General features: G+C 54.3%; 4 protein-coding genes across 13 annotated transcripts; 2 read left to right on the top strand and 2 right to left on the bottom strand.

The window, feature by feature from the left end:
• The first annotated feature begins 1,228 nt into the window (after positions 1 to 1,228).
• Positions 1,229 to 11,052, top strand: NANOS3 (nanos C2HC-type zinc finger 3). 3 transcript variants are annotated; one of them, XM_060297045.1, is made up of 3 exons: positions 1,229 to 1,419; positions 9,221 to 9,494; positions 10,721 to 11,052. In XM_060297045.1, exons 1-3 carry the CDS (start codon positions 1,327 to 1,329, stop codon positions 10,786 to 10,788), a joined length of 435 nt encoding a protein of 144 aa, XP_060153028.1. In that variant the 5' UTR covers positions 1,229 to 1,326; the 3' UTR covers positions 10,789 to 11,052. The 3 variants fall into 3 exon arrangements, with proteins under 3 accessions (XP_060153028.1, XP_030735742.1, XP_060153027.1); XM_030879882.2 differs by lacking the exon at positions 1,229 to 1,419 and having other exon boundaries at positions 6,239 to 9,494; XM_060297044.1 differs by lacking the exon at positions 1,229 to 1,419 and having other exon boundaries at positions 6,239 to 9,482.
• Positions 11,053 to 12,753: 1,701 nt separating this feature from the next.
• On the bottom strand, positions 12,754 to 32,355 carry BRME1 (break repair meiotic recombinase recruitment factor 1). 4 transcript variants are annotated; one of them, XM_060297048.1, is made up of 10 exons: positions 32,002 to 32,355; positions 30,812 to 30,863; positions 26,938 to 27,115; positions 24,242 to 24,323; positions 23,895 to 23,999; positions 19,951 to 21,237; positions 16,180 to 16,268; positions 14,024 to 14,116; positions 13,480 to 13,633; positions 12,754 to 12,818 (listed from the first exon to the last, which is right to left on the bottom strand). In XM_060297048.1, exons 1-9 carry the CDS (start codon positions 32,350 to 32,352, stop codon positions 13,480 to 13,482), a joined length of 2,391 nt encoding a protein of 796 aa, XP_060153031.1. In that variant the 5' UTR covers positions 32,353 to 32,355; the 3' UTR covers positions 12,754 to 12,818. The 4 variants fall into 4 exon arrangements, with proteins under 4 accessions (XP_060153031.1, XP_030735738.1, XP_060153032.1 ...); XM_030879878.2 differs by lacking the exon at positions 12,754 to 12,818 and having other exon boundaries at positions 13,032 to 13,633; XM_060297049.1 differs by lacking the exon at positions 12,754 to 12,818 and adding an exon at positions 27,788 to 27,939 and having other exon boundaries at positions 13,032 to 13,633; positions 30,812 to 32,035.
• CC2D1A (coiled-coil and C2 domain containing 1A) lies at positions 32,180 to 50,381 on the top strand. 5 transcript variants are annotated; one of them, XM_030879874.3, is made up of 29 exons: positions 32,180 to 32,468; positions 33,837 to 33,972; positions 35,577 to 35,692; positions 35,786 to 35,851; positions 36,112 to 36,246; positions 36,330 to 36,564; positions 42,282 to 42,415; positions 42,728 to 42,800; positions 42,979 to 43,050; positions 43,143 to 43,273; positions 43,353 to 43,425; positions 44,128 to 44,261; positions 44,630 to 44,744; positions 44,826 to 44,998; positions 45,690 to 45,812; positions 45,892 to 45,950; positions 46,042 to 46,158; positions 47,285 to 47,358; positions 47,434 to 47,492; positions 47,607 to 47,658; positions 47,749 to 47,848; positions 47,936 to 48,026; positions 48,330 to 48,467; positions 48,559 to 48,623; positions 49,195 to 49,258; positions 49,358 to 49,484; positions 49,559 to 49,635; positions 49,721 to 49,768; positions 49,852 to 50,381. In XM_030879874.3, the coding sequence occupies exons 1-29, from the start codon at positions 32,409 to 32,411 to the stop codon at positions 49,870 to 49,872; spliced, it is 2,868 nt and encodes a 955-aa protein (XP_030735734.1). In that variant the 5' UTR covers positions 32,180 to 32,408; the 3' UTR covers positions 49,873 to 50,381. The 5 variants fall into 5 exon arrangements, with proteins under 5 accessions (XP_030735734.1, XP_060153029.1, XP_030735735.1 ...); XM_060297046.2 differs by having other exon boundaries at positions 48,562 to 48,623; XM_030879875.3 differs by having other exon boundaries at positions 44,633 to 44,744.
• An 892-nt stretch (positions 50,382 to 51,273) lies between these two features.
• On the bottom strand, positions 51,274 to 55,733 carry PODNL1 (podocan like 1). Its single transcript, XM_030879880.2, has 9 exons — positions 55,455 to 55,733; positions 54,866 to 54,959; positions 54,522 to 54,586; positions 54,280 to 54,389; positions 53,876 to 54,032; positions 53,498 to 53,613; positions 52,391 to 53,048; positions 51,547 to 51,695; positions 51,274 to 51,424 (listed from the first exon to the last, which is right to left on the bottom strand). Exons 1-9 carry the CDS (start codon positions 55,731 to 55,733, stop codon positions 51,274 to 51,276), a joined length of 1,779 nt encoding a protein of 592 aa, XP_030735740.1.
• Between the last annotated feature and the right edge of the window lie 12,215 nt (positions 55,734 to 67,948).

The raw sequence follows: 67,948 nt of genomic DNA on the forward strand, positions 1-67,948 counted from the left end.
GCCGAGGTGGCCACGACAGGCAGGGATTGAGTGTATTGTTAGGGAGTATCTGGGGGGGGGACCTGGAGGATCCTCAGCCAGTGTACTTTTCCTACTGTGTGTGCCCATGTACGTGGTGTGTGTGTGTGTGTGAAGATGGGGGCTCCGTGTGAGCAATTCCAGGAAGCCAGAAGAGCCCCACCCCATGTTCAACTTTTGAGTCCGCTTCCTGTATGTGACCTGTATACCTAGCCTGTGTGTGTGCCTACACCAGATGGTCCCAGACACACATATGCCCAAGTGTCCCTGTATTTTGTGTGTCCTTGCTGACCCCTGTGGCCCTGGGGACCTGCCCGGGGGTTTCGTGGGTGTGCGTGTTGGTTCTATGGATTCCAGTGTGCCTCTACCCTTTGTACGTGAGTGATTGTGCATATAGTTGTGTGCCTGTGACCTTTGTGTGTCTGCGTGTGCCCCTGAGACTGTGTATGGTCTCTGTGGGTTTCTGTTCTGTGTATATATCCGTGTGTTGTGTCTGTGTATATATCCATGCTGTGTGTAAGGGTGTTCCCATGGCTGTGCACCCGATGAATGGGGAGCTGTGTTGGTTTTATGTTTACACCTGTATGTCTGTGTACCTTGTGTATGCCCCTGGGCCTGTGTGCATGCATGTGTGTGTTCTGGGGCCATTCCTGTGAGTCTGTGTATTTGTGTGCCAGTATTTTCCGTGTGCGCCCCGGGATCCTCTATGTACTCTATTTCAGTTCTGAGGACATTCCTCCTGTCCCTTGGAGGTGGTGTGTGTCTGTATCTTGGATGTGTCTGTGTGACCCTGGGTGTCCCTATGCGTGTAGCTGGGTTTCATGGACATCCTTGTGTGGCGGGTGCTCCTGCATGTCCTACAGTTTCCTCCGGTGGGGTTGTGTCTGGAAGCCCCTTGCACACCCTTCCCTGTGTTTGTGGTCCGTGTGCCTTTGTGCGCGTTTGCTCCCCGTGCGCCTTTCAGGTCTGCGTGCATCTGGGTTCCTGCGTGTGCCCGTTCGCGCCCCCGTGTCCCCTGCGCGGAGCCCGGGAGCTGCGTCCTGGAGCCCATGGGCATCCCCTCTTGTGTCCCGGTGCGCCTGGCGGGAGGCCTCGGGGCGCACACGGCCGCGGCTGGACCCACCGCCCGGCACGGCGCGGGGAGGAGGGAGGGGGCGGCGGCGGCGGGGAGCGCGGGCACGTCACCGAGACAGACAGGCGGGTGGGCGGGAGGCGGCGGCCGCGGGTTCGAGCCGGCGCCGGAGCACCGCGGCCCCCTCCCCCTGCCCGTGGCCTGGGGAGCCCCCGCCCAGGCCCGGAGCCGCCAAAATGCAATTTCCCGTGCAGGCGCCTCGGCTCGGGGGGCTTTTCCGGGAGGGTTTTGGACAGGAGAGGGGAAACGCGGAGGCGGCCCCAAACAAGGTGAGCGCGGGCGCCGGGCGGGCTGGGGGCGCGAGCGGCGCGGGGGCCGCCCACGGGGAGGGGGCGCGGCCGGGCGGGGCGGCGGCGGGACCCGGCCGCAGCCCCCTCGCGCACCTGCTCGCGGACGGGGGGCTGGCGACCCGGCCTCTGCAGCCCGGCCCTCCATTGTTGCGGCGGCTGGGGAAGGGGGGCGGGGAGGCCCCGGCGGCATCTCTGTGTCTCGCCTTCCCGGAGAAGGGGCCCCGGGAGGACCAGACCCCTCCACAGGGGACAGACACACAAGTCCCGAGTGAGCGGGGGCCGCCGCGGGGAGGGCAGGCCGAGATGCCCCTGCGGGGCGGGGAGGCATGACGAGGGTCGTAGGGGCAGTGGTGCCCAGGCCGCCTGACACCTGACCGCGGGAGCCCTGGGACAGGGCGGCGGCGAGCTTTGTTCTTGGGGGCGCCGAGCGGGTGGGGGCCTCGGATATCCGGGACCGGGAGAGGCTCCCGGCTGGCGCGCGCATTCGGGAAGGCGCTCCCGGCCAAGTTCACGGCCGCGCAGGCCTGTGCGGGCCCTGCCGAGACCGATCCCGGCGGGGGCCTCGCTCGGGCCTCGCTGCGGCCGCGGGCCCGGGGCTGCAGCGGCGCCGCCTGCCGGAGCCCCGGAGCCCTCAGTGGGCTCCCCGCCGGCTTGTCATTACCGGCGGAGGCTGCAGGGTATTTACTGGGGCGAAGGTTTGCTAACAGGATCACGCCCTCCAAAAGTGGCCACAAAAAGGAAAAATGGCCCGGAATCCCACTGCTGGGGAGCCCTTTTAAAGCGACAGGGCGCCTTTCACAGGGCCCTCGCCCTGGAGGGCATGAGGTGGGGGGGAAGGGAGGAGGGGACGGAGAAGACCCCTCATTGGCTGATGGGACCTGAGAAGTGCCCCCCCACCCCACTACATTTAAGTTCCCCCCATTTCCTTTCCCACCGATTCGCCACCTCCCTGGACGGCTCACAGATACATTTACAGAGTCACAGATATTCCCAAATCGCTGGTGAAGACCCCCAAATCCACACCCTGTACTCCGACGTACCTCATCCCCATTATTACTCCCATCACCTGCAAGAACGCTGATGCACACATGCACACACACAGTCACCCATCATAACACTGCCACGTGGGCACACACATCACCCACAATGACGCGGACATCCAGGACTGACACCCGTGAAAACAGTGCCACACAGAGAAATGAAGCTGCCACCGACCGTGGTAGACACGTCCTTGCATATAACGCTGACACACACATAGTTTTCCACTGCACCCACAGATACTCCTAGGCTCACCGTCCCATGGGCACCCATGGGCTGTCATCCAGAGTAATTGTGACAACCACAGATAGGTAAATGCCCCAACAGAGGTACATATAGACACCATTATTCACAAGAACTTGGACATGCACTCGTAGATGTCCCTGTGCCCGCCGGGGCAAGGACACACCCACAGTCACCCAGGCAACCTGAGACACATACACACAGATGGTACAAGGCCTGCACAGATGCTTGACATCCTGACATCGGGTCATAGTATTCTTGACCTACATACATACAGTTAAACTGACCCTCCTAGACACCCATTACAACTCTGTCACCCACAAACAGATATAACACTCCAACAGTACCTACACCCATAGTCACCCACCCTGACACTTGATTATACCCTTGGACACCTACAATATCACTGACCCACAGACAGACACAGTAAAACATGTGCAGTGCAAATGACATACAGGAAAAGGACATAGGAACATGCAGAAATCCACAGTCACCTGGAAGCCCACAAATCCAGCACTTGCTTACTGAGCCTCTGTTATGTACCAGGCACTGTTCTAGCACTGGGGGTGGAAGAGATGAAGATCCTTACCCTCCTGGAGCTGAAGTTTTAGTGAGGAGGGTCAGGGGGCACCATAATCGGATGACACAAACCACAGTCACCCCCAGTGACACCGACAGACGCCAGACACCCACGTACACTGGCTCACACATCGACTTGCAATTACCCATGGTTAGCCTGACACACAACCGGAGTCACACTGACATCCATCCATACACAAACAGCAGCCCACAGGAGTGCCGACATGCACACGCACAACTGGCACAGAGACAGCTGCTCACTGTGGCACACACCCGCCTGGACTTACAGACACCCACAGACCCCCTAAAATAGCCCACCAGAGTAGCTCAGACCCCCAAGCCCATCACAGCCCCCCAGTAACAGGCCCATAGGCAGCTGCTGCCTGCGTTTTTGCAGACGGAGCCCACAAGCCTCAGTAGAAGTGTCTGAATTTCTCATCAACCTGCCCCAGGTCCCTCCACAGCCCCCAACTCCAACCCAGGGGAGCATTCTCGCCTCCCCCAGCCCTGGCTCTACGTCTGGTGGTCTTCAGAAGGAAACTCAGGCTCCTGGCCGACTGGCCGCCCCCAGGTCTGGGCAGGACAGACAAGCCCCTTGTCTGAGGACACGGAGTCAAAAGCCTGAGCAGCTGGCAGCGGAGAGGAAGCTGGGCAGACGGCCCGGGGAGGGCGGGGTGGGAACCTGAGAGGCCATGCAGGTATCATGGAAATGAGGGGCCCCTGCCCGCCAGTCTAGACAGCCCGGGCCATCAACAGGACCCCACAGGAGGACCCCTACATACACTGCTACTGCATGTTCCATAATGGGCTCTTTGTCTGCCAGGCCCTGAGCACCTCCTCCCCATGTGCCCCCCCAGGTCCTATGCACACACACAAGGGCGCAGACACAAGGACAGATGCACACTGGGACACACGCAGGGCCACACAAGCCACTAGACACCCCCTGGAAGCCCTGCATCTCTGACCTCATGCTGCCCCCCACCCCCCCGGCCCTGCCACCTTGTTCTTCAACTTGACAGCAGAGCTGCCTCCATCCATTGCCTGCCCATCTGGCTCCACTGAGACCTCTCACCGCCGACCCTGACCCCCAGACCCTGTGCCAGCTGCCCTGCCTTCCCGGAGCTCAGGATGGGGGTCGGGGTGGGGATAGGCTCAGGGTCAGCATGGCTTCTGCCAGGCTGCCCACCACCCCAGTCATTCTCAGCCCCCTGCCCAGACAGACCCTCCCAGCTGGGGTGTAGGGTCCCAGGAATAAGGATGAGGAAGAAGCAGGCCTTGAAGGGCACCCCTGCTTTGCTCCAGGGCCCGGGGTTGGGGGTGGGAGGAGACAGCTCCCTGCCTCCTGCCCTGCTGGGCTGCAAAGTCAGACTGGAGGCCCAGTCAGCCCCCAAGAAGGCCTCAGGACACTTGGTGGGAGGAACAGTCAGCGCCCTGCTTGAGGGCCCCAGGTGCAGACAGTGAGATGCAGACAGACCAGAGGCCGCCTTTCACCAAAGGGCAGCCCCCGACATGTCTGTCCTACAGGTGGACAGACAAAGAGGGGAGATCAGGTGTAAAGGACCAGACACACACAGGCGACCCCAGACAGCCAGAGACAGCGCACACAGCAGGGCTGGGGACCCAGACAAATCCCCGCCTGTGAGGGACACGGTCAGACCCAGACAGGAGGACCCAGACAGACACCGAGGGCGGGAAGCCAACACTTACCAAGACGAAGGGAGACAGACCCCAGGTTGTGCCCAGACAGCCCCTCCCCCATAGGATGAGTCTGGGCACTGCCCGCCTCCCACCCCTCCCCTTGGCCCGAAGCCCCACCCTCTTGCCCTAGCCCCACCTTCACTGGAACTTACCTCCTAGGAAGGTCAAGGTCACAGCCCTCCGGGAAACCTGTGAGGAGGCATAGAAGGCGCAGCGGTGTCATGGGGAGCCCCCCACCCCGCGCAGTGTGGCCAGAGTGCCTCGTGCCTGATGACCCCGCATTCTAGCCTCGTGGTCGTTAAGAACAAAGGCTTTTTAGGAACTGCCGAGAGAGTTCTGTTCCAAACTCTCAGAGCCTCATTTCCTCATCGATAAAATGGGTATTCTAATAATAGGGTGATGCATACAAAGCATTATTATTATTACCCCTCCTCTCTCCATATTCTGCTTGTTAGGACCACCATCTGCAAAGCAAGACACCTCCCACATGCTCCCTGAGAAGGTCCTGGATACCCTGTGCCTGAATGGGGCCCTGCAGGCCGGGTGGATGGGCCATGGGAGAGGGCGCCCCACCCGGAGCTCCAGACAGGGGTGGGAACGTGACTGGACCCCGGCCCAGGGTGGGCGAGAGGACGGGCTCTGGGGAAGGGACTCCATGAGGTGGGGAATTTCAAGGGGCGCGGGTCTTGCGGGGGGCGGGCTCCGAGGGGGTCCGGTTTGGGGGAAGGTCGTGCAAGGGCGGACCTTAGCGGGGTTGAGCTCCAGGGAACGGCCTTGGGGACTCCGTAGGGACGCGGTTCCTGGGGGTCTAGGCAGGCGGACTTTAGAGATCCTAGACGGCGGGGTTCTGGAGCCTTGGGCGCTCCCAGAGCCAAAACTAGATGGGAAGTCTGCAGTGGGGGGGCCCTGAGGGCGGGGCCCCGGAGCGGGTCTTAAGGGAGCTGGGCTCTTTGAGAACCGGCTTAGGGGGCGGGGTTTATGGAGGTTGAGTTTTGGGGGCGGGCTACACGGTAGTCTATCTGGGCGGGCTTTAGAGGGAGGGGCCTAGGTTGAGTTGGGGGCGGGCTACACGGTAGTCTATCTGGGCGGGCTTTAGAGGGAGGGGCCTAGGGACGTGCAATTTATGGGTGGGCTTTGAGGGGGCGGGTCTTGGGGGAGGGGCCTGAGTCTGTGGCTTCTGAGGGGCGGGTCTCTGGAGGCTGTCTCTAGGTGGGGATCTCGGGGGTGGGGCTTCAAGGGCTGCGCTGCCTCAAGCCGCCTCCAAGGAGGGTCGTTTTGGGGTTCACTCAAGCTCAGCACCCCTGGGGGCCCTAATCCACGTTAGGGTTACGCCAGGGGATTCATCCTTTGGGGCTCGATATTGCCCTCAGTGAAATGGGAGGGGACAGGAAATTTGAAGTCCCCTCCCAGACTGTCCTTGGAGGGCCCCAGACCCAGGTGGGGGGCGGTCTCCCCTGAGACTGCGCCTAGGGGCACCCGAGGGGGCGGGCACCCAACTCTGCGCAGCCCCTGGAGGGAAGGACTGGGGGCCCTGTTTGCGGGTGAAGAAATGAGGAGCGGGCAGCATCTTGACGCAGTCAGAGCCGAAGCAGGGATTTGACCGCAACCCATTTCGAGGCCCGAGGGTGGGCGAACCCGCACCCCGCGTTAACGGGGCAGCCCTCGCGTGTCTGTGCGCTTGGGCGCTGACCGCCACAAGGGCCTGAGTTCAGATGCCCGAGACCCTGCAGGCAGGCTCGCAACCTGTGGTCCTCTGTGGTCCTTTTGCTTCGCCCCTGTCCAAAGTCCCGCAAGCGGACCTGCGGGCGGGGCCTGCCTGGTAGCGGCCCCACTGCTGGCCCGAATTTGCAAAGTGGAGACTGACAACCCCTGGGGGTTCTTGTGATTCAGAAACAATTGTGCCCGGAACACGATGTAGCTCACCGAAGGAATTACATTGTATTAAAATGTTTTATCTCTCTGTTGCATCGATGCCTCCGGGACAAGAACCGTTTGGCAGCCAGACATCTTGGGGCCACTAGGAATCCCTCCTCTGCCTCTCACTAGCGGTGCCCTACGGGCCTCAGTCTCCCAAACTGACAAACGGAACTAATATGCACCTCTGAGGGCCGTTTTGAGGGTGCTTTGGGTAAATGCATGAAAAGCTGAGCCCAGCGCCCAGTACTGCTATATTTACATAGCAAAGGCGACATCAATATCTACTGTTGTTATTATTTATCTCCTGCTTTTTCCGGTTCCCGGAGCAGAGAGTTGGCACCTAATAACTATTTGCTGACTTAATGATTCTATAAGTTCCTTATTCCCTCCCCTCTCCCCTCATCCTATCCAGTTCCCTCACCCCCACCCAGCCTCCACTCCCCAAGAAGTTGCCAAGGGTTTGGGGGAACATTCAACCTGTCGGTGAGTTTGGGCAGCTCAGGCAAACCATCGACCGTTGAGTGGACCCCGAGGCCTGGAACTGCCGTCCACCCATCACGACCCCCACCTTCCAGATCTGGGGGGGCCAGGGGATCCTGAACACATCCCCTCCCTTAGGCCACAGCAAAGGTCACAATCAACATTCATTGTTGTCGGTGGGTTGTGAGGACGGAGGCCAGACCCACCGAGGGATGAATGTCACTGTGTCTGGGCCGGACACAGCCTAAGGGGAATGGGATGGGGACAAAAACCCCACCCTGGACTCCCCCCCCAAAATTGCTCAGCCAGTACCTGACCCTGACCCCAGCCTCTCACCCCTTGGTGAGGGCTGGTGTCTGGGATCCTTACAGACACGGGCTGGATTTGGAGAATAAATCCTGGAGGGTTGGGGACATGAATCACAGGCTCAGGGCTGGGCAGCTGGGAAACCTTCGTGAAACCGATTAGTGAGGCCCTGCTTCCAAAAGGCTCAATAGTGTTTTCTTGAATGATTGAATGAGTGAGGTGGGTAGGCAGCATAGCACCTCTTCTCTGCCTTCAAGTCCGGGCCCAGGTTTCTCACCCTCCTTGCCTGGTACCGGCAGACCCCTGCTTTACCTTCAGTTGCCCACCTAGCACCTTGACGCCAGTTGATCCTTCCACCTGCCCATCTGTGTGCCCCACATGGGTGGCTCCTGGGCAAACCTTATCCTCCAGAGACTGAGCTGAGCTCTCATTTGAGGGGGAGATCAAGGCACTGGCGAATGCTACGGGTCCCCCCATTAGCCCAACTTGTGCCTGTGCTCTGCTCCACCCCCTTTCCACCCCAGGACCAGGACGAGCTGGTCCTAAGGCTCTCCAATACCTAAAGTTCCATTGGTAACTAACAGCGTGGGGAGGCAGGCTTTTGTGCTTGTCTTTGTGAATAACCCCAGGGGCAGGTGGTTTCATACCCCAGTCTGTTCATCCATTAAATGCGGGATCCACTGAAAAGTGGTGTGAAAGCTCCCTGAGGGTGACCAGAGCTGGGAGCCTTGGTCCTTAACCCCCCACCCCATAAGCCAGGCCCATTCTCCTTCCGAAGACAGTTGGAACATCAGTAGCTCCCCAACCCTTCCCAAAGAGCACAGGGGTACCCGGCCCCTCCCCCAGCCCAGGAGAAGGAAGAAAGAAGTTACTAAGTTACTGGCTACCTCAATGCTAGTCTGTCGGGTGGGGCTTCCAACCCTCCCACCCCCATCACCCTGTGGGGCAGGAGAGGCAGGCAGGCTCTAAGGAGGGGTCGCCCTCCCAATGCCCTCTGGGTGGGGTGTGTGGCTCCATATTACTGGTGCCCCCTGCAGCCTGTGTCTTGTCACCCCCCCCTCGCCTCCAGCCCCCCCAGAGACCATGCATCCCCTTGGCAGGTGCATTTTTGGGGGAGCGGCAGCAAGCCCCCCTGTGACAGTAAGGAACCTCCTACAGCCTGCTCCTCCCTCTTCACACCCCCTTGGAGGTATAAGGAGGGAACTGACAGCCCAGACTGCTCGGCTCCAGAGAGGGGAAGGGAGGGTTAAGAAGGAAGGTGTAGAAAGACAAGCTTTGGGGCGGCTGGGTTTCTTCTCTCTCTGCCCCTCTGCCTGGCACACGGTGTCCAGCCATGGGGAGCTTCAATCTATGGACAGATTACCTGGGTTTGGCACGCCTGGTGGAGGCTCTGCGTGGGGAAGAGGAGCCTGAGATCAGGCTGGACCCCCAGCCAGAACCAGTGCCAGGACCAGAGGAGGGTCAGACACACAGCCCGGAATCCTCACCAGCTCCTGAACGCCTGTGCTCTTTCTGCAAGCACAACGGCGAGTCCCGGGCCATCTACCAGTCCCACGTGCTCAAGGACGAAGCTGGCCGGGTGCTGTGCCCCATCCTCCGAGACTACGTGTGCCCCCAGTGTGGTGCCACTCGCGACCATGCCCACACCCGCCGCTTCTGTCCGCTCACCGGCCAGGGCTACACCTCCGTCTATAGCTACACCACCCGCAACTCGGCCGGCAGGAAGCTGGTCCGCTCGGACAAGGCGAAGACGCAGGACTCCGGACACTGCCGAGGAGGAGGTGCCTGTGCAGGTGGCTGGGGGAACTCGAGGAGGGGGGTCTGCCCTGGGCTGAGCCCCTAGGGGCCTTTGTGAAGTGGGTTAACCCCTGGGGTCACAACCCACTTCAGAGGGTTGGGGGGTGATAATCTGTGTAGACAGCTTAGAGCAGTATTCTAGAACTGTTGCCCTACGCTGGTAAGCTGGGGATGGGGTCCCCTGTGTGGCCTTGGGCAAGGCACTCTCCCTCCCTGGGCCCGTAAGGGAAACACCGTCCTTTTCCAGGCGCGGTGTGATCTAGCAGGGAGGCTGTGGGGACTACTGGTGGGATCTGGGGATAGGTACAGCAGGGGCTCCAATCCGGCTTGGCTCGTGGGAACTGTGTGACCTTGGTCACTCATTCACCAGATAGTTTTTGAGGCTTGCCGGCTGCCAAGCGCTGGGCTGGGCTTGGCCCACCGTGGTAGATGGGAGAGTGAGAGTTAAAACACAGGCATGGGGGAGTCTAGAGGAAGCACCTGATCCAGGTGAAGGGGTCCAGGAGGTCTTCCTGGAGAAAGTGATTTCTGGAAGCCTAATTCAGTTTGGTGGAGCGCTGAAGTGGAGCCCAGGCAATGGGGCTCGTTTAGGAACTTCGTGAAGTTGGGTGTGTCTGGGATAGAGTATGTGTGCATGTATGTCGGAGGGGAAGGTGTCAGAGATTTCAGGGATGGCACAAGGCCTATCAGACTGTGAGCCCCTGGGGAAGTCACCGGGTGGCAGTACCCCTCCCTATCCCGGCAGCTGTGCAGTGAACATCTGTTAGAAGAGACTGCCTCCAGGAGAAGATAGTATTCCCTATGAGGTCTGACGAGGTCCAACTGGGAGAGGTGGGAAGCTGAAGGGACGCAAAGATGATGATCTCAGAGTCTTCCTTTTTTCCCCTCAAGTCCGAGAGAACAGGAAAACTGGCCTCCGCGGGCGTGCGGGGTGGGGGAAGCCCTCACCAGGATATTGGCACAGAAAGGCTGCCTGAGGCCGTCCTCCCAGGAGGAGGCAGCACGGCAGGACTGAGTTGGAGTTTCTGCGCTTTGTGTCTCGCTCTGGGTCCCATCTGGGGCTGCCCGGGGCCGGGAATGTCACAGGGGGGTGCTATTCCAGAAATAGCCTGCAGGTGGCGCCAGAGCCATGGCAGCCCTGCAGGTTGAGTCGGTACTTCCGGAGCATCGAATCATCCGTTATTAAATGTTTTTCTCCTCCCCTTCTGCTTTTAAAATCCAGGTTCCAAAGGTGTCGGGAAGCCTAATGGAACTACCCCCTCTTCCTGCTTACCCTCCACTTCTGCCTAAGGAGGCTGGAGCGGGCAGGACGGGGATGCTGCCTTCACCTGGGATTGGGGACCCAGGCTCACTGGAGGCTGGATTTCAGGGAAGACGCACCCTCCGAGGATCCACCCCTAGGCCCTGCCCCCAGCCTGAGGGCCTGGCAAAGGAGCCCCGTCTGGAAGCACAGCCCAAATGGCGCCCCGACCCCCTCACGGAAGGAGGTTGTTCTCAGGCACCCCAGCCCTCCTTCCCCAGCGCGGGGCACCCAGTCAGCTCTCAATAAATGTTATGAATGGATCCGCGTCATAGCAGGCCCGGTCTTGGGACAAGGTAGCGTGAACTGTGCCGATGGGGCTGGGGACCCTCCTCTCCTGGCTCATCCCTTGCCCCCACGTTACTCTGACCTCCACATGCCCCAACTGCTGTTTGGATTGCCGTTTACCCTGGGGCCTTGGGGTGAGCTGCTTTGTGCTGAAAAATGGGAGTGGGCACCACAGGTTAGCTGTGGGGTTCTGAGGGGTCGCCCCAGCCTGGCACTTGGCTGCTGGGTTGGCGTCATGAGGCTGTTTCTGTGACCCTTCGTGTTTGCAGACTCTTCCAGCCACCCCTTGCATACTGACAATATCAGGTGGAATTCCCCTACCCTGGAGGTGGGGGCCTGACTTGAGGAAGGGCAATGGAGAGACAGAGGTTCCCCCCCATCACTGTCCTCACCTAGGAGGCTCTTACTGAACGTTTAGGTCACCATCGATGCCCCAGCAACTGGGGGCCATGGAGTCACACGCAGGCTCTTCAGAGCAAGGGAAGGACTTCTGGGCTGGGGCAGGGGTGGGGTGGGGAGCTGCAAGGAATGGGAGTATGTCCGGAGGGGGCTGGCCAGGCGAGGCCATGGGTAGGGGGCACCAAGGAGGTGATTTGGCTGTGCTTAGGCAGGAGTGGGTGTGGGGTGGACATCCATCCCCACCCAGGAAGTATGATCTGGTCCTCCTGGGGAGCTGTGCTTGGGGGGATCCCCATCCCATCTGCCTCCTGCACCCCTACATCTTGTTCACCCAGCCCCCTGGGGGTAGCAGATGCCAAGTGCCTGTCCACATCCCTCCCCCCGTCTGAGGGCTGGCCTGAGGGCCCGGTCTCCACCCTCAGCCGACAAGGTCTCCCAGGGTTGAGTGGGGGCGGGATTTGGACTTCCACTTGAACTGGGACCTGAGGCCACCCAGGAGGAGGGCTGGGGTTAGCCGGGGATGGGAGACGGCCCTTGAAGACAGCCTGCTGCCCAGGCTTGAAGAGGAGAGGGAAGGAGGAGAAAGACACAGAGGAGGCCTCTTTAGCAGCCCCAAGAGTTTCAGATTGAGTCAGGGGACACGATCCCCCAGCCACCCCCAGGTGCCTGCAAATGCTAATTGTATAAGCCAGAGCCGCTGGGGTTTGAGACACAGGGAACTGGGCGATCGGGCACGTCCTGGAGCGTTCAAGGAAGTAGCTGCACATCCAGCAGGCAGAAGGGTTGGGGGACCCTGACCCACCTTGCTCCCTCGCAAATGGGGTATCCCAGGGTATAAAAAGGCGGTGGGAGGGGGCCCTGCCTTGGCTGTAGGAGTTAGGGTGCAGGAGCCACAGGCAGAGAAACAAATTAAAGTATTGGGTGTGGTCCACGTCGTGGTGACCTATTTAATAGAAGCACGTCTTCTGCAAAATGGGTTTGACAGCAGCACCCTGGACTGCTTATGACAGTGTGACATCACTGGGGCCGTGGTATGGTTTGGTGGGGTGGCGTGTGCAATGCCTGCCCTCACCACCCTCCAGGCAGTAGCTGTGTCTGCATCAGTAACGTTCCCCCAGGGTTGCCTCCTTCCGGGCCAAGGCCTCCAAGCAGCTTGTCCCACGGAGGACAGGCGAAGCCATCTCAGCACTGAATACAGACTCGCAAACTCCAGCTGGACAATCAGTCAAGATACTCTGTGTGCTTGGATTCGTGCACACAGCCACCTGCTCCTGAGTCCGACACACTCAGTACTGCATGGGGGACCCCTGGATCCAACAGTAGCCGAACTTGTCTTCCCAGGGAAGAGGAAAAGTAGAAGTCAGGAGAAAGAGATGGTTAAGGGAGGTTTGTGGGCAAGATATCAAGGAACTGAAAATGCCTCAAAGCCCAAACAACAGGTCAGGAGGTCTGAGGTCTGCCTAGGGAATCATTTATTAATGGGCTTCCCAAAAGAAATAAAATGGAAATCTGGAGAAAAACAAGGGTACAACCAACAAAGCTAGCCCTTTTCCCCTCCAGGAAAGAAACAAATTCTGAACCTTCCATAACCTCCGCTAAGGAGCTGAAATTTGCAAACCCAGATAAACATCTGGGCGGCTCTGCAGGGCCCCCCCCACAGCTTCCTGGGGCCCCAGCCCCCCTCTCTGCCTCCAGCTTCCAGGCCTCTGCCACCGGGAGGAGCAGGTTCCCTCCCCCACACGACCCCCTGAGGGAGGCTGCTGAGGCCGGCAGGGCCTTTTCTGTTTCCCATAGGAAGTTGACTTCCAGGTCAGCTGAGGGGAGGTTTCTGGGGCCCACCAGGACTTGCTGGAGCATCTCAGATGGTAACAAAATAACAGGGGGCACACAGGGGCCAGCAGGCTTTCCGGAGTCTGCTGAGGGATTGTTTCCAGCTGTCTGGCGGGAACATCAGGCACTTCTGGGGGCCGGTGAGCTTGTACGAGCACACACACCTACGAGTCCCTCCAGGACTGCTCCCCTCGAGGGAGATTCCCAGCCCCCTTTGGTGTGTAGGCTGCAGGGGCCTTCCCTGCCGGCTTTGCTTTCTGGTAGTAGTTGAGGCGCTTGAAGGCCTCCAGGTCCCGGTGGGCGCTCATGATCAGCCGGCTGTGTGGGAAAGGGTCTGAGCTGTGCTCCACCTCGCGGCAGAGTGGGACCATGCCTCACACTCGGGCACATGCCTCACACCTGCTCACACAGGCTCACACCCTCATGTGTACTCAAAGGTCACACACACACAGGCGTGCACACGTGCATAATCAGAATCTACCTGCTGCAGGGCAGGTTGTGACCCTTCTAGCCTCTCTTCAGCACCTAACAGCTCTGCGAGGGACGGGGGCCCAGGAACGGTGGAGCTTCCCAGAGGCCCCTCGCTGGGGATCCCGGGCCCACACTGACACCCCAGGATCGCTGCTGTACTGGGCCCTCCACCATCCTCCCGCGGCCCCATCCCCTCCACCCATCCCGGGGACTTGTGGATCCGAGCCCAGCCCTTACTTCAGGTTGGAGAGCTCGATGACGAGGCCTCGCACGGTGTCTGTTGCATCCTCCATCCTGGCGGCTTCGCAGGTCTTGATCCCCATTCGGGTCCTGGTGGGAAGGGAGAGAGGGCAAGAGGCCTGACCTCACTGGACAGCTCCACCAGACTCTGCCCTGGAGGGCTTTGCTGGGCCTCGAGCTGTCTTCTCCAGAGATGAATGCCTTTGACAGTCATGAGGCCACCCTGGGCACAGCCCTGATGGCCGACCCAGCCGGCTCTACTGCTGAAATCACACCGAATCCAGCCACTTCCCCCACCGCTGTGGCCCTTGTCCGACAGCTGCCACAGCCTCCCCGACCCCCAGCTCCTGCCCCTACAGCCTGTCCCCACTGTGGCCTGGGGGGCAGGGGAGGGCGTGGCAATGGAAAGCCAGCCTAAAGCCCCTCCCCAAAGCCCTGCATCATTTGCGCACCTCCAGACCCCAGCCCCTCCCTCCCGTCTCCGCTCCTCCCTGCTCCAGCCACACTGAATTCCTGGCCATTCCCTGAGCATTTCTTAGGGCTCTGGAATGTTCTTTCCTAAATGTCTCCTCCTTGCGGGGGGGGGGGGGGGGGGTGGAGAAGGTGGGAGGAGGGAGCCCTCTCCATCACCACAGGTTAAAATTTTAACCCCTGCCCTGCTGTCTTTTTCTCCCCAACACTCTGCCGTCTGACCACCTAATTTGTCTGTCTCTTGCTCACCACTGCTCTGACCCCCAATAGGTGGAAGCTTCATGTTTTGTCCCACGCAGCCTCCCCAGTGCCCAGAGCAGTTCCTGGAAGAGCCGGCATTGGCGGGCGTCAGTGTCTATGGAAGGGGTGGATGTGCCTCTGTACCAACGTATCTAACGGGTGCAGCCTGTGGTGGGCAGGGGGTTGCCCAGCTTGGCAGCATCTCCTGGGTTGTCACTATGGGAACCCTGGTTCTGCTCCACCTGCCTCGGTCACCTTGAGATGACTGGCCAGTCCGGGCCTCAGTCTCTTGCCTTTTCTCCCTCAGCCATGGGCCACAGAACCAGACCCTGGGACCCACCTGGGGGCTTCCAGCCATCCATGGAGGCCGCTGGAGATTCATCCAGGAATCTCCCTCCTCTTTGCTCAAACCATAGTGGGGCCACTTTGACTAAACTGCCTCTGGTCCCTGTGCAGGGCGTGCCTGTGTGTGTGTGTGTGTGTGTGGAGGGGGGCGCAGGGGGTGGGGCAACAAGAGGTACAACAGGTACTATTTACAGATGTGTGTAAGGGCAGAAGGTGGAAGCACGGCCTCCCTCTCCCCTGAGGGGGAGGAGAAAGAGGAAAGAGACAGACTCCCTAACCCTCCTCCACACTTGCCAGACAGAAACAGAAGCTTGGCCATAAATAATCAATAAGCCGCCACTCTGCAGAGAGGCCAGTTCAGGTTCAAGGTAACGGGAGAGGACTGTCGCTCAATGCTAGCCACCAGCAAGGCTGGGAGACAGGAAAGGTGATGGACTGTGAGAGGCTCCGGGGTGGGGGGAGAGGACCCCCCCAACACACACTCAAACACACACATACACACACTCCATAAGCTGGAGGAAAAGCACACCTGGTGCCTGCAGGAGGGAAAGAAGGTGGGCTGCCTTGGGGAATAAAATCAAGCAGGAAATAAGATGGGGCAGGTCGGAGACTCTGGAGGGCCCGAGGATGCCAGAGAGGGGATGGCCCCTGTGGGCCAATGGTTCTTGGCCCTGTCTGGGTCCACTCCCCCTCCATGGAGATTCAGGGAAAGCTCTGGACCTTCTCTCCAGAAAAACGCACAATGTGCATTAAAACAACCACAGAGCTGGGGGCATCATCCCAGGGGTTCTTGAGGAGAGATGCTGGCTTGGGTGCAGGTTGCTGACGAGTTCTCCACTCGCGGGGAGCAGGGGACATGGCTGGTTTGAAAGTCGGGGCTTAGCAACCTTACTGGACCGAGGAAAGTGAGGCCCCTCGAGGCAGAGCCAGGGCGACCTCCGACACTCTCATCCACAAAATGGGAGCTCAAAGGGCTGGGGGGAGGGAGAGCATGGGGGCTCTAGTGCCAGGAAAGCAGCCACTCTCTCCCCTCCCAGGGACAAAAGGAGGACTCCTGTCAAGGAAAGCATTCTGGGGTGGCCTCCCACCCTGCCTACCTTGGCTGGGCCTCAGCAAGGGAGCCTCCATCGGCACGTGGGCTGGTGCCAGGCCAGCAAGGGTCCAGCCCGCTCCCTGCAGGAGACAACTGGAAAGACAGAGCATGCACACCTGTGAACGGCCCAGCTGGGTGAGCCCTGCATAGGGAAGGAAAAGTCAGGCAGGGGGGGTCTGGCTTCTCCTCTGCCACGCCAGGAACACCGAGGCTGGACTCCTGCAGAGGAAAAGTGGTGTGGGGGACAGATGCCACGACGGCCAGACCTACGGGCCACCAGCCCGTGCTGCTCTCACCCTCCCTCTTTGGAAAGAAGGCAGAAGGGCGATACTGGGCCTGACCCTGGGGTCCCGTCCCGGGCCTGCGCCTTTCGACAGGCTGATTTGTACTGGTGGGCGGCTCCATCCACACGTTCTCTGTCCCTGACAACTGAGGAGTGGTGCTGTCTCCAGCTTGTCCTGCAGTATCTAGAAGGGTACAGAGAAGACCCTGAGTGGTGGCGACTGTGGCGAGGTGGGCATCTGGCATGGAGGGAAAGAGGTCGGCTAGATAGGCCACAAGTTTCATGTCAGGAAGAGATTTTGCAAATGTATTTTGAAGGGAAAATTCATAATTGATAGGGGAGAGAGCCAGATAACCCTGAGAAGCCTAAATTTCTAAATGTCAACGGTGGTTTAATTTTCATGGAAAATGTCAGGCTCAGTCGTGGAGGTGACATACGTCCTTCTGAAAAGAGGCAAAGAGGCTGAAATGGAGCGGCCGGCCCAGGGCTGTTGGGCCTTTTCTGAGGACACTAAAGTCCTGGGGTGGCGGATGGGGTGAAGGGCTTGCGCTCAACCTGCAAAGGGTCCCTGAATCCAAAGGAACAGACGTGAGGAACTGGCTGCAGCCCGGCGGCTCTCGCGTGGGGATGACTCCGCCTCCAAGACACTTAAGTGTCCGAAACCACTTTTGGTTGTCATGCCCGGGGGAGAGGGAGCTCCTGGCACCTGGGGGTGGAGGCGAGGGACACTGCTCAAGCCCCTGCTGCGCACAGAATGGTGATCCAGCCCCCAACACCAGTAGTGCCGAGGTTGGGAAGCCTGCTCTAGGCGATACAGTTTCTCCCGTGCACCTGGCTGACTTTCACGGAGGCAACTCTGTGACTTAAAATACAATTTGAGGGCTTCCCTGGTGGTGCAGTGGTTAAGAATCCACCTGCCAATGCAGGGGACACGGGTTCGAGCCCTGGTCTGGGAAGATCCCACATGCCGCGGAGCAACTAAGCCCGTGCGCCATAACTACTGAGCCTGTGCTCTAGAGCAAGCGTGCCACAGCTACTGAGCCCACGTGCCACAACTACTGAAGCCTGCGTGCCTAGAGCCCGTGCTCCGCAACAAGGGAAGCCACTGCAGTGAGAAGCCTGTGCGCCGCAACAAAGAGTAGCCACCCTCGCCGCAACTAGAGAAAGCCCGCGCACTGCAACGAAGACCCAATGCAGCCAAAAATAAATTTAAAAAAAAAATACAATTTGATGCCACGGATTCACCCAACTCACGGCACCATTCTTGGTCATGAGGGATAGTCTCTTTCCCAACAGGTACCACGGCTCCCACCAGGGTTGTGTCAATGTCATGACAAAGGCGGTGCTTGTATTGAATGTGTGGGGACCACCCCTATGGGCTGTGAGAGGGGCCTGGGAGTCAGTGCTTTAAATGACACTGCTTGTGGGCAGAGGAGGGTTCCACCGGCCCTGGGGTGAGCACCACGTCCCCAGGGAGCCGCAATGAGAAGAAAACACCAAGTGTTCCTGTGAGGGCAGCTGGGTTTGAAGCCAGTCTGTCACTGCTGTGAGACCCCAGGGCCCCTCCTCTGAAGCGGTGCTCACAGCTGTGCCACAGTGAGGTCGAGGGCTGCTCTCTCGGTCCACCTGCGTGCCGTTCCCATGTGTCCCTGCCCACAGGGCTTGCCCGCACCTTCCATGGGAACCTGTGCCTGGGTTGCCCCGACTTGTTCAGGAACGCCCAGTGTCAAAACAAAACGTGCCTGGGCGCCCACAGCCTTGTCAGGGCAGTGCCTCCTCTCCCAGCAGGGCTGTCCACCCCAGCTGCTGCTAGGTCCCCCGCACTGGTGCTGCCAGCTCCTCGGTGATTTCAGAGTGCACTCACTGGTGGCAGGTCTGGGAGGGCTTGCTCCTTTGCCCTCTGGGCGCCACCCAAGGTCCCAACTGCTTCCCCAGCCTTATCCCTCAGCCACAGCCCAAGAAGCCAGAGACTGGGGATGACTTAGCTCTTCCTTCCAAGAGAGGGGTTTGCATTTTTCAAGGGATGCAGCTTTAGTTATAAAGTTTCAGCTCTGCCCAGCACCTGAGTGCCCACCTCTCCCGGCGATCGTGTTTAAACACTATGACCAAACCGCGGTGTGACTCGATTTCTGTGCTCTTGCTCATCTGGTGATCACAGCAACGTGCAACGGGTGGTACAAGGAATTGGGGCCGGGGCAGGGAGGGCCGGGTCTGCAAAGTCACCGGGTAGGCCTGTGTCACAAATGACCCCTGGCCATCCCTTGGGAAGGCAGCGCCTGAGACCCACATTAGCTCAACCCAGTCACATCCCCCTCTGCAGTGGGAACAGCTGGCTTTCTTCGGCTGGGCACCAGATGACATCCTTTGCTTGTTTGGGGGCTGTGTCGTATGATAAGACTCTTTTAAGTGCCGAAATGACAGGGTACAAAATGCTCACTCCGGGAGAGGCAGGTGGGAACGGTGCTACTGAAAACCTCATGGGGGCAGGGACCATGCCTGATCTGTTCACTCCTGGCATAGAGCGGACTCTCACATCTTAAAAACATTTTCAAACAACCAATAAAATGAAGTTTTAAAACAGGGACAGCCAAAGAAACGGAGGAGGCCATGTTTGTGAAGCGACATGGGCTCTGCGTTCGTTCCAGGACGGAACAGTTGAGGCACAGCTGCAGAATCAGGCCAACCTGGGCACAGACCCAGGCTCCTCCCCTCCTGGCTGCCTCATCTGGGGCAGGTGCCCAACCTTCTTCAGCCTCTCAGCCACACCCAGTGTGTGAAAAGAGAACCACCTACCTGTCAGGGCGAGGCTGCAAAGCACTTAGCTCAGGCTCAAGTGCGCCAGCAGCCAGAGATGTGGCGCTTCCTGAGGGGGCGGGCCCAAAGCAGGGACTGCCACCTGCCCTGACAGGTGACTGCCAACGGCCAGCACAGGCTCAGCAGGCAGATCCCTGAAGGACGCAAAGCCCCTAAAATTCCAGCAGACGAATGAAATTCCATGTATGTGTCTGAAAAAGAATTGTATCTGGGCCCCCAAATGACCCTAAAGATGGGCAAAGGTTCTTTCCAGTGGGGGAATGAAGTCCCCGCCCGCAGGCCCAGGTTTGAGGTCACTGGCTTCTTTAGGTCACCCCATCTGGTCTGTCACCCTCCATACATCCCTCGGGAACCTCCGGCCAGAGCAGGGCACTGAAGGGTGGAGGGGGCAGGTGCACCAGGGGCTCTCCCTGGGCTGACAAAGCACATGTGTGTCACATCCCGGGGCTCTTCAGCTCTCACACAGATGGGCCCCTCATAGAAAGGCAGGTCTATCCTCTCCAGAATATCACAGACTCCACAGCTGCTGAAGCTGTGACTCAGACCCCTGGACTCATCTGCTGTACAAACAGATGGCCACGTGCCCACCTTTCCCCCACTACCGGGTGGTTTGGGAGGGTTTGTGGCCATTTGGCACCTATACTAGGACATCTCGCTGTAACTCAAGGAAGCTCTTACCTGTTCAGGTGGGGCTTCAAAACCAGGGGCTTCCAGGGCATCCTGTGTCTGGCTGTCCGGCAGGAAGTAGAGTTCCATGGCTGAGGACCCCTCCCAGACAGCCTGCTCTGAAGAGTCAGCAGGGTGCTCAGGCTGGCCTGCCGGGCTTGTGTGGGCCTCTGGGCTGCCCTGACGTGCCCCAGCATCCTGGGGAGGGTCGTCCACTGCTTCTCTGTACGCTGGTGGAGCACAGGCTCCGAGGGACAAACCGCGCCCCTTGAGGTCTTGTTTGTGGCTCTGGCTCCCTAACTCAGCTGCCTTTTTAGCCACAGGTTGTGATAGCAAAGGCAACAAGCACATACCTCCCAGCCCTTCTTGATCCGGGCCTGGTACCTGTGTCTGACCCACACCTGGACCCATTTGCAAGGCTAAAGGGCTGGAATCCCCAGCACCTATTGTGGGCTCTTGGATCTCGTGAGCCGGAGCCAGGGAGGCTGCAAGGCCCCCCGGGACATCATCAGGGGGCTTGTCTTCCCGCCTTGCCTCCTCTCTGCCTCCTGTGGTCTCCCCATTGAGAGGCATGCACCCGAGCAGGGCCCTGCTGTGGCCTCCATCAGGAGCCTTCCCACTGGGAGAGGCAGTCACCCTGGCGTTGACTGTCCCGTCTGGCCCAGCCACCCCCAGAGCCCTCTGTTCTGGATCCGTGGCGTCTGTGCTCACACCTGCGATGACAACAGCCCCAAGGCGGGAGCACCTTGGGCTGCTATAGCTCCCCTCTGCTCCCCCGCCAGTCCAGCTGGGCGTCTGCAGAGGCCCAGATGGGCCCTGGGCTGCAGATCTGGGCTCTGGGCCCAGGATGCCATCTTCTTCCTCCTGGCACTCCTCAGGCAGCTCAGCTCCTGCTTCCCCTCGGGCACCTCCCTCCTGAGGGGCTCCTTGGTCTGGCTCCTCTTCAGCATCACTGCCTGGCAGGTCCCCTTTCTGGCCATGATCACCTGGAAGCCAACCCTCCTCCGTGCTTCCACCATCTGGCACGTTGGTCCCATGCTTTGACAGGTGGTCCTGGCTGTCCCTCTCTGAGGCCGAGGGTACTGTCCCCCACTCCAGAGAGGCAATGCTGGAGGCCAAGGGCTGAGGATCCCCATCGCCAGGCACCGGCGTCACAGGGTTTTGGCCGCTGGGCTCGGGGCAGGCGCTGTCTGCCTGGGTCTGGTCTCCTGGGTCCCTGGTCTCCTGGAAGGCAAGCCCTGGGGACTCCTCTCGAGGCTGGCTTCTGGCCTGCTGGGCACTGGGTTCTGGCAGCGTTTCCTGAGGAGAGAAAAAGACTCAGCCTTGGGCCTTCAGTAATCGACAGCTCTGAGGATTTTCCTACTCATTACTGCCCCTGTACGAAGTCTCAGAAGCTGCACGGATGACGGTGCGCCCAAATAGGGATCAGTCCCCATGCTGGGCAGAGCTTCGTGCCAGGGGCTAGAGGGGGAACCGGAAGCACAGGAATCCCTTTTTTTTGTGGCCACACCACACATCACGTGGAACTTCCCCAACCAGGGATTGAACCCCCACCCCCTGCAGTGGAAGTGCGAAGTCTTAACCACTGGACCACCAGGGAAGCCCCAGGAACCCCCCCTTCTACCAGCTCCTTCTCCCCACCAGCACCAGGCACATGGAGGCTCTCGGGAAGATCAAGGATATAAAAATCAAGGAGGTCCTGTGGATCGCACCAGTGTCAATGTCCGTTGCCTGGTGCTGCCAATGGACTACAGTTATGTAACATGCTACCACCGGGGGATGCTCGGGGAGGGCACACGGGGGCCTCTCTGCACTGTTTTGTTTTTAATTTTGGTAAAATACACATAACCTAAAATTCACTATTTTAATCATTTATTTTTTGAAGGAAATGATCTTTTTAAAAAAAATGTTTATTTATTTGTCTGCACTGGGTCTTAGTTGCGGCACGCGGGATCTTTCAGTGTGGCACGGGCTCTGTAGTTGCAGCGTGCGGGCTTAGTTGCCCCATGGCATGTGGGATCTTAGTTCCCTGACCAGGGATTGAACCCGCGTCCCCTGCATTGGAAGGCGGATTCTTAATCACTGGACCACCAGGGAAGTTCCCACCACTTTAATCATTTTAAAGTGTATATAGTTCAGTGGCATTAAGTACATTCACAAGGTCGGGCAACCATCACCACCATCCATCTCCAGAACTCTTTCACCTTCCCAAGCTGAAACTCTGTCCCTATGAAACACTAACTCCCCACTTCCCCGGCTCCTGGCAACCCCCATTCTACCTCCTGCGGAATCAGTAGAATTTGCCTACTCTAGGGACCTTGTATAAGTGGGATCATACAGTATTTGTTGCTTTGTGTCTGGCTTATTACACTTAGCGTAATGTCCTTCAGGTTCATCCATGTGGTAGCATGTGTCAGAATCCCTTCCTTGGGACTTCCTTGGTGGTCCAGTTATTAAGACTCCATGCTCCCAATGCAGGGGGCACGGGTTTGATCTATGGTTGGGGAACTAAGATCCCACATGCTGCGTGGTGCGGCCAAAAATAAAAAAAGAATTTCTTTTTAAAGCTGAATAACATTCCGTTGTGTGAATATACAGTATTTTATTTGTTCATTCATCTATTGATGGCTACTTTGGGTGCTCCCACGTTTTGGCTACTGTGAATGATGCTGCAGTGACCATGGATGCACAAATATCTGCTCCGTCATATGGATATACCACATTTTGTTTATCCATTCATGCATCGATGGACACTTGGAGCCATATTGTTTCCTTTTTTTTTTTTGTATTTTATTTTTTTTATACAGCAGGTTATTAGTTATCCATTTTATACATATTAGTATATACATGTCAATCCCAATCTCCCAATTCATCACACCGCCACCCCCCGCTGCTTTCCCCTCTTGGTGTCCATACGTTTGTTCTCTACGTCTGTGTCTCAGTTTCTGCCCTGCAAACCGGTTCATCTGTACCATTTTTCTAGGTTCCACGTATATGCATTAATATACGGTATTTGTTTTTCTCTTTCTGACTTACTTCACTCTGTATGACAGTCTCTAGATTCATCCACATCTCTACAAATGACCCAATTTCGTTCCTTTTTATGGCTGAGCATACTGTTTCTGCAACCTCCTCTGAGTCCACATAATGCCCTGGAGATCCATCTAGGTGGTTATGTGTATCACACCTGTTTGTTCCTTTTTTATTGCTGGGTTGTGTTCCATGGTGTGGATGGACCGTGATTTGTTCAACCATTCAGCAGCTGAAGGACATCTGGGGTGTTCCCGGTTGGGGGCGATTACAAACAAAGCTGCTGGGAATGCCCACCACTCACTTTTTTTTTTTTTTTTTGCGGTACGCGGGCCTCTCACTGTGTGGCCTCTCCCGTTGCGGAGCACAGGCTCCGGACACACAGGCTCAGTGGCCATGGCTCACGGGCCCAGCCGCTCTGCGGCCTGTGGGATCTTCCCGGACCAGGACACGAACCTGTGTCCCCTGCATCGGCAGGTGGACTCTCAACCACTGCGCCACCAGGGAAGCCCCCACTCACTTTTTTAGGTGTGTGTGTTCCAGAGACATCATGACCCCTGGAGCTCATGGTGGCAAGGACAGGAGAGCCTGCTGTAAGACCCACCCACCCCGACTCACACAAAAGCTTCTGAGAAGCATAGGGGTTCAGGGATGGAATGTGGGCTGCCTTTCTGAGTTTCACTACTTTCATGCAACTTGGGGAAGAGAGCTCTGGCCTCGACAGCTTCAGTGCAGGCACGGCTGTCCTGAGTACCTCTCACAGGCCTGCGAGTTGCTGGCGTGGCACCTGCCATCCACAGACATCTGTAATGCTAAAAACGGGGTGTGTGTGTGGAGAGATGCAGGCTAGCCATTGCCAAAGGAAATCAAGGCTGAACTTGGCTGCCAAGGTTGGGCCAAGAGGAAGGTCGATGGTAGGACCTTACCAAGCTGAAGGCCCCACTCCTGGGGTCCTCTTCCCTCCTCTCTGCTCGTCCTGTCACTGTCTTCCTGGGTTTTGTAAACTGGGGGACAAACCTCCCGACTGAGTTCTGTGAACCAGATACAACAAGAACAAAACAGCAGTAAAGATGAGGGAGGAATGACATCTCGGAAATCAAGCAAGCAGACACCAGAGCGTTTCTCTCTTGCAATCTCAAACTCTCAAGGCCCTTGCCTTCCATCCCCAGCACACCCTCCCACCAGCAGTTATTGATGAGGAATAGAGACAAGATCTCCAGCTGAAGGGAGGTGGCACCTTTTGTACATATGTCAGGCTGCAAAACAGGCTCACCTGGGAAGGAGGAAGGCGAACTGGCTCTTTTTCTGGCTGCCCGAGGAGCCTGGAGGGAGTTCCTACTTCCTCATAAGGAGAGCTGGGAGGAGAAAGACAAAACAGAGGAGGTTCTCAAGTCCTCCTACGCTGTTAACTTGCATAGTAAGACAAACAGCAGCGAATGAAATCCAAATGCAAAGTAGCGCCCAGGGTCTCCTAAGAGGGAGGCCCTGGAGCACCTGCTGAGAGAGGGTGGGATGGAGAAGGGGACATGTGACTGCCAAGAAGGGTGTGGAGTCCCACATCCAGAATCCAAGCTGCCTGCTCTGGCAGCACTTAAACTCTTATAATCCCAGGAACTGGCTCCTGAAGTGAGAACAGGAATTCTCATTTGGACTGACTGACAATCCAGCCCCCAGCTCTGCAAACAGTAAAGAAGTTGTAGATACAAAAAACACAGTGTCTAAAAAAATGGGTGTATTCTTATCTGCCAAAATGCGGAAGCAACTGAGATGGCCTTCAGTGGGTGAGTGGATAAATAAACTGTGGTAATCCAGACAATGGGACGGTATTCAGCGCTAAAAAGAAATGAGCTCTCCTCTAATCAATACTCCGTAATGGCCTATGTGAGAAAAGAATCTAAACAAGAGTGGATATATGTATATGTATAACTGACTCACTTTGCTGTACACCTGAAACTAACACAACATCGTAAATCAACTATACTCCAATAAAAATTTTAAAACATAAAATCATGCCATCTGCTTTATAAAAAAAAAAAGATTGAGCTCTCAAGCCATGAAGACACATGGAGATACCTTAAATGCATATTACCAAATGAAAGAAGCCAGTCTGAAAAGGCTATGTACTGTGTGACTCCAACTATATGATATTCTGGAAAGAGCAAACTATGGAGACAGTGAAAAGATCAGTGGTTACCTGGGGTTGAGGGGAGAGATGAATAGGTTAGGATTTTTACGGCCATAAGAAGACTCTGTATGATACTGTAATGAGGGATATATGTTATTATACTGTTGTGCCAACCCACAGAATGTACAACACACGGAATGAACTCTAAAGTAAACCGTGCACTGTGTCAATGTAGGTTCATCCTTGGTTAAAAAATGTACCGTTCTGGTGAGTCATGGTGATAATGGGGGAGGCTGTGCATGTGTGGGGACAGGAGGTGTATCGGAAACCACTGTACCTTCCTCTCAATTTTACTGTAAACCTAAAACTGCTCTAAAGAAATAAACCCTTTTTAAAAAAACTGGTGAGACTTATGGTTATGTCTAAATAAATGTGGATATGTACGTTGTAAAAAAAAAAAAGATCAAAATCTGGAACTGAAACTTCATGGTTTCAACTTTGGAAGTGGAGCAGGAAAACGCATGAAGCTACACTAATGGGCTTGAATCGTGCCAAGGGAGGTTATGGAGACAGAGTAACTCTAGATACTGATAGCAACCGCCTGTTTCAAAATTTTTAATTGGGATGGGTTGTTTGGGCGGCTTCTGGGGTACTGGCAAAGTTTCATTTCTCAACATAAATGTGTTAAACTGATTGCTTTATGTTGCCTTCTTCTGTTATATTTCTGCACGTGTGGTATTTCTTAATAAAACATTTAAAAAACAGAAACAAAAGAGTGGGAACCCACTTCTGTGGGTTCTGATTATTCTTATGGTCTCAGACAGTAGGGTGGGCGGCAGCCATGACCCCGTCAGCCCTGATATGGCCTCTCGAGGGGTGAGGGGCGTAGTGTGACATCACTGTGTCTGTCTGGGGAAACAGCTTAGGTGTGATACACGGCCCCTCTCTTCCTATCACACACACAGTCTTTAGCCCTAAGATTGCAAAGACCTGAGATCAGACAGACACACACCCCAGCAAATGGTTCTGTCAGCCAGACTGCATGCCTCAATTTTTCACTCAGAAAACGTGCTAGTCCAATCCATGATGCTTTCTCGGAAGACTTCAGGTAGCAGGAACCTTCCTTCTCCTAACTCCTGCTAACCCTTTCTACTCTGCTATAGTTATATGTGGTTTAACCCCGTGGAGACTGAATGGTTCTCCAGATCTTTCTTCCTTTCCCCTACCGTGCTTAATTACATATTTTCTGAAACAATAAGGGAACTGGGAAACCACTGTGGTAAAGAGCAAAGGAACCAGACGCAGCCAGAACCCCAGCCTGCCTTGCACCAGCTCAGTGGCCTTGGGAAAGTCATTATGATCTCCCGAAGCCTCAGAGTCCTCATATGCCAAATGGGGACATAAACCCATGGCACAGTGCCGTGAGGATTAAATGAGCTGATGTGTGTAAAGTATTTATTATTAGAATGCTGCCTGGAACATAAAGATCTTTATTCTCTCTTATGGGTTATTGTTTCACAGACCCACCACTCCTTCAGTCCCCTCTTGATTAAGAGGGAATGTGGGATAAATATGGATTTGACCAACAGGCAGGGCAAGTTGCATTCTGCAACTAAGTGACTTTGAAAAATTCAAGGTCTTCCTTGCCCGTGGTTAAAATATCGACCTTTCTTGCTGAAGAGGAGAGTCCCCAGAGCAAAACTTCGAGAAGCTCAATCCAAGGGCCCCAAGCCCCTGTGGGGGATGCATGGCACTGGATGGGTCGTGTTGACTGGCCCCCTCCCCTTTGCATCCTGTGCCCACTGTCAGCAGAGAGGTTTGCTGGAATGTTCTGAGCCACCTACCTGGAAGCTGCCTGCCCTGGTGCCTCCGGGCTCTGCTCTGCAGAGGGAGCGGGTCCTGATCTGCTTTCTGTCTCTTCAGGGTGATGCCAATGGCCCAACTTGGAACTCTGGGGGTCCCCGTCAGAGTCTCCTAACCTTGGGTTCTTTGGAAGTTTTGGAGGACGGATTCCTTCCCCTCCTGGTTTAGAGACAAAAGAAGATGAAGGGGAGGGGGATGGCGGGAGCGTGCACTGCCGTGGCCGACCACCAAACACATCCGGGCCACTGATGCAACATGAGCAGGCTTGTGCAAAGGGCAGGAAATCCCTGCTCTGACGCTTGCCTGGAGAGTGAGAGATGAGATGGAATTTCATCCAGGTGGGACCCAGGAGCTTACATGGCCATGGGATCCAAAGGCTTTTAATCTATGGACTGGTCATGACTGACGTTCAATCCTGAGGTGACTGGGCCTGGCTCGGAACCACACGAGACAACCTGGCCCAGCTGACTGTCTCTCTGCGGAAGTGCTGAGAGGTGTGTGCTGGCTCCTTCAGGTCTCAGCTCAAATGTCCCTGCAGTGGCATCCTTGCCTTTTCTACAGAGCAACTCCTCTCGGGCCCATGCTCTGTTTTACTCACTTCACAACTTCTGCAAGTATCCGATGCACTGGGTCATTTTCTGTCTCCTCCACTACAACCTGTTCCATGCAAGGAGGGGCCTCAACTATCTCACTCTCTGCTGGGTCTCAAGTACCTAGAAGAGCATCTAATAAACTGTTGGTGCTCAATAAATACTTGGCAGATGACTGAATAAACGCACAAGAAAACCCAGATCACCTCCCAGGAAATGCAGACAACACTAAATTATGTACCATTCTGGTTTTCCATGATGCTTGCAGAATATCCATCCTGGGAAAACTGGGACCCAGAGTCATCGAGTGCTAAGGAGGTGACTTCTCTGCTGCCTCTTGGTCCCTGTTGTATCCCTACGATACCTTTCCCAGCATTGAAAGCAATTTAGAGCCTAAAGGTGCATATTAACATCTATTTGTTGAATGAAGGAAATTCCCTTATACAGAAACTGCCCATAGTGGCTGGCTTGCAAAACCTCTCCAAACTCTGGCCCCAACTGACCCATTTATTCAATGAACAAATAATAAGGGTTGACTCTACTGAGTTCCATGCCAGACACTGTCCTGAGAACTCAGCTGCGCTATGACAAAACTTCAGGCAGGGCCCTGATGTTAGGCCCATCTTATGGACGAGAAAGCTGAGGTACAGGGAGGCTGAGGAATCTGGAACAGCATCCAGGCAGTCCCGTTCCAGAGCCTCCACACCTAAGTACACTTGAGCACTTATTGAGCACCTACTGTGTACTGCATCTCTGACTAGGCAGTGAGAACAAAAAGACAAACCAGACCCGGCTCTGATTTTCTTGGAGGTCAGTCACGTAGACCCTTTCCAAACTCAGCTCCTTACATACCTTGAAGTAAAACCATTGAATAAGCCCCCTCTCTCCAACATTGAATGCTAGGGTCCTCCTCAGCACCCGTTCAGCTTTTGGGGCTTCACTAGACCACAGTGGCTTTCCTGTAATTTCTCCCAAGTCTGTCAGTTACGGTTCGTGTGTGCCCATTTAGAACTTCACCCCACTGTTACTTGATTAGCTCTCTCAGTGAGAAACATCTTTCGTTTTCCCCTGACTAGATCTTGAAGCTGTCAAGGGCAGGAACTGAGTCTCATCTTGATCTCATCTTCACCCTGCCTCCCACCCCCCACCTCAGGTGCCTACGCCAGCACTGCACCCAGAGCAAAGCTGTGATGAATGTTTCTTACACAAACACATTCCCACCTTGTGGTCTGCCATAAAATGCAAAAACATAGCAGTTTCATTTACTTAGTTTCTTTAAGATGTCCAAACACTAGCTTGCTTTGCTCATCCAATGGACATTTATTTGTACCAAATAAAAAGCAAAAATATCAGAAGTGAAGAGGCTCCCATTTCCTTCCTGTGATCTGTTCCCACAGGATTAATTTAAGAACTAAGGCAGAACCTTGTGTTCAACACCAGAGGCCAAAGACATCACAAGGGAAAGGGCTCCTTTCACCACCTGCCAGAATTTTCTTCCTTTCTCTCCACGCCATCCAGGACACACAGAAAGAGCTGTCCTGGGCCAGCCCAGGGTCCACTGAGCAGGGGAGTCCACTGCAAAGCGAGGCCCCATATGACCTGCTGTGGGTGGGCCTGGCTGGCCCCAGCTTCCCCCTCGAAGGTCAGAGAAATTCCTGTGCCTCCAAACAGCTTGTTACTCATCTCTGCACAAAACACCTTCAATCTGTTGATAGTATCTTTCCTGTCCCACATCTTGGGAAAAAAGGAGTGCTACTCTCGAAGTTCATTAACCACTAAGTGAAGGGGTCATTTCTAAACTTTTAAGAAATTTAAACTACCTTAGCCAATGACAGGAAAATGAAGCTATACTATGTAACACTGGGTGTTTTCCTTTTCGAATGAAGGAATTCTATACATATATTGAGAAGTAAAGACAGTCTCGAAATACCATGAAGTTGAAAAACAGAGGTTGCAGATCAGTATGTGTGATGATTCTATTTTCCAATAAAAACACTGTATTTGTGTATACAAAGAAGAAGTTTGGAAGAAGTAGTGTACTGAGGTTCATTTCCTGTTTTTTATGCTACACTATATGTTTGATCGTCATCCTATGGTTGAGGGGGATGTTAACATTAGGGGAAGCTGGGGGAGGGTAGACAGAACTCTGAACTTTTTTTTTTTCCTTTTTTTTTCTTTAGCTTTTTAATGACAAATAATATAGAACAGAAAAGTTAGCATAGGTGTACAACTCACTGCAAATTCATAAAATGAACAGTGTACTTTACATCTAGATCAAGAAACAAAACATTTCCAAGAACACAGAAGTTCCTCTCATGTTTCTTTTCCAGGCACAACTCCCTCAAAGGTAGCCACAGTCCCTGATTTCTTTTCTTTTTTTTTTTTTTTATTCAAACAGAAATGAACTATGTTTACAACTTTTCTGTAAGCTTAAAGTTGTTTCAGAATGAAAAATTTCTTCTTAATCTGAAAGGGCAATGATAACAGCAGCATGTATTTGTGTCCTACCATGCATCTACTCTCCGTGCTCTACAAACACTAATCCACATGTGAGCTCTAGGGCACAGTTCTCTACTTTGGCACTATTGACATTTGGATACTATTGACATTTGGGGCCAGGTCATTCTGTGTTGTGGGGACTGTCCACCACATTGTACGATTTTGAGCAGCAACCCTGGCCTAGATCCACTAAATGCCAGGACCAACACTGCCCCCCCCGCCCCCACACCAGTTGTGAAAACTAAAAATGTGTCTAGACATTGGCAAATGTCCTCTGGAGGTCAAACTGCTCCCCCCAACGGGTTGAGAATCACTGTTTGAAAGTAAAGCATAGGTGCTCTTATCCCCTACAAATAGGAGTAAAGTGAGACACACAGTAGGTCATCTGCCGTCATACAGAGAGATGAACCCAGGTTTTTGGCTCGAGAGTGAAGCAGTTCGCCACACACCAGGACATCAAGCTCTATTCACGGGTCATCTCTGAGAGTGGGCCTGCATAGAGGCTGGACCCCTGCCCTGAAGCCTGGCGGCCTCCCCTAGGCTGTGGGATCCCGCTAGAGGCTGGGGGAAGCTCCACAAAGCTTTCCCTTTTTACTGTAAGCACTTCTCCATGAGTTACATTTGTATGAAGTCATTGCATGTACGAAGTCACTGTTGTTATTTTAAGGAGCTTGGTGTGATCATCTTAGCATTTCTGCAATAAGCCCACCTTCCTCCTGTAAGCAGAAGCAGCAATAAAGAGGTGTCAACTTGAATGGCCAAATACCTGAGGTCCGAAGCTTCTTCCTCTTACTCATTTTATCCCTCCCTAGAGAAATCTGAAAGCAAGAGCAAATCTCGTCATTACAAGCAGTTCCTGCCTCTGGGTACAGACCCAGTGGCCTTGGCTGAGGCCACCCCACCCCCACCTGGGCCCATCTGGCTGCCCCAGGGGTCACGTGGGCCCCAAGGGGACACAGGGTGGGAGTCATGGCTACCTTGGGCTACGGCCGAGTTAAGAAGTTAAACTCCTCCATATGGCAGAGAGCAGAGGGGGAACTGCCTATCTTCTGTCCGGGGCCTGAGAGCACCTGGGCCGCCCCCCTCTAGTCTCTAAGATGGGGCAGCCTGTGTGAAGCCCCCTCCCTCCAAGCTGGGACCCTTCTAGGGACAATGCAGGATTTTCGAGGTGACACGTGGGGCCCTGCAGGGTCATCGGAGGACTTTAGAGCGGCCACCGGGGAACACTTCAAGGGGTGGGGCGCCCTTCGGGGGACGCCTGGGGTCTTGGGGAGGCAGGAGTCGCCGCCACAGGTCAATTCCTTCCAGCCTAGGGGGCCAGACAGGCCAAACCCAGTCTGGGCCAGAGAAGTTGTCGAGGTCCCTCTGTCCTTAACAGGAACTGAGAAGATCTACCTGGATCTGTTGGGGGATAATTCGGTTAAATAATCTGCGTAAGATTTTTCTGAGATAAGAAAAGGTAGGGCTTCCCTAGTGGCGCAGTGGTTGAGAGTCCGCCTGCCGATGCAGGGGACACGGGTTCGACCCCTGGTCTGGGAAGATCCCACATGCCGCGGAGCGGCTGGGCCCGTGAGCCACAACTACTGAGCCTGCGCGTCCGGAGCCTGTGCTCCGCAACAAGAGAGGCCGCGACAGTGAGACGCCCGCGCATCGCGATGAAGTGTGGCCCCGGCTCGCCGCAACTGGGGAAAGCCCTCATACAGAAACGAAGACCCAACACAGCCATAAATAAATTAATTAATTAACTAATTAAAAAAAAAAAAAAGAAAAGGTAAAGTTGGCCCTCACGGAGGCCGGGCAGCTGGGGGTCCGAGGCCTGACCACTGTGGACCCGGCTTCTGGTTACCAGGCCCACCCTAACCCTACCCCGGCCACCGAAAAGCGAGGAATGCCCAGACCAGCATCGCCAGGAGAGGCCGGATCTCGCAGGTGGCCAACCGTCGGCCTCCACCTCACCTCACACCCGCAAACACTCCACCTCTTTCCCTCACACTTCGAGGCGTCGTCGCGCGCACGCGCGATGCCAACACCACCCCTCGCACTTGCGCACGCTCCGCCTCTTTCCCGCGCAGCCCGCGGCACCGCCCATCGCTCCGCAGCGCGCCTGCACGCTCGCGCACTGCTTGCCGGGAGTTGTAGTTTCAGTGCGGCGGGCCCTGCAAGTCCGGTGGCTGCGCTCGGGTTCCGCGGAGCCCAAGGGCCGAGGCGGAAGTGGGGCGGCCACCCGGGAGGCCGAGGGCGGGAGGTCGGCGGTTGCGGGGCGCCAGCGAGGGGCGTGGGATTCAGGAAGGGCTCGTGCGCGGCCATAGGCCCCGGGGGAGGCCAGGCCAGGGGTCCGGTGGTCCGAGTATCCAGCCTGGAAGATGCACAAGAGGAAGGGACCCTCGGGAACCCCGGGCCGAGGAGCCGCCACCGCCCGCCAGGTGAGTCTGTACCCCACGGCCCGGCCCAGGGGACCCTTCCCACCCTTGTCACACATTCAAGGGAGGGCCCCACCCCCAAGGGAGCCCGATCTTCACCCCAGGTGAGTCCCGGTCCCCGCCCCCCTGCTTAGGTTCGACTCCCAAAGTGCGGCCTATTGGCCCCGGCTCCCCAGCTTCTGGCGCCCCTCCCAGGGCTCAGGGCCACCTGTTGCCGCAGCGGCTCCAGTTCGGGAGGGGAAGGCCTCGGACCTGGGGTAAGAAAGACAGTTACGGGTCTCCTGGCCTGAGCACCCGTGGAACCCTCGCATCAGTCTGGCCAGGTCAGACTCTTTTATCCCCATTGTACAGATGAGGACACTGAGACCCAGAGAAGTGAAGACACCTGCCCAAGGTCATAAGGATTAACTGCTTGGCCAGAGCTAAGCACAAATCCAGAGCTGCTGCCATGAGCCCACAGAACTGTGGTTGGGCTCCTTCTCCCTCCCTCATTGCCTTTACCCCAGGCACTGGGAGAGTTTGATTTTTCTCAGCTTTGATGGAAGGAGCTCAGGCCATAACTTAGTGCCCAGGTATTACAGTCTGAGTGACGTGAAGTTCCCTCCTGGATTCTACACGTTGGACACTTGGCTCCACCACTCTAAGCCTCAGTTTCCTCATCTGTAAAATGGAGCCTCTAAGAGTCCTTATGTCACAGGATAGTTGCGAAAATTCATTGAGATAGCTTATGGAAAGTGCTAGAACATAGCACTCAATAAGTGTTGTCATCATCATTATTACTATTAGATGGAGACATATATGATTGCCAATATTTGGCCATTTTTGATCCAAAGAAAAGGGGTTAATTTTGTGTACTTCAACCTGATATTATCACATCATGGTTGGTCATTAACCAGGATAGGATAGGAAGACAGGTATGTTACACAGCAAAGCCCCCAATTCCAACTTCTACGTTGTCTAGGCTTCTATTTGCTCTTGACACCTCCAACCTTCCTTCATGGCTCGCTCTGCCAAAGATGCTGGAAAGGAAAAACCAAGGTGTGCAGAGTGGCTTTGCCGTGGGGCAGGGTGTGGGGCCTTCCTTCCCCACTGACCTTGGCTAGCAGCACATCATGGGTGTGGGCTTAGAGCAGGCAGTTGGGTCTCTCTAGCTGCCCTTTGCCCCATGTTGATCTGTGCCAGAGGACCTGCCCACCTTGGGACATCTGTTGTATTCTGGGGCCTGTTCTGGCCTCCTGGCACTCCCCAGGGAAATGGCTTTCCCCAGCTCTGGGTTCCCTTCCTTCCAAGGGGACTCCAGGTCCATCATGGGTGCCTCGAGCTAGCTGGGGTGCAACCCAAGGTCTGACTGAACCCCCATTGTTCCCACAGCTGGGCCTACTAGTTGACCTCTCCCCAGACGGCCTGATGATCCCTGAGGACGGAGTTAACGATCAGGAACTGGAGGCTGAGTTCTTGGCTTTGGTGGGGGGCCAGCCCCAAGCCCTGGAGAAGCTTAAAGGCAAAGGTAAGACTCTCAACACACCCTGAACATTTTGTGAGCTCCCTCTGTGGGCGGGGCTTGGAGCTGGGCTCTGGGGCGATGGTGAAATGGAGACAGAGAAGGTGCCTGCCCTTCTGGCATCCACAGTCTGGGTAAGAGTTAAGCAATCAACTCTGGAGCCAGAATGAGGTTTCGAATCCCACCTTTGCAACTTACTGGCTGTGTGACTTGATGAATTCCAGCACCTGTGTGGGCCTCCGTTTCCCTGTTTGTAAAATGGGAATATGACCACACTTCCATCACAGGAGTTAATCTTCTAGTGTTCATCAGGCACTTCACATAGGACGTGGCGTGCCCTCCAACCCACTGTTCCGTGACCGGGGCTGGGATGGGGAAGGCACAGAGCAATGGGGGAGACCTGTGAGCTGGACAGGGCTTCCTGGAGGAGGCACCTGCAGTAGGGAGGGCCAGGTGAAGAGTGGGGGACTGCTTCTGGGGGGTGGGTCACAGCACATGGAGAGGCCCTGGAGGAGATGGCAGGGGCCAGGGGACTCTGCAGTGGTCAGGTGGGGCTGGAGCTCGGGGCAGAAGGAGCCTTTACACTTTGTAGCTAATGCAGTTGATACTCGTTATTCATGGATTCTGAATTTGCGATTTCACCTACTAGCTTAAATTTATTTGTAACCCCCAAATCAGTGCTTGTAGTACTTTTGCAGTCTTTCACAGACGTGCACAGAGCTGCAGAAAACTTGTCTCCCGATGTGCACGTTCCCAGCTGAGGCGACACTCCGCCTTCTTGTCTCAGCGCATAAATAAGTATCCTTTCTTTGGTGTGTTCAGTGCCACATTTTTCTCTTTTTTGTGCTTTTTGTTGGTGATTTTGTGAATCCACGTGGCCCCCAAGCGTAGTGCTGAAGTGCTGTCTCCTGTTCCTAAGCGTGAGCAGGCTGGGATGTACCTTTTCTATAAGCTTCATTCAGGCGTGACTTATAGTGCTGTTGGCCTCGAGTTCAATGTTAGTGAATCAACAGTATATATTAAATAAGGTGTCTTTAAATAGAAGCACACATAAGACAAGGTTGTGTATTGGCTGGGGGACAAAAATGTGCCCAGAGGCTCACGGGAACCTCATGCTGTATTTCCTCCAGGGACAATGGTTCAGTATTTGCTCATTCCATGTCTGCGGCAACTTTATAGCACATGGATACTGCGGATAACCAGAATAACATGAACAACAAAGCTGACAGTATGCTGTTCTAAGAGCTTCACTTACCTTTAGTCCCCACAAGCTACCTATGAGGGAGAGACTATTGTTGTCCCCATCCAACAGATGTGAAGACTAAGGCCCAGAGAGGTGAAGTGACTTGCCCAAGGTCCCGCAGTGAGAAAGTTGCAGATCTGGGGTTCCAACTCAGGCGGGATAAGGAAGAGATGAGACCAGAGAGATGGGCGGGGAGGGGGATCATGCCTAGCTGGCCTGAGGGCAATGGGGTGCCGTGAAGGGCCAGGAGGGGGACATGCTGCCCCACCGCCTACTACCCTATTTTTCGGGGCCGTGGGTGACCAGGACGGGAGGCTGGGGGCTCTTGAAGGATCCCGGTCCGGCTGGGGCCTCCCCCTGCCTCTAGGTCCCCTGCCCATGGAGGCCATTGAGAAGATGGCCAGCTTGTGCATGAGAGACCCGGACAAGGACGAGGAGGAGGGGACGGACGAGGAGGATGTGGAGGCTGATGATGACCTGCTGGTGAGCACCCGGAATGGGGCAGGGGACCTCCCTTCCGTTGCTGCCCCATCTGGCAGGCCCTCACGACTGGCCCCTGGCTGTGTGTCCCTGCAGGCGGAACTGAATGAGGTCCTTGGGGAGGAGCAGAAGGCTTTGGAGTCCCACCCTCCTGTGGCCCAGGTATACCTCCGAAGACACTGGTCCCTGAAGCCCAGGGTTCAAGGCCTTCCTCTTCCCCTCTCAGCCATGGGACCTCGCTCAGGTGGCGGGACACCACTGAGCCCCAGTTCTCTGCCCTGGGAAATGGGATGATGATTTCTGCCCCTTTGGGGTTAGGGTAGCAACATGCCTGGTATCCAGTAGGTACTCAACCAAGGAAGATGTCAGGGTGGGCCCGAGTGGGGTCACCGCCCAGACTGTGTGCTTGGCCCCTCCCGCAGCCAAAGGCCACAACGCCCAGCCCAGGATTGGAGGCCACCTTGCAGGAGAGGCTGGCCCTCTACCAGACAGCGATCGAAAGCGCCAGGCAAGCCGGAGATGGTGCCAAGATGCGGCGCTACGACCGGGGGCTTAAGGTGAGCGGGCAGACGGGAGGGTGCTGGGACCTCATCACCCAGCTCCAGGCCCCTCCCAAACCCACATTCACATCTTCTCCCAGACGCTTGAAAACCTGCTGGCCTCCGTCCAGAAGGGGAAAGCCATTGATGAAGGGGACATCCCGCCGCCTGTGGCTGTGGGGAAGGGCCCAGTGGCTACGCCCAGCCACATCCCAGCACCCACCCAGCTGGTCCCTACGAACCCACCGGCCCCAGATCCCCGGGTCATCGTGGAGGGTCCTCCTTCAACTGCCCCAGCCTCATCCCTGGTCTCCGCTAAGCCCCAGCTGCCCTCAGGTAGGCCAAGGACAGGGCTGGGCTGACGTGGGATGGGCTGGGTATTTATTCAGTGGTAGGGCCCTCTGCGGGGTTGCAGGCCTGCCACTGATTGTTAGATATTTTTAATACCCTTCCCTCGCCGGAGCCTACCTTCCAGGGGGGACATGAGCTCACAGAGAATTTTTGTGTGTGTGGTGGCAGTAAAATATATTTAACAACACATTTGCTATTTAACCATGTTTCAGTGTGCAATTGAGAGGCATTTGGCTTATTCACAATGTTGCTCAGTCATCACCTCTGTTTCCAAAACTTTTTCCTCACCCCAAACGGAAACTCTGTCTCCATTAAATGCTAACTCCCCATTCTCTCTCTCCCAGCCCCTAGTAACCTCCCTTCTACTTTCTGTCCCTGTGGGTTTGTCTCTGTAGACATTTCACGTAAGTGGGATCTTCCGTCCACTCTTTGCCCTCCTGTGTCTGGCTTCCTTCACTTAGCATAATGTTGCAGTGTATGTGTCAGAACTCCATTCCTTTCTATGACAGGGTAACATTCCCACACATAGGGTTTTGGGGGGTTTTTTTGTTTGTTTTTTACAGAAACACAACATTATTTTATTAGTCACTGTAATTTTAATCATGACCTCTTTATTTTTTTTCACATTGACAATGTTCAAACTCTCAAGACCTTTTAGGGTTTTTTTAAAATTTTTGTATTGGGGCATTGTTGATTTACAATGTCGTGTTAGTTTCAGCTGTACAGCAAAGTGAGTCAGTTTTGCATGTTAATATATCCACTCTCTTTTAGATTCTTTTCCCATGTAGGCCATTACAGAGTATTGAGTAGAGTTCCCTGTGCTTTACAGGAGGTTCTTATTGGTTATCTATTTTATATATAGTAGTGTGTATATGTCAATCCCAACCTCCCAGTTTATCCCTCCCCCCCTCCCCCGCCTTACCCCTGGTAACCGTAAGTTTGTTTCCTACAACTGTGACTCAATTTCTGTTTTATAAATAGGTTCATTTGTACTCTTTTTTTAGATTCCACATATAACTGATATCATATGATATTTGTTCTCTGTCTGACTTACATCACTCAGTATGACAATCTCTAGGTCCATCCATGTCGCTGCAAATGGTGGTATTCTGTCCTTTTTTATGGCTGAGTAATATTCCATTGTATATATGTACCACATCTTCTTTTTTCTTTTTTTAAATTAATTAATTAATTTATTTATTTATTTTTGGCTGCGTTGGGTCTTTGTTGCTGCGTGCGTGCTTTCTCTAATTGTGGACAGGGGGCTGCTCTTCATTGCAGTGTGTGGGCTTCTCATCGCGGTGGCTTCTCCTATTGTGGAGCATGGGCTCTAGGCCTCCGGGCTTCAGTAGTTGTGGCACGTGGGCTCAGTAGTTGTGGCTCGTGGGCTCTAGAGCACAGGCTCAGTAGTTGTGGTGCACAGGCTTAGTTGCTCCACAGCATGTGGGATCCTCCCAGATCAGGGCTTGAACCCATGTCCCTTGCATTGGCAGGCGGATTCTTAAGCACTGCGCCACCAGGGAAGTCCCTGTACCACATCTTCTTGATCCATTCCTCTGTTGATGGACATTTAGGTTGCTTCCATGTCCTGGCTGTGGTAAATAGTGCTGCAATGAATGTTGGGGGTGCATATATCCTTTTTTTTTTAATATCTTTATTGGAGTATAATTGCTTTACAATGTTTTGTTAGTTTCTGCTGTATAATAAAGTGAATCAGGGCTTCCCTGGTGGCGCAGTGGTTGAGAGTCCGCCTGCCGATGCAGGGGACACGGGTTCGTGCCCTGGTCTGGAAAGATCCCACATGCCGCGGAGCGGCTGGGCCCGTGAGCCATGGCCGCTGAGCCTGTGCATCCGGAGCCTGTGCTCCGCAATGGGAGAGGCCACAACAGTGAGAGGCCCACGTACCGCAAAAAAATAAAATAAAATAAAAAATAAAATAAAATAAAGTGAATCAGCTATATGTATACGTATATCCCCATATCCCCTCCCTTTTGCGTCTCCCTCCCACCCTCCCTATCCCACCCCTCTAGGCGGTCACAAAGCACCAAGCTGATCTCCCTGTGCCATGCGGCTGCTTCCCACTAGCTATCTGTTTTACATTTGGTAGTGTATATATGTCCATGCCACTCTCTCACTTCATCCCAGCTTCCCCTTCCCCTCCCCATGTCCTCAAGTCCATTCTCTACATCTGTGTCTTTATTCTTGTCCTGCCCCTACGTTCTTCAGAACCATTTTTTTAGATTCTGTATATATGTGTTAGCACACGGTATTTGTTTTTCTCTTCCTGACTTACTTCACCCTGTAGCATGTATCCTTCAAATTATGGTTTTCTCCGGATGTACGCCCAGGAGTAGGATTGCTGGGTCATATGGCAGCTCTATTTTTAGTTTTTTAAGGAACCTCCATACTGTTCTCCATAGTGGCTGTACCAGTTTACAGCCACTACCATAGTGGCTGTACCAGTTTACAGCCTACCAGCAGTGTAGGAGGGTTCCCTTTTCTCCACACCCTCTCCAGCATTTACTGTTTGTAGATTTTTTGATTCCCACGCATAGGGTTTTGAGTGAATAATTCCCAAGCCCTCAGCTTGTCTGTCTTTCCTATAAAACTCACCTGCTGGAGGACGCACCTCCCAAGAAGTTTCTTTCCCCCAACCTCCCTTCTCCCCATTTAGGGAAGGAACATGGGGATCTGCCCCAGGGGCAAACGCTGCCCTGGTGGGAACCAAAGAGATACTTGAAACACTGGCCTGGGGTTCAGAAAGTGAACCCCTGGTCTCTAAATCCTTCTGCAGCCAGGCTGGTTTCTAAGCTTTTGTTTTTGGCAAAGTTCAAGGATGACTATCAGAAATCATCACCTGAGATTCTCAACTGAAATCATCAACAATTTTTCATAATGGAGTTTTTGGTATGTAGCTGGGCAGGGGCTCTGAGAATCACGTGACGTCACAATAATAAGACTATCTCTTCTATTTGTCGATGTGAAGCAGGTTTCTCTACATATTAAAAACAAAAAAGGAAAGTAGGAAAAGAATAAACAAGGAAACAGAGATAAATGTTAGGAGGTGGACCCAGCCACCGCCATGTCAGCAAGAGCTGCCTTGCCAATAAAATTTTACTCTTAGTATATAAAAATTATTTGTCAAAAAAGCTCAATATATTTAGGCTTTGCTCAATTTCGTGCTGATAATAATTGTAACAGTAATTCTATCCTGGAAGAGAAATTCTTTAACACAGAGACTTGCGATGGCAGGAAACAAAGCCAATCACATGTCAAGGTGTTGGGGAGAGGGGCAGATAAATTAGGAGTTCGGGATTAACAGATACACACTACTATATAGAAAATAGAAAATAGGAAAACAACAAAAACCTACTGTATAACGCAGGGAACTGTACTCGGTATCTTGTAATAACCTATAATGGAAAAGAATCTGAAAAAGAATAAATAAATAAATATATATAACTAACTGAATCAGTTTGCTGTGCACCTAAAACTAACACAACGTAGTAAATTCATTATATCTCAATTTTAAAAAAACGTTAAGGTGTTTTAGACACCTCTTCAGACAAGTCCTCCAAAACTAAAGCAGTGGGTCCAGTTGTCAGTCTGAAAAAGTACAATGCATGCTGTTTTTCAGGTGTTTCTAGGATTTCTGGACACTGGGTAGTGTATCTATTGTATTTTTTTTTATATACTGACAATTGTACCTATTGCTTTCAATTTAGGGATACTTCCCCTAAAAACTGAGCATATTGTTTGAAACTGTAACTAACATACTGTTTAATAAGCCATTTAATCCTGTTTCCCAACTTTGCTGATACAGTGCCTAGATGTACATTTAAATGTACGATGGGGTTGTCAAAAAAAGCCTTTCAAGTACCCACATATATCATGTTAGGATGCAGTTCTGCGGGAGACGTGGATGTAAATAAGGGAAGATCTGAAATTCCCGAGTGCTAAATGTGAACCCTGGCATATATTTAAATAGTAAATGTTGGTATATAGTCAAAAGAATATCTGAAATTCCTGATTGCTAAATGTGAACCCTGACATATATTTAAATAGTAAATGTTGGTTTGTGTTGTTTCAACCCACTGACTTTGCAGTAATTTGTTACAGCAGCAACGGGAAACTAATAAAATAGCAAAAAATAATTTTTACCTTTTCCTGTATATTTTCCCCCAGTCAGTTTTAACTTTGCTATTTTTTATATAAGAAATTAAAAATTTTTACGGAGCAAAAAAAAATATATATATATATAGTAAATGTTGGTATATAGTCAAAAGAATTGAAAGCAGGGACGTGGAAAGGTATTTGTACACTTGTGTTCTTAGCAGTATTATCCACAATAGCCAAAAGGCAGAAGAAACTTGGTGTTTATTGACGGATACAGGCACACCTCGTTTTTTCTAGTTTTTGCTTTATTGTGATTCAGATATTGTGGTGTTTTACAAACTGAAGGGTGGTGGCAACCGCGCTTTGAGCTAGTCTATTGGCGCCATTTTTCCAACAGCATTTACTCACTTTGTGTCTCTCTGTCACATTTTGGCAATTCTCACAGTATTTCAGACTTTTTCATTATTATTATATTTGTTATGGGGGTCTGTGATCAGTGATCTCTGATGTGACTGCTACAATTTGCTAAAGGCTCTGTTGGTAGTTAGCATTTTTTAACAATAAAATATTTTTATACTAAAGTATGTACGTTGGTTTTTTAGACATAATTCTATTGTACACTTAATAGACTACGGTATAGTGTAGTAACTTTTATATGCACTGGGACACCAAAAAACTGAGTGACTCACTTTATTACGGTATTTGCTTTATTGCGGTGGTCCGGAACCAAACCCGAAATATCTCAGAGGTATGCTTGTAAATAGATAAACAGATGTGGTCCATTCATGCAATGGAATAATATTCACCCTTAAAAAGGAAGGAAATTCTGACACATGCTACAACATGGATGAACCTTGAGGACATTATGCTGAGTGAAAGAAGCCAGTCACAGAAGGACAAATACTGTGTGATTCCACTTATAGGAGGTCCCTAAAGGAGTCAAATTTGTAGAGACAGAAAGTAGAATGGTGGGTGCCAGGGGCTCGGGGAGAGGGGATAGGGAGTTAGTGTTTATGGGGACAGAGTTTCAGTTGGGGAAGATGAAAGAGTTCTGGAGATGGACGGTGGTGAATGTTGCCCAACAATGTGAATGTGCTTAATACCACTGAACTGTACACTCAAAAAGGGTTAAGATGGTAAATTTTATGTTGTGTGTATTTTACCACAGTTTGAAAAAATAAAAAGGGAATATTGGTGAGTTTCAAATCACCATAGTAGTTAGGATACATTTGATTTAAAAGAGTGGTGTGATGGTTTTCTTTATCAAATGTCAATATTTGGAGACACTGGAAATGACAACCCTTCCTACTTTTTCAACTTAAAATGAAAAGTTTTCGATGTCAACTTAAAAATGTGTAAGGATACATAAAGTTTTCCAGAATTCTCTTGGGGGCAAAACAGCAATGGCTCCAGAGACTGACAGTCGTGCGGTTGAGTCCCCACCATGTCATCTTCAGGCTGTGTGACCTTGGGGAGGCAGTATCCCCTCTCTGAGCCTTAATTCTCAAATCTATAAGGTGGGCCTAAGAACAGTCTTTGTTGTGAGAATTAAGTAGAAATGGTTTGCGTGCTGTTCCCCCTCCCAGGTCCCTGCAGCCCAGGACCTCCCAGGTCCCTGGCCCAGTTGCAGAGCCGCCAGCGCGAGTACAAGCTGGCCGCCCTCCGCGCCAAGCAGCAGGGAGATACCGCCACTGCCGCAAGACACTTCCGCGTGGCCAAGGTGTGCCCAGACTGACGGACAGGGTCGGAGGGAGAGGACAGGATGCTCCTGACATTGCATGATGGCAAAGAACAGGGGCTCTGGAGTCAGAGTTAAATCCTGGTCACTCCGTAGCTGTAGTTTGCTGCACCTCTTGAAGGCTCAGTTCACCCTCTCTGTGAAATGGGCATAAGTGTCTGGAAGAGGCTTGAGCAAGGTGCTGCAAAGGAAGGGACAGAGCGGGGAGTCCTCTGTTGTGGGCAGGGCATAGAGACTCCCCTCAGGGTCATGGCCTCCAGCTGCAGCCTCTTCCCCTGATCTTCCTTTTCCCAGAGCTTTGACGCTGTCTTGGAGGCCCTGAGCCGCGGGGAGCCTGTGGACCTGTCACGCCTGCCCCCTCCACCTGGTGAGGACCCCACCCTGCCCACCCTCCAGGACTGCTGGAGGCCTCCACAAAGTTCTTTCTAATACTGCCGCCCCTGTTGGTCAGGCCCAGGGACCCCACCTTCAGGCCAGGCCAGCCTGGTGGGGGAAAGGGCGGCCACAAGCAAGCCCCCCATTGGACTGGACCTCTCTGCCCCCAGACCAGCTGCCCCCAGACCCACCATCACTGCCACCACAGCCTCCAACTGCTGCCGTCGTGCCCTCCATGCCAGGTAGGCTTCTGGGACCCTGTGGGGTGGGCCAGCCAGAGCAAGACAGTCTCCCCGACCCTAGACTCTTAACTCTATCCCCTGGTCTGGCCCAGAGGTTCCTGCACCCCCAAGGACTCTCCTGGAGGCGCTGGAGCAGCGGATGGAGCGGTACTGTGTGGCCGCGGCTCAGGCGAAGACCAAGGGGGACCAGCGGAAGGCTCGCATGCACGAGCGCATTGTTAAGGTGTGTGGAGACCAGGTGGGCGAGTTGGCAGCCCCTCGAAACCTTGCCCAGGAAGCCCTAACACCTACGTTCCCTGCAGCAATACCAAGATGCCATCCGAGCCCACAAGGCTGGCCGAGCCGTGGATGTGGCCGAGCTGCCTGTGCCCCCAGGTAGGCCCCACCCCCGGCCCCTACCCCTCTAACCTCTGAGCCTTTGCAGATGCTATTCCTTCTGACTCTGCAGTCTCAGGGAGCCGATGGCTTGCACATTCAGAAATTCTGCAAGCTTGTTAGACGATTGGTAGCTTAAAATCAGTCACAATGGGAGAGTTTATACCACGGAAATTGGGAAACAATAAAAATCAGGAGGTTTTATTTGGAGAGCCTGTTCACCAGCCCACCACTGCCTGCTCCCTCCCTTTCTTCTTTGCTTTTGACTCAACTCCTTCCTAGTCATCAGCTCTCAGTTTTACAGATACCTGCTCAGCCTCCCATCAGCCCCCCAGTGGGTAGGAGGCATCCTCTGGGATCTCAGAGCTGCCTGTGTGTCCCCCATGAGAGCAATTATGTGTCTGCACCTTGGTCCCGTGGGAGAACCTCCAGGCCCAAGACTACCTCTTATGCCCAGCACACTACCTCACACAGTGCTTGCTTTTTGGAGTCTGGTCGAGGCCCAGCCGGGGTCAGGCAAGAGGAAGGGCAGGCAAGAGGGAGGTTGGAATGGTCTGGCAATCTCCACCCAACCAGCAGCATCTCCTTTCTTACATGCAAAGTAGATTCAATGGCCTGAGGCTCCTTATGGGGGAGGAACCTGAGTCTCCACCATCATGGTGTTGGCCCCCCCTCCTGATTGGGTCCCAACTGGCCGCCCAGGCTTTCCTCCGATCCAGGGCCTGGAGGCCACCGAGCCTACCCAACAGAGCCTGGTGGGGGTCCTCGAGACTGCCGTGAAGCTGGCCAACCAGGATGAAGGCCCAGAGGACGAAGACGATGAGGAGCCTAAGAAGGTGTGAGGGGCCGGGGCCTTGGGGCGAGGCCAGGGAGTGGCAGCAAAGCCAAGCCCCAGCAGTCCTGGCCTTGAGCCAGAAAGACCCGGCAACACAGCCGGCCCTGCTGCCTTCTGGCTGTGTGGCCATTGGGCAAGTCGTTTTGCTCTCCGACCCTCGGGCTCCTCCTCTGTAAACTGAGCACAGTAATAGTCCCTACCTCCCAGGGCTGTTGCAAAGATTCAGTGTGAACAAGATCATATGTTGTGTTCAGTGCTGAGGAAACAGAAACTAAGACGGTCAGTGTTGTCAGTGTCGGGCCCTGACCCTTTGGGGAGTGGACTCATCACAGGTGCTGGGAAAGCTCTGACTTCCTCTCTGTCCCTCAGCAGCTCAACAGCCCTGCAGCCCCCACAGCCCAGCCCAAAGCCCCACCTTCAAAGGCACCCCAGTCAGGATCTGCCCCAGCAGCCAAAGCGGCCCCCAAAGGCACATCCACCAGAGGTAGGTACACCTGCCCCACCTGGGCTGCCTGTTGCCTGGCCGTGGGTTGGGCAGCACCCGCAGACGCCCCTGTGCCCACAGCCCAGCAGCAGCTGGCCTTCCTGGAGGGCCGCAGGAAGCAGCTCCTGCAGGCGGCGCTGCGAGCCAAGCAGAAGAATGACGTGGAGGGCGCCAAGATGCACCTGCGCCAGGCCAAGGGGCTGGAGCCCATGCTGGAGGCCTCACGCAACGGGCTGCCCGTGGACATCACCAAGGTGAGCCCTCTAGGCCTGCTGGACCTTCCCAAGCACTCACCCTTCAAGCTCATGCTGCTTAGCAGCCATGTGACTTGGAGTGTATTAGTCAGCAACCAGGTTAAGCCGCTGAAACAAATAGGCCTCCCCAAGACAGTGGCTGAAACAAGACAGACATTTATGTTTCTTGCATGTAGCATTCAGGGCATTCTGGTCTCTAAAAGACAAAGCCCTTCAGGGCCCAGGTTCTTTTATCTTGTTGCTCTGCCACACCCTAGGTCTTGTCCACATGGTCAAAGTGGTTTGACGCCTTGTCTGCATCCCAGCTATGAGAAGTTACATGGAGTTGCCATCACTTCTGCTTGCCTCCCATTGGCCAGAACTCAGTCACATGGCCACCCCTAGCTGCAGCAGAGACTGGGACATGTAGTCTCTTGCTGTGCGCCCAGGCAGGACTCCATTACTAGGGAAGAGGGGGTGGGGATCAGACTTGGAGGAAAATGGATAACAGATTCTGCCATTTGGGGCAGGACCATCCACTTCCCTTTGAGCATTACTTTTCTCCTTGGGAAAGAAGGAAGAACAGGGACAGGGGATGAAGCCATAGTCAGGGAAGGCCTCTTTAAGGAGGGGTGACGTTTCGGCAGAGACCCGGGTGGGCCTGCTCCTTGCTGACCAGCGGACCCTACCTCATGAGCCTCGTCCTCCCCAGGTGCCACCCGCCCCTGTCAACAAGGACGACTTTGCCCTGGTCCAGCGGCCCGGCCCAGGTCTGTCTCAGGAGTCTGTCCGGCGCTACGGTGAACTCACCAAGCTCATAAGGCAGCAGCACGAGGTGAAGGGGGATTCCCCGCCCAAGTCACTACAAGGGCATGGGCCCCCAGCCCTCCCCTCACTTTCTTCTGCTCCCCCAGATGTGCCTGAACCACTCTAACCAGTTCACCCACCTGGGCAACATCGCCGAAACCAGCAAGTAAGAGGCCCCGCCCCCATCCCCACCAGACATCTGCACCCCCAGCCTGCCCCTGGGACCCGGGACCTGAGCAGGGCCCTCTTGCCGGCAGATTTGAGCAGCTGGCGGAGGACTGTAAGCGGAGCATGGAGACTCTGAAGCAGGCCTTTGCCCGGGGTCTCCCCACACCCACTGCTCGCTTTGAGCAGAGAACCTTCAGCGTCATCAAGTAAGGCCCCTGAGACCCCCCCCCCCAGCCCTTTGGAGAGGGGTTTGTGCGCCCCGGAAGCCAGGATTTGCCTCTGGAGTAGAGTTTGGGGAGCTGGTGGGAGCACAGTGTGTGCAAGGGTCCTGAGGCAGACGTGACGCACGAGTGAAGGACGCCGATAGGGTGTTGACAGTGACACATTTGGAAATGTGGATGATCTAGTGACTGTAGACATGTGCCTGGTCCCAAAGGCCTGGGCAAGCCCGTGGGATGGTGATCTTGGTTCTGCTCCTGTTAAGTCTTCTTACACCCCAGGGAGTTGGGATTGTTTTTTCCCACTTGTAGATGACATTAGGTGCAGCCACTGGGATAACCTAAGATCCCCATCTAGGATAACCCACACCCCTTACCCCGGCTGCCCTACATCTGCACAGCCTGGCTCCCTATCACTTCATCTCCTCCCACTGTCCCCACTTCACTCACTTTCTGCCACATAGACCTCTTTTTGGTCAATCAGACACACCAGCCGTGTTTCCACTCAGGGCCTTTGCACCAGCTATATTTCCTCTGCTCAGACTCTCTCATGCAGGTTACCATGTAGCGGCCTCTTCTTGACATTCAGAGTCACCTGTGATGTTACCTCCCCTGAGAGGCCCTCCCTGATCACTCTGTCTAAAGCAGCCCCTTCTGAGCACACTCCACACTCTCTCCCCTGTTTTAATTCTCTGCAGAGTTGTTGTTGTTTTATTTGCTTATTTATGTATTCATGGGTCATCTGTCCACTCAGCTAGCCCCGGTTCCATGAGCAAAGGCATGGGGTCTGCCTCGTTTACTTCTGTGTCCCCAGCAGTGAAGACACTGGCTGGCATATAGTAGATGCTCAAGAAATACTGTCAAAGAAAGAGAAGGTCCCACAGCAGCTAGGGCCACTGGCTGGTGCAGAGTAAGTCCCAAATAAATATATGCAGAGTGGAGAAAGGACTCAAAAGGTAGCCAGTGGTGGACCTGGATAGAGAATTCTAGTCTGTCTGGTCCTAAAACTCAAGCCTAGGCGCTGAGACACCCCTAAGAGACTGGGGGGAGGGCAGAGAAGGCGGGCAGGCAGTGGCACTGAGGTGCCTCTGTCTCTTGCCCGCCCTCCTGGAAGGATCTTCCCTGACCTCAGCAGCAACGACATGCTCCTGTTCATTGTGAAGGGCATCAACTTGCCCACACCCCCAGGTGAGGGGGCGTCAGGCAGGGGTGGGGCCGTGGGGTCCACCCCTCTGCCCAGCTCTGACCCTCATCTGCCCACAGGGCTGTCCCCCGGTGACCTGGATGTCTTTGTTCGGTTCGACTTCCCCTATCCCAATGTGGTATGTGGGGAGCTGAGGAGGGACGGGCTCAAGCCCCATCAGGCCCGGGAGTGAGTCTGGCCGGGGTTCAAGGGCAGGCGCCCCTGAGCTTTTTCGCTTCCTGTCTGGTCACAGGAAGAAGCTCAGAAGGACAAGACCAGTGTGATCAAGAACACAGACTCGCCTGGTGAGCCTTGGGCGGGAGGCAGCCCTCCTCAGAAAGCCCATGAGACCACAGCCTGACCCCTCCCTCCTCCCTCCCTCCTTCCCTGGGCAGAGTTCAAGGAGCAGTTCAAACTCTGCATCAACCGCAGCCACCGTGGCTTCCGAAGGGCCATCCAGACCAAAGGCATCAAGTTCGAAGTGGTCCACAAGGGGTAAGCTGGGGCCACAGGCGCTGCATGGGCTCTAGAAGAGGGGGAGCTCCCCTGGGCCGACCGTCCTGTCCCCTCTCACACACACAGGGGGCTGTTCAAGACCGACCGGGTCCTGGGCACAGCCCAGCTGAAACTGGACGCCTTGGAGACAGCATGCGAGGTCCGGGAGATCCTCGAGGTGAGAGGTGGACATTCGTCTGACCGCTCCGGTGTGGCCGTGCCGCTCATGAACACCACCCAGGTGCTGCCTGCCCTGAGCCCCCAAGGGTCCCCTCTGCTGGCCCAGCCCGGCCCCGGGAGTCCCAGACCTCCCTGCTACCCGGCCTTAAATACCCTCAGCACCCTGCTCCTTTATGAGCAGCTGATGTGTCAGCCGTACCCACGGACTCGTGTTTTGGAAACTGCTTTGGTCTCCCTGAGCCCAGCCCTGAGCCTCCAGCCGCTGCCTGCTGCCTAACAGGCTCCCCTCACTCCCACCCAGGTCCTGGATGGTCGCAGGCCCACAGGGGGGCGGCTGGAGGTGATGGTTCGGATCCGGGAGCCACTGACGGCCCAGCAGTTGGAGACGACAACTGAGACGTGGCTGGTCATCGACCCCGTGCCAGCAGCTGTGCCCACAGTGAGACCCCTGCCCATCGGCAGCCCCAGGGAAGGAGGGAGGCTTGGTTCAAGGGGACCGAGACTCACAAGACTGGTTCTGTCCTCTGAAGCAGGTTGCTGGGCCCAAAGCGAAAGCCCCTCCCGTGCCTGCTCCTATGAGGGAGCCGGGGAACAGGTAGGTGGCTGGGCCCGGCTGTGCTGGAGAGAACCCCCTTCTGCTTATCTCAGCCTATCCTGGACCACTTCCCATCAGGCACAGATTGGAGCATGTCTCTCCCCTGCTCCAAGACCTTTCCTGGCTTCTCTTCTCCTGGAGCGTCTAGTTTAAACTCCTCAGCTTGATCTTTAAGACCTTTTGTGATCTCCGTCAATATGTCCAGCCTTCTCTCTCCCCACTTCCTCCTGTTGGTTCATGGATACACTTAGTTTTCACTGACCTCTGGGCTTCTCTGTGTTACAATGTCCTGAGCACCCCTATCCCCACACTATCTCCTTGTTTCTCTGCCCAACTCTGACTCCTTTGAGTCCCAGCCTGGCTCTCACCTCCTCCAGGAAGCCCTCCCTGACACCTGGCGTCACAGTTGCCTGGGTGTACAACCATTGTCCCTATTAGGTTGTGGACTCGGCAACACAGGGGTGGGCCTGGCTTGTCTCCCGCTGTTCCCCAGTGCCCAGTGTGTTTGTTGAATTAATGGGGTCGGGGGTGGGAGATCCCTGCAGCGCCTCACCCTTCCTCAACCCCATAGATCAGCCCGGCCTCTGCATAGTCTCAGTGTGCTGGCCTTCGACCAAGAGCGTCTGGAGCGGAAGGTGGGTACCCATCCTGCAGGGCTCAGTGGGGCAGGATTGGGGGTCTGCAGGCCCGGGCACGGCCCTCACAACTCCCTCTGCACCCACCCCCCACCCCAGATCCTGGCCTTCAGGCAGGCACGGCGGCCAGTGCCCCCCGAGGTGGCCCAGCAGTACCAGGACATCATACAGCGCAGCCAGTGGCAGAGGGCACAGCTGGAGCAGGGGGGCCCCGGCATCCGGCGGGGTAGGATCTCAGGGATGAGTATGTGGGGGAGGGGCGGGGCAGGGGGCCCCATCGTGACCGCCTCCCTCCCTCAGAGTACATGGCCCAGCTGGAGCGGCAACTGCAGTTCTACACAGAGGCCGCCCGGCGCCTGGGCAACGATGGCAGCAGGGTGAGCTGCGGGCGGGCCGGGCGGGCGGGCATCGGGGGGCCGGGGCTGCCAGGGGCTGCCCACTGACCTCCTGTTGACCCCTCAGGAGGCTGCCAAGGAGGCACTGTATAGACGGAACCTGGTCGAGAGTGAGGTGAGAGGCTTGGGTATTGGGGACGGGGTGGGCAGCTGTGGCCATGTCCCCTCCACCCTGACCTCGGCGGCCTCTCCCCTCAGCTGCAGCGGCTCCGCAGGTGAGGGGCCGAAGGGGCGGGCGGCCCCTGGAGAGCCGGGAGCGGGCCCAAGGCCCCGGCGCTGGGAGGAGCTAACGCGGCCACAGCCTCAGACCAGACAATCAGACAATCAGAGGACAATCGGCTCTGGATGGACACGTTCCCCCGGCTGGGCCCACCTGGCCCGACTGGAGCCTCCCTGGCAGGGGACGTTGCGGGCGCCAGCCTGTGTGTGCCCCTCACCTAGGCCTGGCCGGGTGGGCCCCAGAGAGTCCGTTTGCACAGCCCAGGGGTGTGCGGCCCCTTGCCTGCCTCCGAGGTGGGAGGGCGGCTAGGACCAAACCTCAAGGGCCCCTGCAAGCACTTTAGTTCCAGCCCGTCCCCAGCCTTAACCCTGATGCCCACCCACACCCCAAAGAAGCCACTGAGGCCAGCCAGAGCCCAGCTGGCTCCCCAGAGGGTTGCCCTGGCCCAGCTGGGCCCCCAGGGCTGACACACGGAATAAACAGCCAGGGCCCTACCTGGCTCACTCTGTCCTGCCTTTGTTTCTTGCTCCTGCCCTCAGTGCCTGGGCTGGGTCTCCTTCACGGCTCCCCTGGGGGCTGATGGAGAGGTGTCTGCGAGAGGAGCAGGCTGGCAGGGGGTGTGCCCATGAAGGGTGTGTGCTCCGCGCACACTTGCTGCGAGGACGTGTGTGAAGGCCTGTGCACGTGTCATGAGCGTCTGTGGCCCACCTGGGGGCATCCGCGAGTATCTCTTCAGCTGGTGGCCTTGGGCGTATCTGGGTTTACACGTGTGGCCAGGTCATACGTGGTGGTGCCTGGTGACCCGTGTGTGTCTCAGGGCCTTGACAGCCAGCCCTGCCGCTCACTGGCTGCAGGACCTGGGCCAAATTGCCTGACCCACTTAGCATCCCAGAGCTCCAGCTGCTTCTGCTGGACGCAGGGAAGACGAGAGCCCCTCCCACAAGCTGAAGGGCACCTGGCCGGTGGTGAACACTTGAAAGGGCTAGGCTTTTGTTGTTGGCTGCACTGTGTGGCATGTGGGATCTTAGTTCCCTATCCAGGGATCGAACCTGCGCCCCCTGCAGTGGAAGCACGGAGTCTTAACCACTGGACGGCGAGGGAGGTCCCGGGCTAGGCTTTATTGTTGCTGTGTCCATCTGCACGGGCAGTGGGGGAGTGTCCAGCAGGGTCGGAGTTGCCTGCACACCCAGTGTGCGAGCTGCACGCTTCAGTCTCTCCCTGGGCTCCCTGTGTGTCGAGGTGGCACCCCTGTCCCAGCATCCTGGCCAGCGTGGGTTAGGCGGGCCCAGCTCTCCAGGCCTGAGAGAGCCAGCTCGAGCCCCAGGTTGGGCGCTGTCTCCTTAGTCCACAGCCCAGCAGAGCCCCAGGTGTCTGGGCTGCTCTACTGCGCCCCTCCAGGCTCAGGGGCCCTCTGCCCGTGGCCGACGTGGGGCTGTGGGTGGCAGCTGCACCAGGACTGGCTCAGGGTTACCCGTTGTGTCCACCACGCGAAGGTGCGGGAGGCCCAGGAAGGCCTCGGGCGCTATGCTGGTCACGTGAAGCCTGTTGGCCCTGGAACGAGAGGTGGGCGTGAGGGCGTTTTTGAGGGGAGGTGCCCCCCCAGGCCTGCTCACGTCCCCCACAGCCCTCCCTTGTCCACCTGGAGCCCCCTGGCCCTGCCACCCTCAGGGCACCTGAGGAAGAGGGCACGTAGGCGGGGCGTGCTGAGGAAGGCTTCGGGGCCCACGTGGCTGATGCGGTTGCCCTGCAGGTGCAGCTCCTCGAGGGCCTCAGGCAGGTCGGGGGGCACGAAGGACAGCTCGTTGTGGCTGAGGTCCAGCACCTGGGCAGGCGGGCAGAGATGGCGCCGTGGCGGCCCCAGGCCCTGGGCCACCCGTTTAGCCAAGCCCCAAACTGCTCTCCTCCCAGCCCGGTCCTTCTGCCCCCTCCCTCAGCTACTTTGTGACTGCCAAATCCTGCCCTCAACAGAGGTAAACTGAGTCCCCTCTGGGGCAGGCCCTGTTCTAGGTGGTGGGGGCCCAGACAGGCAGGGTCGCTGCCTGCTGTGGGAACCATTGGTTCAGTTAATCCCTCACAAAGATGGTCCTTCCTTTACCTCCTCGTGCCCTTCTAGCAACTGTTTGCTTATGGTTGTTGCTGACTGCTCTCCCCCTAACTAGGATGTCTGTGCCAGGGGCCAGGAGCTGTGTCCTCTGTGCCCAGTGGCATCTCCAGGGCCTAGAGTAGCGCCCGGCACCCACACATGGCCTGAATTCTGGGGCATCGACAGCACTCAGAAGGAGCTAGAGGCTGGGGAGGTGGAGGGGTGGTCGTGGAGGACCAGGTGGCAGGGGCAGCACAGACAAAGGTCTGGGGGCTGGATCTGTCTTATCCACCCCAGGGCTGGCCTGCAGTGGGAGCTCTCTTTGTGGCATCTCAGAGCCTTGCAGGGGAGTTGCTGGGCAGGCCGGCCGGGGAGTGGAGGGGCTGTGGGGACACCTGCGGGCATTCAGTGTGGCCAAGCAGCCCACCCCTGACCTGGAGGGCCTGCAGCTCATGCCAGGTGCCAGGCCCGATGTCACCCACACGCAGCCGGTTATGCGCCAGGCAGAGCTCCTGAAGCTGGTCCAGGCCGGCCAGCGGCTCAGGCTCGAGGGCCCGCAGCTGGTTTCGCTGCAGCCGCAGGGTGCGCAGGCTGGCGGGCAGGCCAGAGGGCAGCAGGGTCAGCTGGTTGCCGGCCAGATCGAGGCTGCGCAGGGCCCGCAGCCGGCGGAAGGCCCGGCGGTGCACGCAGGCACTGGCCAGGCGGTTATAGGCCAGGTTGAGCTCAGCCAGGCCGGGCGTGGCGGCCAGATCGCGGGCACCCAGCGTGGTCACGCGGTTGTGGGGCAGCACCAGGGCCCGCAGGCGGCGGGGCAGCGCCTGGGGCACGCGGTCCAACCCGTTGCCGTAGAGATGCAGCGTGTGCAGGCCCCGCAGCGGCCGCAGTGCCCCGGCCGGCAGCCCCGCCGCCCCCAGCTGATTGTGCTGCAGCAGCAGGTAGCGCAGCCCTCGCAGGCCGCGCAGCCGGGCAGCCTCCACCCAGCGGATGCGGTTGCGGCCCAGGTGCAGCACGGCCAGGGTGTGCGGCAGGCCGGCGGGCACCGCGGCCAGCTGGTTGTGGGACAGGTCCAGGTACTCGAGGCCGTGCAGCTTGCTGGCAGGAGAGAGAGGGTCGGCGTCGGGCTGGGCGCCCAGAGTGGGGGGTGTTGAGGGCTGGTCCCGAGAGACGTAAGCTGGAGATTCCAACTTGGGGGTGATGAGTTGAGAGATCTGGGTAGGAGGTAAACCTGGGGGTGATCAGGGCAGATTCCAGACTGAGGGTTAAATGTAGGGGTGACCAGGACAGAGTTCTGGGTCTGAGATGTTCACGTGGCAACCGTGTTGTTGGGTAGTAGGACTGAGGCCCAGGGTGTGGTTGGAGACAAGGATGCTGCCAGGTGCCTGGCTGAGCCTGGCCCATTGTAGGCGCTCACCAAGTGAGGCCTTGAGTTAAGAGTCATACAGAGGTGGGGGATGGAGGCCTGGGGCCCCCAGATGCTGAATCCTCAGCCCCTACTGCCGGCACGAGGCCGCACCCCCGAACCCCCTGTCCCCAGGCCCCACCTGAACGTGGTGGCGTGCAGGCCGCTGTCCGTCAGCTGGTTGTGCTGAAGGTAGAGCTCCCGGAGGTGGGTCTGGCGACTCAGGGCTCCTCGGGGCACCTTGGAGATGAGGTTGTTCTGGGAAGGGAGCAGAGCATGAGACTGAGGGTCCGGGACAGAGGGCAGTGGGGAGCCACAGAGGGCTCTTGAGTAAGGGACCAGGAGCTCGCTTGAGCAAGGCTGCCCACAGAGAGCTTGTGAGCGACCAGTGCCAGTGGAAGGGACTCAGAGACATTTCTGACTACTGGGATAACAAGGAGGTGTCGGGGTGTCTCAGGAGAGAGGTGCAGGGAGCCCAGGGAGGTGGGGACCCGGGGATGGTGAGGGGAAGGAGGGGCACCTGCAGGTGGAGCAGCTCCAGCGAGGACGGCAGGCTGGGCGGCACATAGCTGAGCCGGTTGCTGGAGAGACTGAGGGTGACAACTGCCTGGGAGCCGTGGAAGGCGTCGGGCGGCAGGCCCGCATTGCTCAGCTGGTTGTTGTGGAGGTACACGGACCTGAGGGGAGCCAGGCTCCGGCCACCAGCCCCGCCCTGGCCTCCCCACCGCCCCACACCCCAGCCACCTTCAGTGTGAGAGTGTGTGTGTGTGTGTGTGTGTGTGAGCGTACGTGGTCTCTGCTTCAGTCTTGAGTTCTCCAAACAGAGCATCCAGGGCCCTGTCTCCCCACCAGACCCCCCCCAAGGTGGGGAGTGACCCCGGGCATATCTGAGACCCCTGGGGCCTGGGCTGGGCCAGGGGCTACCTGAGCGCAGGCTTCTCCCCAAAGGTGAGCGGGAAGATCTCCGTCACTTTGTTAGCAGCCAGATCAGCGACACGGAGGGAGCGGGGCAGAAACTGGGGGGCCACAGAGAGCTGCGGGAGTAGAGTTGCACTGGTCCTGTGGCCCCGCTCCTGCACCCCACCGCCCGCTGTCCCATCTACCCTCTGCGCTATGTGACCCCAGCCCGGCTGCACCGTGTGTGTGTGTGTGTGGGGGGGGCTCACCTTGTTGTGGGCCATGTAGATGTGCTGCAGCTGCGTGAGGGACTCAAAGGCCTCGTCAGGCAGGCCTGTGAATGAGGTGGGCAGTGAGGGGACCGCTGGTGTGGGGTGGGGGCAGGGCGGAGTCTGTGCTCCCACCCAGCCAGGGACTGGCAGAGGCTCCTCCAGGCCCCGCCCCCCACATCCTCAAAAGCCACAGCCCCTGCCCCCCATCCCCTGAGTTTCCATCCTGCTCAGCAAAGGGCAGTGCTGGGAACAGCCGCAGACCTGCCCACAGACCGAGCTGGGGAGGGAGAGGGCGGCGGGGACCGTGGTGGGGAGGGGCCGCCTCCCATCGTCCCCCTCACCCTCGGAGGAGATGAGGTTGTTGTGGAGATTGAGGGTCCGCAAGCCGCTAAGGCGTGACAGCTCGTTGTAGGGGAGCTCCTGGAGCTGGTTGTTCTGTGGGGCAGGGAGCGGGGCACTCACACCCTGACCCCCGTGACCCTGGGCCCTGCTTCTCAGCTTCCCGTCAGCCTCAGCAGTGAGCTCTGACACCCCATCACCCTCTACTCGATCCCAAATGCCTTATTACCTCGGAACAACCCTGTAACCAAAAAGAGAGTGGCCCCCAGCACCCCATGCACCCCTACAGTTGATCTCAAATGCCCCGCCACGCTGACCCCAAGCAACCCCGTAATCACCAGACGTTGACTTCCCCGACACCCCTAAACCCTCAGCCCCTCCCACTTCCAATATCTGTGCCCCCACCTCCTCTCACCGGACACACAGGGCCCTGCACCCTCCTCAAGGCCGACTCGCATCAGTGCCAAGACCCTCACGCCCAATGCCTCACCCCTGCACGTGGACCCCACACCCCATCACTCTCAACCCAACCACTCCCCAGGCTCCCCGCTTCCCCTGAGAGCTACCCTGCGCCCCCACCCCAGGCCCCACCTGCAGGGAGAGGTGTTGAGCTGCCCTGGTGATGTTGTCCGGGAACACTCGAAGGTCCAGGCCGGCACAGTCCACTGTGTCAGCCCGGGGGCAGGAGCAGCGTGGGGGGCAGGCCCGGGGCGGGGGCTGCGAGCTCTCCCCCAGGTGGGGGAACGAGGCGTCCTCCATGCCGAGGGCGGGCGGGGGCCCAGGCAGCAGCAGGGGCAACAGCAGTAGGCTCAGCCACTGGGAGTTGAGGGACGGCTCAGGGTGTCCCCAGGCTGGGCACCGGGTCACCATGGCGACAGGAGCATCCCCGCATGGAGGGGGGCGGGCAGGCAGGCCCCACCCTCAGACCCTCCCCTGCCCCAACTTACCATAGCCAGCCCCAGGTCTGCCGTCTTGCCGGAACTGCTGACCAGGGTTCCCTAATGGAAAGCAGGCGGTCACCTCCTGGAGGTTCTGCTGTGGCCGCCACCGCCCCCCATCTCTTGGCGCTGGCCACTCTCCCCCCCGCCAGCCTGTTCTCCCAGGGGCTCAGGGGAGCTGGCCCGCCCTTTCCCCACCCTGCGGAGGGCAGGCAGGCACCGGATGGGGTGATGAGGACAGGCCAGCCTGTCCCCTCTGTCCCACCCACCTCCCCCCAATCCTCCGCGCCACCACCCCCCTCCCCCCCCCCCGCCCCCGCCACCTCCCCAGCTCTGCTTGCGTAACCTCGGCCAGCCTGGGCCGGGCCACAGGAGCGAGGAATGTTTGGGGGAAAGCTGAGATTTGCCCTGTCTGGTATTTGGGCCAACCGCAGGAGTAGAGGTGGGGGCAGAGGAGTGGAGGATGCTTCAGGGCACAGGAGGGTCCCCAAGGAACCGGCGCTGGCAATGATGGGTCAGGGCAGGCCTGGGCTCAGCCTGCCAGTCCAGACACCGGTCTGTGGGCTCCCAGCCAGGTCTGCCATCTGGGCCCCTCCTCCCCCCCCGCCAGCTGGCCTCACTGGCAGCCAGGCTCCCCCATCCCCAAATAGCCACAGCCGCCGCCCAAAAGGAAATTACACGTATTGAGGCACCAGCCTGGTGGTTAAGGATGTGCGCTCAGTGGCAGCCTGCCTGGGCTTGAACCTGGGCTCCGCCACCTCTCCAGGCCTTGGTTTCCCGCTCTGCAAAGTGGGGGAATAGTTGCCTCGCCTCCCGGGAGTGGTGTAAGGATTAAATGAAATCATGCATAAGAAGGGGGTGAGGGCTTCCCTGGTGGCGCAGTGGTTGAGAGTCTGCCAGCCGATGCAGGGGACACGGGTTCGTGCCCCGGTCCGGGAAGGTCCCACATGCCGCGGAGCGGCTGGGCCCGTGAGCCACGGCCGCTGAGCCTGTGCGTCCGGAGCCTGTGCTCCGCGACGGGAGAGGCCACAGCAGTGAGAGGCCCGCGTACTGCAAAAAAAAAGAGAAGGGGGTGAGACGGTGCCCAGCACATGCCAGGCCCTCAACCGCAGAGCGGAAGTGTGTGCTGAGGGGTGAGGAAGCCCGTCTCTGCCCCAGGTCCGATCCCCCGAGACACGCCACTTACCCGTGAGACTTCAGAGAAGTCATTTTCCTGTCAAACCTCAGCTTTCCAATGCATAAAATGCAGCTGACAGAAGACCCCCTCCTCAAAAGGCGGTCACAAGGCAAAGGCAGGTAGTGGGCCGAAAGTTCCCAGCACAGCATCTGCCCCACAAGTGCTCAGCTTGGGTTGGAGTGGCTGATGGGCTGCTCAGAGGCCATGAAGGAGATTGGGGTCTCTCAGAAACAGATTGAGATGAGGACTGAGTGTATTTGTCTGGGAGACAGCAGCTGTAGGGGAGCAGGGATGTGGCAGAGAGAAGGAAGGGAACAGTCATGAATCGATGCGTTATCACTGGGGTAATCAACTTGCCTGGAACTTGCCAACTTTAGCTCTCAAAATCCTGCATCTGGGGAACCCTCAGTCCTGGTCACATTGGGATAGTTTGGTCACTCTTGTAATTAAGCAAATTCTCACTATAGGCATCTGGGGCTCAGTCTCGCTGGGGAACCCTGGGGGATCAGAGTCATCTCACCCGAGGGGTGAGAGAGCTGGGGTATTGATCCTCCAACTCCCTCCATCAGTCACTGGTTGAGAGCTGCCCCAAAGGGATCTGAATTCCCTGGCAGTTTGGGTAGAGTAGACTCCATCCCTAAAGAGATATTACATGCCTGCTGGTGAGGCCAGAGGGGGGCATGGTAGGCCCCAGACAGCACCAACTACAGGGGGCTTGGGGGGGGGATCAAGCCATGGGGTGATGGAAGTGAAGTATATCAGGTGGGAAGGAAGAAGGGACTAAGATGTGGAAGAATGATGGAGACAGAGGGTGTCTGTATTATTAATCCCTCTTCCACAGAGGAGGAAACTTGGACCCAAAAATGTACTCATTTGACCACGTTTCCCAGGACTGTGTGGCCTCAGGAGAGGGGTCCCTCAGGGCTAGGACAGAAGACATGTCTTAGCTTTGACCAGAAGAGAACAATGGGCCCACTCCAGGCTCTCCCTGTGGGACTGACCACCACTAGCTTGGACATTGTGTAGAAGGCCCTTAGTCTCCCTAGCCGCGTAATGCGGCCAGCCCCACAGAGTTACTGAACTACTGCACTGATCCTAACCCCAGGGAAGTGGCAATGAGAAACAAGCTGTGTGAGTTTCTGGCAGGCCTCTTAAAGTTGCAAAGGGTAGAGAATCGAAGCCAAACTAACTAATACAAACAAGGGTATTTATTAACTCATGAATGGAAATGTTGAGGGGCTGTCCTTCAGGCATAGCTGGATCCAGGGACTGGATGACACCTTAAGGATGACACCTTACGGATGGAGTCTCTCTCTACCTCTCAGCTCTACTGGCAGGATTCTCTGTGCAGTGCCAAGATAGCTCCAGCTTTAGTCCTGCTGAAAGCCCCAAGGTTATATGTCATTGGCCTAGCTTTGGTCACATGTCCATCTGGAATCAGTCCCTGTGGCCACAGAGAGATGGAATGTGCTGATTGGCTAGGAACATAATCACCACTCTTGTAAATGACCCACTGGCCTTATCTTCCTGCAACAAACTCCCTTCTCTACACTCTGCAGTGCCCAGCCCAGTCCAGCACAGCCCAGCTCTGCCCAGCCCAGCTCAGTCCTCCACTGCCCTGCCCTGCCCAGGAGGGAGTTCTGCAGGGACAGCAAAGGAGTATGGTCCACCAACGTAGAGCCTGGCAGAATCAGCATTTAGTACACCTTTATGAAATACATGTAGAATTGTGTCTGTATGTGTGGGGAAGTTTGCATGGGGAAGGGCTGTTGGTGTCTCTTGATTTCCCTGAGGCTCTGATCTCAGAGTAGGGATGACCGTGGAGTCAGCGGGTTGCAGTAACACCGTGAGCAGCTAGTGCAGCAATCTGGTCTTATTTTGGTTGGTGGGAAGAAGAGGCAGGGTTGATGTAGGAGGGAGCAAGAAGCTGATGGAAAATGTAGTTTTTTCCCAATTAGAAGAGGAAAGGAGGGGTCTTAACTCAGTAGCAGTTAATGATCCCAAGGCACACCTTGGGCCTGCCCCTCCTCATCCTATGATGGCATCCAGCCTTGAGACACAGGCTAAGGCCAAATTCCTCAGTCAGCCTTCATCTGGCTGATAAGTCCCTCAGGATCTGGACCCAGTCCATAAAATTACTGATATTTAGACAGGCATATGGCTGTCTAGAATAAAGAACTACATTTCCTAGGCTCCCTTGCAGGTGGATGTGGCCATATGTAAGCAGAAGTGGTGTGTGCAACTTTGAGGAAAGGGGGGTGCTTTTCTGTTTCCTACTGATGGAATGTAGATGTGATGGCTGGAACTCCATCAGCCATTTTGGGCCATGACATTGCCTTGGGACTAGAGGCCTTGAATGGTGGAGCAACAAGATAGCAGGAACCTGGGTCTCACATACCATGGAAGGCTGTGCTACCCATGAACTGACCAGTGTTTTGATCACCTCCTATTGACCCCGTTGGTGAAAGAGGAATCACATGCCCTAAATAGTACAAGATGGCCAAACACATGACACCTAATATGGATAGACGACATCATCTGATGATTAGTTAGTCACATTCACAGGCCAGAATTGGAGGAGGGCACTGAGCCCCATGGTTGGGGGTACACTCAGCAGCTGAACCAAGAAGCAGGGGCTGTGGGAGATGGGCTTGGTAGTGACAAAAGGGAGGGGTGCCCTCTGGTTCCCATCAGAGGATGTGATTGTCTTGTTTGAATAATTTCTCAGTCTGGCAGAGAGGTGAAACCCATTAGGTCGAGGACCACATGGGGTGTGGCTGGTCTGGCTGATAGAGAAACAAGTCAGGTGGTTGGGGGTGGGGATGCATATCTGACAAAAGCAGGGAAACACAGTTAGACCTTTGAGGCCCTACGAGACTCAGAGATATCAAAGCAGCCCCTGGAATTTCAGGCTTTTCCAAACAACCAGCGTCAGTCATTTTGACCAGGCGTGAAAAAGAGGTCTCTCTCTTGTTTAAGCCACCATTTCTCTCTCTTTTATTTCTTCTCTCCCCCCCACACCCTTTTCTTTTCTTTTCTTTTTTCTTTTTTTTTTTTTTTGGGCTGTGCCTGACTAGGGATTGAACCCACACTACCTGCAGTGGAAGCGCAGAGTCCTAACCACTGGCCCACCAGGGAATTCCCTCCCCTCCTCTCACCTCACTGTAGAGACACGGCATGGATTATATCCACCAAGGAGAAAGTCTAGAAGGAGAACAGAAGGGAGTCCAAGGGAGACCCCCGAGGGATGCTTATGCTTGAGGGGTGGGCAGAAGAGAAGCCAGCGATGGCCATGGAGAAGGAGGGTCAGAAAGGAACCTGAAAGTATCTGGTAAAACTACAGATGTACCTGCCACATACTCGTTGGTGATGGTTAAATGTGTCAAATATAAAATCATATGAAAACATTTCATTGGGTCATGGGACCCCCCAGATTAAACATTCTTTCTGGGCACATCTGTGAGGATGTTTCCAGAGGAGCTTAGCATGGGTTATCAGTGGACTCAGTAAACTCAGTGACCCTCCCCAATGTGCCTGGGCTTCACCCAATCTACAGCAGCTCTGAACAGAATGAAAGACGGAGGAAGGAGGAACTCACCCCTTTTCTCTTGTCCTGCCTGCCTGCTTGAGCTGGGACATCAGTCTTCTCTTGCCCCAGGACTGGGATGTACGCCATCGGCGCCCCTGGTTCTCAGGCCTCAGACTGGAATTATGCCACCGGCCTTCCCGGGTCCCCAGCTTCCAGACAGCAGCTTGTGGGGCTTCTCATCCTCCAGAATCACTTAAGTCAATTCCTCATGATAAATCTCCTTTCATTTATATAGATTTTATATAAATACATGAAAGGATACACATACATATATATGTAAAAGGATATATATAGCAACTGTATTATATATGTCCATATATACTATATATATACGTATTTTATATATACACGCACGCACATTTTATATATGTGTGTGTGTGTGTATATATATATATATATATTTCCTTGAACTGCATGCGTCCACTTATACACGGATTTTTTTTCACTAAATTTGTGCTACAGTACCACACCATGGTGGGCTGAATCTAGATCTGGAACCTTGGATCTATAAGGTTGAAGGGCCAACTGTAAACTTATACACGGATTCTTGACTACGCAGAGGGTCAGCGTCCAAACCCTCACACTGTTCAACGGTCAAATGTATATACGTGTATATTGGGCAGGCAAGATCATTCCACACAGCAAACAACCCCAACAGTTAGTGACTAACGTCAGAGTCGGTCATCCCCACACCGCGATCTCAATAGATCAGCAGCAGGGGCCTCGGAGCCACAGTCACCCTGCGATGCAGTCCAACAGAGACCGCACTGGCTTGAACAGCTGCCTCTGCGTGGCTGGCGCAGTTGAAGAGAGAGACTCCCCAACACTTTTTCAGGGCTTCCACTCTGAAGGGCCCCTCTACCCTCCTGCTCGCGTCTCATTGGCAAGGATTAGTCACGTGGTCCTGCGTGACCGCAAGGAAGGGAGAAATCGACGGGGGGCTGGGCGGGGCACCGGGCTGGCGAAGAGAAGCAAGTGGAATATTAGGAATATTACCCTCTCTGCGACACCCAAGGACCAGCCATCTCTTCTTACACAGCCCCAACACGTAGGCACAGGGACGTTCCCTGCAGGCGCGTTAACTGGAATAAGAATTCTCTCTTGCTCTCCGTCTCACAAGGCTGGCAACTTCATTTCCGCAGAGAACCACCCCCCCCCCACCAAATCCCCTGATCAGAAGCAATTTTTTTGACTCTGTTTCCTCTTCCCTGCCTTATTTTTCTTCCTGGCATTTCTCACATCCTAATTTATATTTCTGCCCACTGGCCGTCTCCCCCACCTGAATATTAGCTGCATGGAGGTGGGCACCAATGTCTCCCCAAACCTAGAACAGTGCGTCTTGAGTGCCAGGTGATCCATGAACATGTGTTGTGTGAGCGAGTGAAAAAAATCCCGTAAGAGGGGAATAGATAAACAGACAAAAAAAAAAAGTGTCCTATTAAAATAATAGACAGCAAGATCTAGGACGCACAAGGGACTCTACACATATTGTATTCATTTCCTGTGGCCATTGTAACCCATGACCACAAACCAGATGGCTTTAAACAACATCAACAGATTCGTTTCAGAAGTCCAAATTATTTATTTGGACTTGTGGAGGCTAGAAGTCCAAAGTCGAGGTGTTGGCAGGGTTGGTTCCATTCGGAGACTACTTTGTCTCTCTTCCAGTTTCTAGTGGTTGCTGGCAATCCTTGCTGTTCCTGAGTTTGTAGCTGCATCACGCAAATATCTGCCTCAGTTTCCACGTGGCCTTTTCTTCTGTGTGTGTGTGTGTGTCTGTGTTTCTCCTCTTCTGTCTCTTTTAAGGACGCCGGTCATTGGATTTAGGGCACACCCGGTTAATCCAGGATAATCTCACAATCCTTCATTTAAGTATATCTTTTTTTTCCCAATAAGGTCATACTCACATGTTCTGGGGGTTAGGACGTCAGCACATCTTTTTGTGGATGACCATTCAAACCACTATATGGATTAGTGCGAGTCGAGCTAATCTCGTGAAGAAAAAAAAAAGTTGCAGAACCAGGCTAACAATAGCGATCATTTTCATAAACTAAACATTTTCATGAGTTGGCTGTCTCTGAGGGGAGAACTGGGTGGCTAGGGCTGAGAGGAGAGGGGGCTTGCCCCCAAATATCCTTGTATATCTGTTGAATAAAAAATTTGATTGAGATATAGATGACATACAATAAAAATGAAAATATTTAAAGCATACATGAGTCAAAACTCATTTCTGCCACTGGAGACTATCATACTAAGTGAAGTAAGTCAGAAAGAGAAAGACAGATGCCATATGATATCACTTATGTGTGGAATCTAAAATACGACACAAATGAACCTATCTATGAAACACAAACAGACTCACAGACATAGAGAACAGACTGGTGGTTGCCAAAGGGGAGGGGGTTGGAGGAGGGATGGAATGGAGGCTGGGGTTAGCAGATGGAAGCTTTTATATAGAATGGATAAGCAACAAGGTCCTCCTGTAGAGCACAGAGAACTATATTCAATATCCTGTGATAAACTATAATAAAAAAGAATATTTTAAAAAAGAATGTGTATATATGTATAACTAAATCACTTTGCTGTACAGCAGTAATTAACACAACATTGTAAATCAAATATACTTCAATTCAAAAAAAACTCATCATTTCAAAACTCAACATGGATGCACCTGTGATGAAACCATCACCATGGTTTAGTGAACGTTTCCATCACCCCCAAAAGTATCTTCATGCCCCTTTGTCAGCCTTCTCTCCCTCCCTCCCTTTACTCCCCACCCCAGGCAACCACTGGTCTGCTGTCACCATAGATTAGGTTGCAATTTCTAGAAATTAATATAAATGGAATCATAGAGTGTGTACTTTTTGTTGTCTGACTTCTTCCATTTGGTAGCAAGGTTTATCCATGTTGTCAAATGTAACCATAGTGGTTTTTTTAAAATTATCTTTATTTTTTAAATTAAGATATAATTGACGTAAAACATAGTTTTACGTGTACCATCATTCGTTCTTTTCTATTACTTGATAGTATCCAGTGAATGGATAGACCAACTTTTTTTAATCACATGTTGATGGACTTTTGGCTTGTTTCCCATTTTTGGATGATACAAATAAGGCTGCTGTGGACAGTCATATATGAATCTTTGAATAAACATATGTCTTTAAAAATATTTATTTATTTGGCTGTGCCAGGCCTTAGTTGCAGCACGCGAGATCTTCGTTGCAGCATGCAGGATCTTTAGTTGCAGCATGTGGAATCTAGTTCCCTGACCAGGGATGGAACCTGGGCCCCCTGCATTGGGAGCGCAGAGTCTTAGCCACTGGACTACCAGGGAAGTCCCAAACATATGTCTTTTAGAAACTTTGGTAAATATGTAGGAGTGAAGTGGCTGGATTGTATGGTAAGTGTACATTTAACTTTTTAAGAAACTGCCAAACTGTCTTCCAAAGTGGTTGTGTCATTTTCCACTCCCAACAGCAGTCTAAGAGAGTCCTAGTTCCTCCACATCCTTGCCAACACTTAGTGTAGTCAGTCTGTTTCATTTTAGCCATTTTAGTGAATGTGTAGTGGTACATCATTGTGACTTTATTTGCTTTCCCTTAATGACTAATAATGTTGAGTAACTTTTTATGTGCTTACTGCCCATTCTATGTCTTCCTCCTGCTGAATTTTCAATCGTGTGAATATAATACTTATTAAAAATCAAATGATTGCACCCATTAAGTTGGCTTGGATCAAACAAACAAACCAGAAGATAGCAAGTGTTGACGAGGTTGTAGAGAAATTGCAACACTTGAGCACTGGGAGGAATGTAAAATGGTACAGCTGCTGTGGAAAACAGTATGGCAGTTCCTCAAAAAATTAAACATAAAATTATGTTCCAGCAATTCCACTTTTGGGTATACACCAAAACAAAAAACAAACAAAACAAAAAAAACCAAAACAGGGAATCGAACAGATATTTGCACACCATGTTCATAACACCACTATTCACAATAGTCAAGTGTCCATCGGTGGCTGAATGGATAAACAAAATGTGATATATTCACACAATGAAATATTATTCAGCCCTAGAAAGGAAGGAAATTCTGACACATGCTACAACATGGATGAACTAGAGGACATTATGTTAAGTGAAATAGGCCAGTGACAAAAGAACAAATACTTTATGATTCCATTCATTTGAGGTCCTTAGAGTTTCAAATTCATAGAGACAGAAAGTAGAACAGTGGTGGCCAGGGGCTGGGGAAGGGGGAATGGGAAGAGATGTTTAGTAAGGACAGAGGTACTGTTTGGAGGGATGAAAAAGTTCTCGAGATGGAGGTAGTGATGGTTGCACAATGATATGAATTTACTTAATGCCACTGAATTGTACACCTAAAAATGGCTAAGATGGTAAATTTTTTTTTTTTGCGGTACGCAGGCCTCTCACTGTTGTGGCCTCTCCCGTTGCGGAGCAACAGGCTCCGGACGCGCAGGCTCAGCGGCCATGGCTCACGGGCCCAGCAGCTCCGCGGCATGTGGGATCTTCCCGGACCAGGGCACGAACCCATGTCCCCTGCATCGGCAGGCGGACTCTCAACCACTGCACCGCCAGGGAAGCCGTAAGATGGTAAATTTTATGTTATATACATTTTACCACAATTTTTAAATGTGATAAAATTTTTTTTTACTACAAATAGGCAAGCTTAAGTGGTGGTTTCTTTAATAAATTGTACTTGTTACAAATATGTGTGTAATATATATGCATACACATACACATACAATTTAAGTACAGACCTCCCTGACAGTCCGGTGGTTAAGACTCTGCACTTCCAGTGCAGGGGGTACGGGTTTGATCCCTGGTTGGGGAACTAAGATCCCACATACTGCGTGGTGTGGCCAAAAAGTTAAAAAAAAAAACAACGTAAATACAATGAAACGAATGTATTTATATATGTATATATAAAAAACTTAAGTACACTGGAATACAAAATGTATATGAAATGTGTATATACTATATACAATATGGATACAAATTGCGTATATTTATTAAAAAGAAATGTTTTGTACATATTGTATTAGTTTGCATACAGGTTTGGCCACAGTAATTAATAGTGGCTTCATGAGGGCATCTTGTATCCTTCTTCTGATCCCATGCTTGCCACGACCCCAGCAGGTCGACCCCTCCTCAGAAGCTACCATGTTTTTCTGTAGGTTCTACACATACAGAATCTACATATCTTAAATGTGTGTCAACCACAAGTCCGTGGAAGCAGTAACAATGCCATTATGGGAGAAGGAAACACAGAGAGGGCACCAAGCTTGGGGGAGGAGGCTTCCTAAGGGAGGTCACACCTTTTTATAACTAGAATACGGATACCTTTCTTGATTGGGATACTCCCAGCAGGGATGAATGACACATCAGTGCTGTGTTTCTGACCTGGTAAAGGACACGTCTGAAGAAGTCTGACTATGTCAAGTGTTGCTGCAGATGTAGAGCAACTGGAATGCTCATACATTGTTGCTACAGGTGTAGATTGGCACAACCACTTTGGAGAAACAATTTGACACATACCAGCAACTCCACTCCAATGTATGCGCCTCAGATAAAGTCTTGCACAGGTTCCCTGGGAACCCTGTGTACAAAAAGGCTCATAGAAGCACTGATCATGATAGCCCTCAAACTGGAAATAGCTGCACTTTCCACCAGCAGGACTATGACTAAATCAATCATGGGGCATTCACTATATGGTAGTGAAAATAAATGCATCCCCAACTACTCACAATATGGATGAATCATAAGAGCATATTGTCGAGTGAAAAGAGCAAGTCATAGGAGACCCCCACCATTATGAATCCATTTATATAAAAGTACAAAACAGGCAAAACAAATAATATATTATTTAGGGATATAAACATATGAGAGTGATAGAACAAAATTCCAGAATATTGTTACCTTGAGGAAGAATAAAGATAATGGAATCTTCAAGGATATTGGTAAAATTTTTATTCTTATACAAGGCATATACATGTATTTAAAATTATTATTTTGTATATTCAATATCTGATAATTCACATTTATCAACATTTGATAAGATGACTATGGCAGATTGTAATTTCCAAAGGTGGCCGTAACAATAACTCAAATGCCATGTGCTTTTAAAAAATATATTAATACTTTAGGGCTTCCCTGGTGGTGCAGTGGTTGAGAGTCAGTCTGCCGATGCAGGGGACGCGGGTTCGTGCCCCGGTCCGGGAAGATCCCACATGCCGCGGAGCGGCTGGGCCCGTGAGCCATGGCCGCTGAGCCTGCGCATCCGGAGCCTGTGCTCTGCAACGGGAGAGGCCACAACAGTGAGAGGCCCGTGTACCGCAAAAAACACACACACACAAAAAAAAACCTTTACCTCATAGTTATTTAAATTTTGGGACCGCATGATATTCTTACAATATGTTCTTCCATTCCCCCATTAAGAGGTGGATTCTATGTCCCATCCCCTTGAATCTGGGTGAACCTTTGTGACTAGTGCAATCAATAGAGTTTGGTAGATGTTATACAATGCCACTTCTGAGCCTAGATCGTGAAAGGCGATACAGATTGCTTCTAGTTTTCTCTCATAGGACTTGCCCTTGGGACCCCTCCACCATGCTGTGAGGAAGCCCAAGACACTTGGACAGATCACTCTGCTCTGTTCTGGCTGACAGACAGCATTTGCTGACAGACAGCATGAGGCATGAGAAAGCCTTCAAGGTGACTCCGGCCCCAGGTACCATCTGACTGCATGAGCGACCTCAAGTGAGAACTGCGCAGCTGAGCCCAACCAACACTTAGGACTGAGAGATAATAATACTAAATGATTATTGTAATTTTATACCACTGTTTTTGGTGTCGTTTATTATACAACAATGGATAACGGATACAAGGTCTCTTCCATTGGGGCAGGTGGGACTCTGGAAAGGGGATGAGGGGGACTCCCTGTCTGGTTTCCTTCATCTTGCTTAAGGAAGTCACTGACTTAACTCCCTTCTCGCCTCCACCCCAATATCCAATCCATGAGCATTGCCCCTCATCTCTGCATATGACCACTTTTCTCTTTCTGCTACTACCATCTGAATTCAAGACACCATCACAGCCATAATGACCTTTCCCCCTTTAAAAACTTTTAAACTCTTTAAAAACATTTTATTTTGAAGAATTTTTTGATTTACAGGTCTGTGCTATGGACTGTGCTTGTGTCCCCCTGAAATTCAAATGTTGAAGCCCTAACCCCCCCCACACACAGTTTGATGGTATTAGGAGTTGGGGCCTTTGCGAGATAATTAGGTTAGGCAGGTGGAGCGTTTATGAATGCAATCAGTGCCCTTATAAGGGAGCTTTCGAGCTCTCTGTCTGCCTCTC

Source organism: Globicephala melas, chromosome 3 (genome assembly GCF_963455315.2).
Source record: "Globicephala melas chromosome 3, mGloMel1.2, whole genome shotgun sequence".
Lineage (NCBI taxonomy): Eukaryota > Metazoa > Chordata > Mammalia > Artiodactyla > Delphinidae > Globicephala > Globicephala melas.

Bases quoted from the DNA above. Each gene is read 5' to 3' on its own strand.
- NANOS3 (XM_030879882.2), top strand. From the start codon at position 9,035: ATGGGGAGCTTCAATCTATGGACAGATTACCTGGGTTTGGCACGCCTG. The intron at 9,495-10,720 runs GTGGCTGGGGGA...TTTAAAATCCAG, and splicing joins AGGAGGAGGTGCCTGTGCAG to GTTCCAAAGGTGTCGGGAAG.
- BRME1 (XM_060297048.1), bottom strand. From the start codon at position 32,352: ATGGCCGCGCACGAGCCCTTCCTGAATCCCACGCCCCTCGCTGGCGCC. The intron at 24,000-24,241 runs GTGAGCCTGTTT...TCTGGTTCACAG, and splicing joins TTCGCCTTCCTCCTTCCCAG to AACTCAGTCGGGAGGTTTGT. The intron at 13,634-14,023 runs GTAAGGGCTGGG...TTTCCCACACAG, and splicing joins ATCGAGCTCTCCAACCTGAA to CCGGCTGATCATGAGCGCCC.
- CC2D1A (XM_030879874.3), top strand. From the start codon at position 32,409: ATGCACAAGAGGAAGGGACCCTCGGGAACCCCGGGCCGAGGAGCCGCC. The intron at 47,359-47,433 runs GTGAGGGGGCGT...ATCTGCCCACAG, and splicing joins CAACTTGCCCACACCCCCAG to GGCTGTCCCCCGGTGACCTG. The intron at 48,624-49,194 runs GTAGGTGGCTGG...TCAACCCCATAG, and splicing joins ATGAGGGAGCCGGGGAACAG to ATCAGCCCGGCCTCTGCATA.
- PODNL1 (XM_030879880.2), bottom strand. From the start codon at position 55,733: ATGGTGACCCGGTGCCCAGCCTGGGGACACCCTGAGCCGTCCCTCAAC. The intron at 54,033-54,279 runs GTAGCCCCTGGC...GGCTCCCCTCAG, and splicing joins GGGGAGAAGCCTGCGCTCAG to GTCCGTGTACCTCCACAACA. The intron at 51,425-51,546 runs GTGCCCTGAGGG...CTCTCGTTCCAG, and splicing joins CTACGTGCCCTCTTCCTCAG to GGCCAACAGGCTTCACGTGA.